This window comes from Procambarus clarkii, chromosome 80, assembly GCF_040958095.1.
Source record: "Procambarus clarkii isolate CNS0578487 chromosome 80, FALCON_Pclarkii_2.0, whole genome shotgun sequence".
Taxonomy (NCBI): Eukaryota; Metazoa; Arthropoda; class Malacostraca; order Decapoda; family Cambaridae; genus Procambarus; species Procambarus clarkii.
The window spans coordinates 16,974,284-17,043,140 of NC_091229.1; the positions used below are offsets into that span (position 1 = coordinate 16,974,284).

The 68,857-nt window shown below is 39.1% G+C and overlaps 6 protein-coding genes across 6 annotated transcripts in view; all 6 read left to right on the forward strand.

The window, feature by feature from the left end:
* Positions 1-15,796: 15,796 nt before the first annotated feature.
* LOC123746392 (neuropeptide-like protein 31) lies at positions 15,797-17,135 on the forward strand. The gene is made up of 2 exons (XM_045727905.2): positions 15,797-15,911; positions 16,708-17,135. The coding sequence occupies exons 1-2, from the start codon at positions 15,900-15,902 to the stop codon at positions 17,041-17,043; spliced, it is 348 nt and encodes a 115-aa protein (XP_045583861.2). The 5' UTR covers positions 15,797-15,899; the 3' UTR covers positions 17,044-17,135.
* Positions 17,136-26,769: 9,634 nt separating this feature from the next.
* Positions 26,770-28,169, forward strand: LOC138357772 (neuropeptide-like protein 31). Its single transcript, XM_069314821.1, has 2 exons — positions 26,770-26,923; positions 27,752-28,169. Exons 1-2 carry the CDS (start codon positions 26,912-26,914, stop codon positions 28,079-28,081), a joined length of 342 nt encoding a protein of 113 aa, XP_069170922.1. The 5' UTR covers positions 26,770-26,911; the 3' UTR covers positions 28,082-28,169.
* A 6,219-nt stretch (positions 28,170-34,388) lies between these two features.
* On the forward strand, positions 34,389-35,772 carry LOC123746394 (neuropeptide-like protein 31). Its single transcript, XM_045727906.2, has 2 exons — positions 34,389-34,481; positions 35,343-35,772. Exons 1-2 carry the CDS (start codon positions 34,470-34,472, stop codon positions 35,682-35,684), a joined length of 354 nt encoding a protein of 117 aa, XP_045583862.2. The 5' UTR covers positions 34,389-34,469; the 3' UTR covers positions 35,685-35,772.
* A 5,978-nt stretch (positions 35,773-41,750) lies between these two features.
* On the forward strand, positions 41,751-42,460 carry LOC138357776 (pupal cuticle protein Edg-91-like). The gene is made up of 2 exons (XM_069314827.1): positions 41,751-41,822; positions 42,057-42,460. Exons 1-2 carry the CDS (start codon positions 41,811-41,813, stop codon positions 42,372-42,374), a joined length of 330 nt encoding a protein of 109 aa, XP_069170928.1. The 5' UTR covers positions 41,751-41,810; the 3' UTR covers positions 42,375-42,460.
* A 9,139-nt stretch (positions 42,461-51,599) lies between these two features.
* On the forward strand, positions 51,600-56,670 carry LOC138349667 (ctenidin-1-like). The gene is made up of 3 exons (XM_069315061.1): positions 51,600-51,915; positions 55,850-55,863; positions 56,281-56,670. The coding sequence occupies exons 1-3, from the start codon at positions 51,615-51,617 to the stop codon at positions 56,581-56,583; spliced, it is 618 nt and encodes a 205-aa protein (XP_069171162.1). The 5' UTR covers positions 51,600-51,614; the 3' UTR covers positions 56,584-56,670.
* Positions 56,671-68,821: 12,151 nt separating this feature from the next.
* The window catches only part of LOC138357893 (probable H/ACA ribonucleoprotein complex subunit 1-like protein), a 306-nt gene continuing 270 nt past the window's right edge, over positions 68,822-68,857 (forward strand). Inside the window, exon 1 of the mRNA XM_069315062.1 lies at positions 68,822-68,857. This exon is cut by the window's right edge and continues 270 nt beyond it. Coding sequence (XP_069171163.1) covers positions 68,822-68,857 — 36 coding nt within the window.

Sequence of the window (68,857 nt, forward strand, 5' to 3'; positions counted from 1 at the left end):
TCCCCAGTCATCTGTCTGTCTGTGCGTTTATTGGCCGCGAGGCATATTAGTTTCCGGTTATACGCGTCATTCGTTTCGCCATTAGGCTTTGTGATTAACCCTTTACGGGTACGCCGGGAGGCGTCCGATCCCACGATCGTCGTCGCCCCTTAAATTAATTTACAACAACAACCACCAGCCCTTTGGGCTGCTCTTGACCAGCTGATGGTGTCCTTTTCTGCCCCTAGATGGCACCACTCGTATATCTTGACTCCGTAGTCTCCTAATTATCCCTAAACATGATGGACCGGGCTTCAGGCAACACGCTACAATCCTGCCTACTATCATTGACTTAATATCAAATTTTGCCAAAAGATGAAGCCTCTTAAATTTAACACTTAATTAATATGTACATTAATTTACTTTCATAATTCTATTATTAATCAGTACTGTTAAATTTTGTTATTGTCATCTTTATTTCAAGTAATGCTTCCAGTTTTTACTTCATATAACTGTTAATGGAAATTTTTCTTTAACTAGAATCGATTATCAACACTTTTCGTATTTAACCTCTTGTATTAAATTAACAGAAGTAAAATACAAGAGAAGTAAAACACAAAAGGTAAAATACAGAAGTAAAATACAAGAGAGCTAAAATAAAACAAAGGTAAACTGCAAGATATCGGAATAAGGTGTGTCACCCACCATGCTTCGTAGAGCGTCAGTGAAGCACAAGGCTGAACCCCTCACTTTGAGGCAGCTCCCCTGCCCTGTGTGAGGTTCTGACCCTCACTACCTCGACCTCCATCATCCCCTTGAACCCATATTTCCCCCTGCCCACACTTCCATCTTCCTCCTGATATCACACTCCCCCCCCCCCCACATCATTCCCCTTGACACCTTTGCCAAGCCCCCATCATCCCTCGTGGCCCCCCCCCCCTGACCCCACCAATATCTGTCCTCCCCCTTACACTCCCACTTCATCGCCCTCACCCTCACTCCATCCCAATCTATAATTCCCTAGACACCTCCACGCCCCATATTACAACAGTTAATGATTTAATACTTAAGAACAGTCCCAATAAACAATACAGCCCTCTACAAAGAGCAAACGTGGTGTAGCAATTTGCATGCCCCGATGTAGGATGTCACCTTCGATCTACTTACATTGGTATGGCCACTACAAAGCTTTCGAGAAGACTGACCTGCCATCTGCAAGCTGGTGCCCCAGAAAGCCTATGCAAAGTGAACATAACACTCACTAAGAAGATGCTAGTCGGTAATGCAAAAATCCTGGAATCTACCACTGACCAAAGAAGATTGCAAGTCCTGGAAGCTATACTAATAAGAAAAAAAAACCTACCTGTACTTTAAAAATACAGAGTTAAGACTTGGAGACTGCCGACACTCAGATCCAGATCTCCCCAAACTTCCCCGGATAACGACTACATCTCTACCGAATTCTCCCAGCCAAGGTTGGCTTAGAATGCGGAGTTCTAGACTGGAGTAAGAATACTTTGCCAAATGTTTGATTGCACCCCTCCCTATCCCTAACCTCACCCCATACAACCTCTCCCTTTTCACATGTGTATTTAACTCCAAATTTGACCTTATTTTTTAATTTCTTACCTGAAGATGTTCCAGAGTAGAATGAAACGTTGTAGAAATTAAATCCTTCCATAATCACTAAAGGTTTTTACCATATATTTCTGTAACTTGATTACTCTTCTTAAAACTGACAGGAAGAAAGTAGTTAGAAGCATAAAAGTTTACACCATATCACTATATGATCAACAACCGATTTCAAAGTTTTCATGAAAACCTCAGTGAGGTTTGCTATAGATGCCGATAATTCTTATAGTGTGGCATTGGGGCCGACCCCGTCTTGCCTATAAGACTCCCACACCCTATATTACAAACTGTTAGCGTCGCCTTATCGTCACTGGTATAAGTCATTATAGTGAGAAATTATGTTAAAGTTTGGACTTTTTTTTATATATTATTGAAAAGTGAACAGAGCTAACACAACTCCATAACATTGTTATTAAATTGTTAAAGCGCAATAATAACTTTTGGCTGTGGTATGTGTTTGTTGGGAAGCAGCCAAGAGTCGGAAAGTGTGCTTTGTAGTCAATAATATTCACTGATAGGGTTTAAGTTTATATTGAGTTGCTTATTATTTTGGGGATTAATACAACTACTTTTGTTTTTGCAATCTGTCTAATAATAAAGTTGACTATTTATTGATTTGTGGTTATTCTTGTGACTTGTGTTCAATCAATGATGGCTACTAATTACTAGAGTAGGTCATGTTTAAAGAATGAAAGAATGTGTAACCACTAACCGAACAGACACTAAATTAACATTTAAAACATTTAGATTAATTGCAAATCTATATTTCTCCTGTCAAATTTATTGATTATTTAAATTTACCCTACTGGAACATAAAAGCTAATATGTTTCACCACTGTGAAAACATATATTACATTTTCAAATTTCGTAGGTTCCCTAGACCTTCGTGGGCCCAGGGCACTCGGCAAACTGTGGCCCCTTGATAATCCAGCCCTGCCTTCATTCCAGCGATAACGGTGGGTTTTCTGGAAACACCATGGCCTTTACCCTTCATGACAGTTGAAGTAATCCAGGAAGTCCAGTTCTCTACCCCCCTCCCCCCAATAATTACTAACTTAATCCTGGAAACACCATGGCCTTTACCCTTCATGACAGTTGAAGTAATCCAGGAAGTCCAGTTCTCTACCCCCCCCCCAATAATTACTAACTTAATCCTGGAAACACCATGGCCTTTACCCTTCGTGACATTTGAGGCAATCCAGGAAGAGTCCAGTTCTTTACGACAAATGATAATCGAAGCTGTTCTGGAGGCGCCTTGACCTCCACCCAACGTGACAGGTCGAGCAATCCAGAAATAATCCAGTGTTTCCAACCCAAGTGATTATTGAGGTATTCCTCGAAGCACCTTGTCCTCAATCCCTCATATCTCTTGATATTATTCTGGAATGCCAATGAAATTTCGAGCTCATTTGCCTTCCCCGCTGATGAACTCGAAATAATACATTGCGCAAAACTTGTGCAGGCGCGCCGCTCTTCGAACATATTCTCTTTCAACTGTCCAGCCAGCTTTAAGGTAAGACTGAAATTTCCACACACACACACACACACGTCTCGCGGCTGAGCGGGTAGCGTTCGGGAGTCACAGACCACGAACCCGGGTTCGATTTATGGATGAGGCAGAAACAAATAAGCAATTAATTTCACCTGAAGCTTTTGTTCAACTAGCAGTAAATAGTTATCTGGGAGTTTGACAGCTGTTATGGACTGTATCCTGGGGATGTGTGTGTGTGTGTGTATGTATTTACTATTTGTATCTGCAGAATCGACTTTTTCAGCTCTTGGACACCTTTGTCCAATTCTATTAGAATTTAACTATACTAGAACAGACTAGAATGTGTGTGTGTGTACTCACCCAGTTGTGTGTGTGTGTGTGTAACTACCTAAGTGTAGTTACAGGATGAGAGGTACGCTCGTGGTGTCCCGTCTTCCCAGCACTCTTTGTCGTATAACGTTTTGAAATTACTGGCAGTTTTGCCCTTCACCACCTTCTCACCTGAATTGTTCCAATCGTCTACTACTGTGTGTGTGTGTGTGTGTGTGCGCGCGCGCGTGTGTGTGAAATATATATCATCAATATAATAGAGAAAAAAATAGATCGGGAGTCAGTGCATTAGACAACCGGCGGTTATAAAGATGGCGTCCAAGAGCTAATAGCTCAATTCAACTCCCACTAATAGCTTAACACACACACACGCACAAAAGCACACATTCACTTTCTTACCTCAGCTTTTTGCCTGCCAGGTACTCATTCAAACGTGATTTATTTTATTTTTATTTTAATGATGGTCACCCGTAGCCAGTCATAGTGCAGGGGCGACTTGCGTGACATTAAACAAGTCGATTCCCGAACTTCGGAATATTCCGAAGTGCGAATATTACATTGACACCCCCACGAATATTAGCTTAGGAAACTAACTCCACAGAGCCGATTCAAAGTCCTGTGTTACAGAGTTAGTTTAGTTCAGTGATTATGCACCTCATACCCATCCTGTGGGCGGCAGTGGAAAGGCTTACAGAGGCACATAATGGGCTCAAAAGCTGAACCCCAAAATTCATTTAGCTAAGCAAGTTACAGTCTTGATGAGCTAGTTACAAATTTAATACACATCGTCACATCAACAATGGGCTCGACTGTGCACGAGAATGACAACAGCCACTCAACCCTAGTTATAGAGGCACCTTGATGTCAGCTCCATCACGGCTCTTAATTATGTTCGTGACGACCATTGTCTCAAAAATAATGTTAAATTCAGATCGTCATATTTAGAAATAAATCGTTTAATCTGGATGGTACAAAAAGCCAGATGAGTCCTAATTTTTTTTTTTAGCATAGTCCTAATATTTTTTTTAGCATAGAGTCCTAATGATTTTTTTAGGGTTCTTTTTTAGGGTTTTAGGGTTACGTTTTTTTAGGTTTTTAGGGTTTTAGTTTTTTTTAGGGTTCCTTCCTATATAGTAACACAACAACTACCCAATGGAACCTATCTTCCTAGGGCGGCCATTCCAGCACAGGAGAATTGAGTGATCCACGCCCTGAGACATGTAAACTGTTTACCACATTTCACCTTTGTGAATGTACATTAATGCCACTATGTAAAAGACACATCAAACACTTTATGTAGGGCATACGTAAATCTGTGTATCTATATATTTACGTATGTAGGTTAGCTTAGCATTTTAAAAGCACCGAATCACCTTCTGTGGTTGAGTGCTCAATAAACCCTTGAGCTATATGTTTAACACATCTCTAACCCTGTCCATGGAGGACAGAAGATAATGTATATATGCTGGTTAGCATTGTAAATGTGTGGCCACGTCTGTGGTAGAAAATAATAATAATAAAAAAAATCTACTCTGGATGTAACATTTCATTCACCTTGGCCAGTATAGGAGCCTCGAACCCCTGACCTCCAGCATAGGAGGCAGTCACTCTATCAACTGCGCTACTGGCCTTGACTGAAAGGGAACTATCCCAAGGCCAATAACTGCTACCTAATATTCGAATGGTTGTCTGAGAATAGCAAGTTCCATTGGGGTAGCAGTTAGTTGCCTTGGAACCCTTCCAATAGGATCTGTATGAAACTACTCAGTAGCTCGGTCGAATGAGCTTCACACGCTTGGGGACCACGGTTCGAGCCTCCTAGAGCCCAAGTGAAAGGATTGTTTAGACTGCTTGCGGAAATATATTTAAGAGCAGCAGTGGGTAAACCTACAGTGTTACAGTGGCATCAGGTAGAGGTTACAATGGTAGCAGGTGTTACAGCATGTATGTAGATCAGTAGATGTAGCATGACTGTAGATCAGTAGATGTATCATGACTGTAGATCAGTAGATGTATCGTGACTGTAGATCAGAAGATGTAGCATGATTGTAGATCAGTGGATGTAGCATGAATGTAAATCAGTAGATGTAGCATGACTGTAGATCAGTAGATGTAGCATGACTGTAGATCAGTGGATGTATCATGACTGTAGATCAGTAGATGTATCGTGACTGTAGATCAGTAGATGTAGCATGACTGTAGATCAGTAGATGTATCATGACTGTAGATCAGTAGATGTATCGTGACTGTAGATCAGTAGATGTAGCATGACTGTAGATCAGTAGATGTAGCATGATTGTAGATCAGTGGATGTAGCATGAATGTAGATCAGTGGATGTAGCATGAATGTAGATCGGTAGATGTAGCATGACTGTAGATCAGTAGATGTATCATGACTGTAGGTCAGTGGATATAGCAAGACTGTAGACCAGTAGATGTAGCATGATTATAGATCAGTGGATGTAGCATGAATGTAGATCGGTAGATGTAGAATGATTGTTGATCAGTGGATGTAGCATGACTGTAGATCAATGGATGTAGCATGACTGTAGATCAGCAGCTGCAGTTCTTTAGCCTTGAAGGGACCCTAACCCAAGCTGAAGCGGTTTCATTATGACAGCTGCTCCTTAAATGACTGTTATCACAGTAGCCTTGGTAGGGGAGTTGCCAGAGGTGGTGTGGGACGCGCCCATATTGAGAGGTGAACTGATCTCCTGGACTTCCCCCCAACAGGCGGTATATCTTAACCAAATCAAACCAGAAAAGATCTGCAACATCGTCAAGTGCAGGGAAAAAACATATTATTAATGTTATGTTGACTCAGTCTTGTGAAAGTACATGGTGATCAATTGGGGGAAAGATATGAGTTATACTCTGGTTCATGATGAGTATAACCCCTGTTGGTGGGGAGGGGATCATAGTCTTCACTTGATCTGGGGAAATTTTTGGCCTTAGGTGTCAGCGGCTGCAACACGAGGCACACTGAGTGACGTCGCCGCTGGCGATGCTCGGGTGAGGGTGGGGCCCTGTACCTGGCCAGGGACGTCAGGGGAAGTCAAGGGGGCTACCGCGCTGAACAAAAACTCGCCAAGTCATCTCTGTAGCGTACTCATATGGCTGTGACAGGCCGTTAACACCGGTAATAGGAGGGGCCCGGACCTACTGGGCCCATGGTCATTGGGGGGATAACTTAAAAAGTGCCTTAAGTACTGCTTCACACCGGCGAGAAGCCCCCAGGCATGGGGTACCAAGGTTGCCTAGTAGTATCCCAGGCCTCAAACCCTCAACTGAGTCCCGACGCTTCACGCCCACAACGAAACTTCAGAGTTATCGTTGAATGGAGTGAATGAGGAACTTCGAGTGTCTCTGGCGGCCTTTGCTGATGTTTGCTACGACATTTGAGTGCCAATTGGGAGACTCGAATGGCACACACACACACACACACACACACACACACACACACACACACACACACACACACACACACACACACACACACACACACACACACACACACACACATATACATATATATATATATATATATATATATATATATATATATATATATATATATATATATATATATATATATATATATATGTATATATATATATATATATATATATATGCGAACAAGCCTGAATGGTCCCCAGGACATATGCAACTGAAAACTCACACCCCAGAAGTGACTCGAACCCATACTCCCAGAAGCAACGCATCTGGTATGTACAAGACGCCTTAATCCACTTGACCATCACGACCGGACATAATGAGGTGATAGCCGAGGCTATTTGAACCACCCCACCGCCGGCACTCGGATAGTTATCTTGGGCATAGCATTTTACCAAATCACCTCATTCTTTGGGGCAACACGTGAGGAACACAAATGCGAACAAGCCTGAATGGTCCCCAGGACATATGCAACTGAAAACTCACACCCCAGAAGTGACTCGAACCCATACTCCCAGAAGCAACGCATCTGGTATGTACAAGACGCCTTAATCCAATTGACCATCACGACCGGACATAATGAGGTGATAGCCGAGGCTATTTGAACCACCCCACCGCCGGCACTCGGATAGTTATCTTGGGCATAGCATTTTACCAAATCACCTCATTCTTTGGGGCAACACGTGAGGAACACAAATGCGAACAAGCCTGAATGGTCCCCAGGACATATGCAACTGAAAACTCACACCCCAGAAGTGACTCGAACCCATACTCCCAGAAGCAACGCATCTGGTATGTACAAGACGCCTTAATCCACTTGACCATCACGACCGGACATAATGAGGTGATAGCCGAGGCTATTTGAACCACCCCACCGCCGGCACTCGGATAGTTATCTTGGGCATAGCATTTTACCAAATCACCTCATTCATTTGTGTTCCTCACGTGTTGCCCCAAAGAATGAGGTGATTTGGTAAAATGCTATGCCCAAGATAACTATCCGAGTGCCGGCGGTGGGGTGGTTCAAATAGCCTCGGCTATCACCTCATTATGTCCGGTCGTGATGGTCAAGTGGATTAAGGCGTCTTGTACATACCAGATGCGTTGCTTCTGGGAGTATGGGTTCGAGTCACTTCTGGGGTGTGAGTTTTCAGTTGCATATGTCCTGGGGACCATTCAGGCTTGTTCGCATTTGTGTTCCTCACGTGTTGCCCCAAAGAATGAGGTGATTTGGTAAAATGCTATGCCCAAGATAACTATCCGAGTGCCGGCGGTGGGGTGGTTCAAATTGCCTCGGCTATCACCTCATTATGTCCGGTCGTGATGGTCAAGTGGATTAAGGCGTCTTGTACATACCAGATGCGTTGCTTCTGGGAGTATGGGTTCGAGTCACTTCTGGGGTGTGAGTTTTCAGTTGCATATGTCCTGGGGACCATTCAGGCTTGTTCGCATTTGTGTTCCTCACGTGTTGCCCCAAAGAATGAGGTGATTTGGTAAAATGCTATGCCCAAGATAACTATCCGAGTGCCGGCGGTGGGGTGGTTCAAATAGCCTCGGCTATCACCTCATTATGTCCGGTCGTGATGGTCAAGTGGATTAAGGCGTCTTGTACATACCAGATGCGTTGCTTCTGGGAGTATGGGTTCGAGTCACTTCTGGGGTGTGAGTTTTCAGTTGCATATGTCCTGGGGACCATTCAGGCTTGTTCGCATTTGTGTTCCTCACGTGTTGCCCCAAAGAATGAGGTGATTTGGTAAAATGCTATGCCCAAGATAACTATCCGAGTGCCGGCGGTGGGGTGGTTCAAATAGCCTCGGCTATCACCTCATTATGTCCGGTCGTGATGGTCAAGTGGATTAAGGCGTCTTGTACATACCAGATGCGTTGCTTCTGGGAGTATGGGTTCGAGTCACTTCTGGGGTGTGAGTTTTCAGTTGCATATGTCCTGGGGACCATTCAGGCTTGTTCGCATTTGTGTTCCTCACGTGTTGCCCCAAAGAATGAGGTGATTTGGTAAAATGCTATGCCCAAGATAACTATCCGAGTGCCGGCGGTGGGGTGGTTCAAATAGCCTCGGCTATCACCTCATTATGTCCGGTCGTGATGGTCAAGTGGATTAAGGCGTCTTGTACATACCAGATGCGTTGCTTCTGGGAGTATGGGTTCGAGTCACTTCTGGGGTGTGAGTTTTCAGTTATATATATATATATATATATATATATATATATATATATATATATATATATATATATATATATATATATATATATGTATATGTGTGTGTGTGTGTGCCATTTGAGTCTCCCAAGGGGCACTCAAATGTCATAGCAAACTTCATATATATATATATATATATATATATATATATATATATATATATATATATATATATATATATATATATATATATATATATAGTGCCAAGTACAAGTGCCAAGGGGCACTCAAATGTCATAGCAAACTTCATATATATATATATATATATATATATATATATATATATATATATATATATATATATATATATACATATATATATATATATATGTTTTATATTATATATATATATCATATAATATAATTTCTGTCATGCACTCACACATCCCCAGGATGCAGCCCGTAGAAGTTGTCTAACTCCCAAGTACCTATTTACTTCTTCGTGAACAGCGGCATCAGGTGAAATAAATACCGCTCAATCTTTTCTCCTTCAACCGGAAATCGAACCCCGACCTTGAAGGCATTGTCTCTTTACGCCCCTCGTCTGCATATCATGCCTTGTAGTTAGCTACTACGCAGACGTGAGAGTAATTTCCCGGGGAACAACAAACGAGACGTACATGGTATCGCCACACCCATTCCGCTGAGGTCTTCTCGACAAAATACTAAACTGGAAACCTCGTTTGACTCTCTTACCGGCGAAGCTGCTCCCCTAATGTGCAGGGTGCTACACACAACTATAGGAGTGTTTTATGTTTTAATGTCTGGGATTTATGGTCCTAGTGTGTTATGGTCCTAGTGTGTTATGGTCCTAATGTATTATGGTCCTAGTGTATTATGGTCCTAGTGTATTATGGTCTTAATGTTTTATGGTCGTAGAGTATTATGGTCCTAGTCTATTATGGTCCTAGTGTGTTATGATCCTAGTGTATTATCGTCGTAGAGTATTATGGTCCTAGTCTATTATGGTCCTAATGTATTATGGTCCTAGTCTATTATGGTCCTAGTGTATTATGGTCCTAGTCTATTATGGTCTCTTCTCTTCTCACTATGCATACTACAATTGTCAATAGTGTTCCATCCCATACTTACGTAAATTTAGGGTGCCCACAAGAAAATTTTAAGAATAATATAATTTCAGAACAAAAGGAACCATTCTGAACCACTATGTCCGGCACTAACTGTTTAACTTCCCTGACATCATTAACCTATCAAATGTATTCTTGTATTCAAGTGTCTAAACAAGCTGATACATTCCTCAGATTGTGTCAGCTTGTATCATACACATAAAGTTGTGTATGAAAATTGTCAGCTGCTCCTACGATCAGCCCCTGGCATCCTGGCATTGACATGAATAGTCTAAACTCTTTGTCAACCTCAGGAGTTGTCCACACTCCATTATCATCATTAATAATTCAGTTGCAAATCTGTCTAGCTTCAGATATAAGAATATTACAATTTTGTACTAAAGAGTCTTTAGGACAAAAAGAGTTAAGAACGATAAAAAGTTTAGAACGATAAAGTTAACAAACTTACAATAAATGTTCCAAGTCTGGAGATATGAACACATATGTGTAAAGGGTAGTAAAATTTGTTAATAAATATGTACACATATTTATAAATATGTACACATATTTATAAATATGTACACATATTTATAAATATGTACACATATTTATAAATATGTACACATATTTATAAATATGTAAACATATTTGGTCCAGTAATTTATATAGAACCCCCCCCCCTACTCAAAATATAAGCAATCACTCATTATCAAGAAGACTACCTACCCTTCCAGCTGCAATATTGGAGAACCATTGATGGTAGGGACTAGGGAACCATCAGTGTATACTGTTTCTGATATTAATTTTGTCTCGAATTGATTCCAAAGAATTTGTCAAGGAGGAGGTGGGAGGAGGAGAACCCATGAAATCTTGTGTAAGGTTAGGGATGTGACCTTAGAGACGGGTAGCGAAGAGTAGTGGTTTGACCACTTTGGATGAGTTAGTGATTTTGGTAATGTGTTAGGAGTTGATTAGTGGCTGGCTGACATTGAAGGCTAGAGAGAGATATTTTAATCTGTTGTATTCACCCCATCCTCTCAACTAATGGCTCTAACTTTGAACGTTATGATCAACAACGTACACAATATAGAGTACTATGAGAAGTAACGACTCATGAATATCCAAGTTTTCTATTCATCGGTAGATTAGATTAGGTTAGGTTAGGTGGGTTACTTGGGTTAGTACTTTGTGTTTTTGTACGTTGTGGCAGATCAAGAGTACTGGTTGGTTTATTTGGCTCTTATTGTGGTTTACTTGCATGCTGCGCTATACCTCTTCGAGTTCGTCATGTGGGTTTACAACTGAGTTTACGTCTTCACTGTTCACGGGATTGTTGATATAATGCTTTGTTCCTCTGTACCAGTTGCTCGGTGTGTGTGTGTGTACTCACCTAGTTGTGCTTGCGGGGATTGAGCTCTGGCTCTTTGGTCCCGACTCTACTGGTGAACAGATTCCTGAAACTACTGGGCTCTATCATATCTACATTTGAAACTGTGTATGGAGTCTGCCTCCACCACATCACTGCCTAATGCGTTCCACCTGTTAACTACTCAGACACTGAAAAAATCTTTATGTCTCTGTGGCTCATTTGGGTGCTCAGTTTCGATCTGTGTCCCCTTATTTGTGTTTCACCCGTGCTAAATAGTTTGTCTTCCCCCGTCAATTTCCCTGAGAATTTTGCAGGTGGTTATCATGTCTTCCCCTCACTCTTCTGTCTTCCAGGGACGTGAGGTTCAGCTCCTTCAGTCTTTCCTTCTAGCTCATACCTCTCAGTTCCGGGACAAGTCTGGTGGCATACCGTTGAATCTTTTCTAACTTTGTCTTGTGTTTAACTAGATATGGACTCCAGGCAGGTGTGTGCATGAGTGTGTGTGTGTGTGTACTCACCTATTTGTGTCTGCAGGATCGAGCATTGACTCTTGGATCCCGCCTTTCGAGCATCGGTTGTTTACAGCAATGACTCAGGTCCTATTTCCCTATCATACCTAGTTTTAAAATTATGAATAGCATTTGCTTCCACAACCTGTTCCTTAAGTGCATTTAATTTTTACACTACTCTCACGCTAAAAGAAAACTTCCTAACATCTCTGTGACTCATCTGAGTTTCCAGGTTCCACCCATGTCCCCTCGTTCTGTAACTATTCCGTGTGAACATTATTTCGTCTATGGCCACTCTGTCAATCCTCCTGAGTATTTTATACGCTCCTCTCATGTTCCCACTCTCTCTTTTTTGTCTAGTATCGTAAGGCACAGTTTCTTCAGGCGTCTTCATATCCCATCCCTCGTAACTCTGGGACGAGTCTCGTTGCAAACCTCTGAACCTTTTCCAGTTTTCTTATATGTTTCTTCAGATGGGGACTCCATGATGAGGCGGCAAACTCTAAGACTGGCCTCACGTAGGCAGTGTAAAGAGCCCTAAATGCCTCTTGACTTAGGTTGCTGAATGATGTTCTAACTTTTGCCAGTGTAGAGTACGCTGCTGTCGATGTCCTATTTACATGTGCCTCAGGAGTTAGATTAGGTGTTACGTCCACGCCCAGGTCTCTTTCTCGAGTAGTCACTTGTAGGCTGTTCCCCTACATTGTGTACTGTCCCTTTGGTCTCCTGTCACATAGTCCCATTTCCATAACTTTACATTTGCTCGTGTTGAACTCCAGTAGCCATTTCTCTGACCATCTCTGCAAAATGTTTAAGTCCTCTTGGAGGATCCTACAATCCTCATCTATCACAACTCTTCTCGTGAACTTTGCATCAACCGCGATCATTGACATGTAGGATTCTACTCCTGTAAACATGTCATTCAGGTATATTAGAAATAGAATTATTCCCAGCACCGATCCTTTAGGTACTCCACTCGTTACTGGTCGCCAGCCCGACTTCTCGCCCCTTACCGTAACTCTCTGGCTCCTTCCTGTTAGGTAGTTCCTTACCCATGCTAGGGCCTTTTCGCTTACTCCCGCCTGCCTCTCAAGTTTGAATACCAATCTCATGTGCGGTACTGTATCAAAGGCCTTTTTGCAGTCCAGAAATATGCAGTCTGCCCAACCTTCTCTGTCCTGCCTTATCCACGTTATTTTATCATAGAATACCAAAAGGTTTGTTAGGCACGATTTCCCTTTCCAGAACCCATGTTGATGTTTGTTCACAAACTAAACGTTCTCCAGGTGTGCAACCAGTCGTAGCCTAATTATTCTTTCCAGTATTTTACAGGGGATGCTTGTCAGTGATACAGGTCTATATTTAAGTGCCTCCTCCCTATCACTTTTCTTGAAGATCGGTACGACATTTGCCTTCTTCCAGCAACTGGGCAATTCTCCCGACATAAGTGCCTCATTAAAGATCATTACCAGAGGCACGCTGAGGGCCTGCACCGCCTCTTTTAGTATTTACGGTGATACGTTGTCTGGTCCAAACTCTTTATTTGCATCCAGTGTGGTCAACTATTTCATTACCTCCTCTGCTGTCAACTCTATATCTGATAGTCTTTCATCTAGGGGTAATCTCTTCTAACAATGGGAGCTGCTCAGGCTCGGTTGTGAACACTCCATGGAAACTGGCATTCAGTGCCTCGCGGATTTCCTTGTCACTTTCAGTATATGCCCCCTCTGTTTTCCATAGTCTTGTCACTTGGTCGTTCACCGACATTTTTCTTCTTATATTGCTGTGTAGTAATTTAGGTTGCTTTTTCGCTTTGATCGCAATATCGTTCTCATAGCTCCTTTCCGATGTTCGTCCTATGTTAATGTAATCGTTCCTAGCTCTGTTGCATATGTGTGTGTGTAATTACCTAAGTGAAGTTACATGATGAGAGCTACGCTCGTTGTGTCCCGTCTTCCCAACTCAACTCTCAACTCTCTCCATGCCATACATAGAGGTCCTCTATGTAAGCTCTCCATAGCATATATAGACGTGTCGTGAGATGAAGTGGACATTCTACACATACATCTGTGTGTGTGTGTGTGTGTGTGTGTGTGTGTGTGTGTGTGTGTGTGTGTGTGTGTGTGTGTGTGTGTGTGTGTGTGTGTGTGTGTGTGTGAGTGTGTGTGTGAGTGTGTGTGTGAGTGCGTGTGTGTCCATGACCTCGAGTGGAATTTGAATCCCTCATCCATCGTGGGACATGCCAAGGGGATACTTAAGAAAAATTTCCATGAGTTACTAAGCTGCACAACTCCGTACTTCCCCACCACTCGACCTCAATACACACACACACACACACTCAGAGTACACACACACACATACACGGTTGAGAGGCGGGACCAAAGAGCCAGAGCTCAACCCCCGCAAGCACAATTAGGTGAGTACACTCAGAGTACACACACACACACACACAGAGGCATCTGTGGATGAGGATGGGTTGCAGCGTCTCATCACGCTAGATTCATCCAAACAAGGCTAAATCCAAAGACTCTTTCATAAGTTTTAAAATACTGCGTATATAAGTTAATGAATTTGTGTACTAGAATGAGTTGAATAATTAGTCCTAACTTAAGTTACGTAGTTAGGTTCTCCTAGCAAGACTGACATTTTCAGTTCGTGGACGAAACATTTCGAGGTGCGATTCGAGCACAGGACGTGAACGAAACACTGTTCAAGAAAAAGACAAATCCGTCATCAGATGTGAGTAGTGTGTAAAGTGTTTTTCATCCATACACAGAGGCTGGATTAACAAGCATATGGCCTTTTTTGATAAAGACGGACTGTCCTACTTATAAAATTATATTAATACCAAGGTGTGACAACTGAACTAGTTTCAGAGAGAGACAGTCTAATATATGAGTGAATCAGTTACAGTGAAGCTGCTCATTGTACTTTCATAGTGAGGTATTGTTGTTAGTACACAGATGAGTTCAAATGTTAGGCTGTGGCAGAGTGAGTCAAGGCAAGTTAAAATGAGCCTTGCACCTTAAGCTGGAACTTAAAGCTGGAGAGATATGGTATCTTTATGTTAGTTAATTCCTTGTACTTATTCCATTCTAACAGCACACACACATAAACTAATCATAAATCCACAATGTTACGGTGTTATAAACTTCTTTAACATGTGCTATAAACAATGTTATAAACTTGTTTCTCTTGTCTTGTGAGTTTACAAGTTTATAAATAAATTGGTAAGGTGACAGGTGATGTACACACTTTGTCAAGCTTTTCCAGTTAGCTGTAGTTAGTATATGGGTGAGCTTGACTAGAAGGAAACAAGTCTGTTTTTCAGGAGAATGTTTCCTTAGCAAGGCTACCATTATAGTCCTCATCCAACAGTGGATGCGTAATTACTTGACGTATTTAACTTCGTAGGTAAAGATTGACAATAATTTAATTAGTTCAAATAGGCACCCAGACACAACTCAATAAGCATATCAGTCTAATTGAACCTTTTGAATATTGTGTGTTAGTTGCAGAACAACCAAACCGGTTTGATAGCCCCTAAACCTGAAGTAAAATAAAGTACTTAAAACTTACGCTCAACCAGGATGTAAACCAATTAAACCATACGCTCAACCAAGATGTAAAGCACTTAAGCCTTTAGCTCAACCAAGATGTATAGCACCTTACGCATAGCCAAAATGAAAAGGACTCAAACGTTCCGGAATATACGCAAAAGGGAGAACAAAAACTTGTCCTAGTCACGGAAAACCTGGAGTTCTCCCAGGGTGGGCGGGACGTTTTGCTGAGAGGTATATAAGGCCGCGCTGCCTCCACCTCAACACAGTCGACCAAGACACAGCAGAGCCATGAAGACCATGGTGAGTTACCCCCTGCTGCACTCTTATACACAGAAACATTGTCATAACTATTAACATTTTTAAGTTATTGGGTATATATATTTATATTGTGAACCCTCGTGTAAGGAGAAAAAAATTAAGTTATTCAATCATATTATTTAATACTTTGAAATTCGGTACACATTAAATTTATACTAATGTTCTTCCAAATAATATATTTGTATTTTTGATACATTTGAGGAAAGTTCTATAGTAATTGTCACAGAATATACATTTTTCCCACATATCTGCCAACAATTTATTTGTAATTCATACATTTAATGTTTTCTAATTGTACAGGCGATGAGTGACAAAAATATGGCTGATGATATAATGACCAAACCACACATCAGAAAATGAAGAAACGACGACGTTTCGGTCCGTCCTGGAGCCTTACGGACCGAAACGTAGTCATTTCTTTGTTACCTGACATATGGTTTGGTCATAATATTAAAATTGTGGTCCCATTTTCCTGTCTGTAACTTGGGTGTTGATTTGTTAATTTTTCCACGAGAACTTCTATATGCCTGGATGTAAATTTATATTATAACAGTTACATTTTATCATATTTCAACTAGTTGGCCTTCCGTACACTCTAGACCAATAGTATCTTTAGCACTGGGACACGCTTGTATATACAAATTTGAATACATCTCTCCATCTTTGGTCAAATGTTCAAAGTAAATATGGATGTCACATCTAGACTTTAGCTTGTATTTCTAAAATACTCACACATATAGACAAAAGATATAATTTAATATTTGAATTCCTCCACCAGATCGTTGTAGCATTCCTGGCTGCCATGTGCCTGGCGGCCACAAGCGCTGAGCCTTCCCCAGATGCCGAACCCGGCTTCAGGGGAGGTTTCGGAGGTTTCGGTGGAGGATTCGGTAGAAGCTTCGGTGGAGGATTCGGAAGAGGCTTCGGAGGATATGGAGGATACCGTGGAAAGAGGAGTGCTGAAGCTGACCCTGAGCCCGCTGCTGATCCTGAAGCTGATCCCGGTTACTTTGGTAGAGGATTTGGTGGAGGCTTCGGTGGGGGCTTCGGTCGCTTCGGTGGTGGCTTCGGAGGTTTCGGTGGTGGATATGGACGAGGAGGCTTTTATGGTTGATCACTTTGTGTCAAGTCCGCCACATTCCTGATAACTTCTTTTCTCACTCTCTCAATGTGAAAATGTAAAATATACAAGTAAACACAAAATAATTGCTTTCTTTTATCCAAGTATATTGTGCAAGCAGAAGTATATGTAACAGAGTAGATTTTAATGTATAGAATATATATATATATATACGAATGAAAACTCACACCCCAGAAGTGACTCGAACCCATACTCCCAGGAGCAACGCAACTGGTAAGTACAGGGCGCCTTAATCCACTTGACCATCACGGCCGTCAAAAGGAAGTGATAGCCAAGGCTATTTGAGCCACTTCCCCGACGGCAACTCGGATGGTAATCTTGGGCATAGCATTTCACCAAATCACCTCATTCTTCGGGGCACACGTCAGGAACACAAATGCGAACAAGCCTGAATGGTCCCCAGGACTATATGCGAATGAAAACTCACACCCCTGAAGTGACTCGAACCCATACTCCCAGGAGCAACGCAACTGGTAACTACAGGGCGCCTTAATCCACTTGACCATCACGGCCGTCAAAAGGAAGTGATAGCCAAGGCTATTTGAGCCACTTCCCCGACGGCAACTCGGATGGGAAGTGGCTCAAATAGCCTTGGCTATCACTTCCTTTTGACGGCCGTGATGGTCAAGTGGATTAAGGCACCCTGTAGTTACCAGTTGCGTTGCTCCTGGGAGTATGGGTTCGAGTCACTTCTGGGGTGTGAGTTTTCATTCGCATATAGTCCTGGGGACCATTCAGGCTTGTTTGCATTTGTGTTCCTCACGTGTGCCCCAAAGAATGAGGTGATTTGGTGAAATGCTATGCCCAAGATTACCATCCGAGTTGCCGTCGGGGAAGTGGCTCAAATAGCTTTGGCTATCACTTCCTTTTGACGGCCGTGATGGTCAAGTGGATTAAGGCGCCCTGTAGTTACCAGTTGCGTTGCTCCTGGGAGTATGGGTTCGAGTCACTTCTGGGGTGTGAATTATCATTCGCATATAGTCCTGGGGACCATTCAGGCTTGTTTGCATTTGTGTTCCTCACGTGTGCCCCAAAGAATGAGGTGATTTGGTGAAATGCTATGCCCAAGATTACCATCCGAGTTGCCGTCGGGGAAGTGGCTCAAATAGCCTTGGCTATCACTTCCTTTTGACGGCCGTGATGGTCAAGTGGATTAAGGCGCCCTGTAGTTACCAGTTGCATTGCTCCTGGGAGTATGGGTTCGAGTCACTTCTGGGGTGTGAGTTTTCATTCGCATATAGTCCTGGGGACCATTCAGGCTTGTTCGCATATATATATATATATATATATATATATATATATATATATATATATATATATATATATATATATATATATATACATATATATATATATATATATATATATATATATATATACATATATATATAAATATATATATATATATATATATATATATATATATATATATAAATATATATATATATATATATATATATATATATATATATATATATATATATATATATATATATATATATATATATATATATATATATATATATATATATATATATATATATAAATATATATATATATATATATATATATATATATATATATATATATAAATATATATATATATGTAATGATCTGGGGCTCAGATCATTGGTTCTCCCTTCTCCCCTCTTTTCCCTCCCCTTCTCCCCTCCTTTCCTTCTCCCTCTCCCCTCCTTCCTTCTCCCCTCCCCTTGGCCGTCATTCGTCTCCTCCTCTTCCCCCCCCCCCTGTCGCCCATTTGTCAGGGTCAAGAGGTTGACCTGAGGGTAGGGTGGTCGTGGATACCTTGGCTTCTCCCACTCAATTCCCCACTCAGATATTTCCCTCTCCACCCCCTCTCATCCCTCTCTGTCCCTCTCAGCAGCGGCCTTCCCCATACCAGGCAGAGTCAAATGTCCCTACTCCTATCTTAGAGGAGACAGGCTTGAACATAAATTATCAGTTTTGTAAACATTGCTCGCAGGTGCCTGGGCTCCATAGACGCGCCTTGTCCCTCTTCTCTTTAGCTGGGGAGAGCTGACTCAATCTTCAGAAATTCATGTAGCTTTCCACGACAGATCAGTGAAGGTGATTGGCCTGAGATAAGGGCCAAGTCCTTATTGGCCCTAGAGAGCCAGACCTCAGGCCTACGTGTTAAATGGTTGGCCATTGCCAAAATAATGGGTGGAGCCCTGGGGCTGTAGTAGATGGTGGGAGGAGTAATCCTTCCCAGCAATAGGTTGGAAAAACTAAATTTCATTAGTGTGTCTTGGGAGTGTATTAGGAACAGGGCCGCAAGCCCGTATCCTCGGGGCTGAGGGCAGCCATCAACATCTTGGCCGTGGTGCGGGTATTTAAGGTATAGTGCACTTGAGTTTTGTGTCCTCGGTAAATATCCATTGTGCCTCTAGGGAAATAGAATAGGTTATGTGTTCAAATTGTCTTAATTTACATGTTTCATAAAATAAATTGTATAGCTTGTCCAGTGGTATTCACTTAACTCCCCTTTGATATATTTTGCTACTTTGTCATTTTCAGGTGTTGTATTGGAAGCCCCCATGTTCTCCTACTATTAATAGAGACTAAAGTTGCCCTTGGATTCAAATAAGTAACGTAAATTACACAAACTAATTTTCCAAAATTTATTACTGAAATTCATATTACCCGGAGTCCCAGGATTACTGATTCCTTGCCTTCCTGGGGGATCGGTGATTGACACATTCAGGTATGGTTGGTCAGGAAGGTGGTGGCAGTGTAAATGTGTTTTGTTATTGTTTCTTTTAACTAATAACCCTTGTCCTTGGTGTATCTTCCTCATTTAATATTCCTCTTACATACGTGGCCGTCCAGTGAGGGGTCATGCTGGACTGTAACAGTGTTAAGCTGGGGTATTGAGTGAAGAGAGACAGAGATGTACAACAGAGAGCGTATATTACGATCACGAGAGATAACAAGATAACAGGATTACTACTGGGGAACATTGGGTTATTACAATAGTGGCCGCGGTTATTACGGCAGGGTAAGCGGGCGTTACATATATATATATATATATATATATATATATATATATATATATATATATATATATATATACATATATATATATGAGTGTGTATATATACACACATATATATATATACACACACACACGCAACTATGGAGGTCTGGTTGCTGAGTGGACAGTGCGAAGGTCTCGTAATTCTCTGGCCCGGGTTCGATTACCGGACCAGGCAGAAAAAAATGAGCAAAGTTTCTTTCACCCTGATGCCCCTGTTACCTAAGAGTAAATAGGTACCTGGGAATTAGACAGCTGTTACGGAGCTGCATCCTGTGTGTGTGGCGATGCATTCCAACAAATGGAATGCATTAGGAAGTGATGTGGTGGAGGCTGACTCCATACACGGTTTCAAATGTAGATATGACAGAGCCCAGTAGGCTCAGGAATCTGTACACCAGTTGAGAGGCGAGACCAAAGAGCTAGAGCTCAACCCCCGCAAGCACAAATAGGTGAGTACAAAGAGGAGAGCACAAATAGGTGAGTACACACACACTCAATCACCACTTTCTCCCACCTCCAGCCCCCTCCCAGCTCCTGAACCCAATAAATCCCACTTTGTCACACCATCCACTCCAACAAAGAGCCTCACAGACATCCACCACCTGCTCTGTTCCACATTCCAAATCCATTCAGAAGCTAACTTAAACGCCATACCTAGACTGGAAACAAACCATTCAAAGGACAGAAGAACTATGACGCCCCTGAAAAATCTGATACAACAGTGCTAATTGACTCAAATAAATATGAACCCAAGGGAACTACTGAGAAAACAGACAATGATGCAATAGCATTAGTAGAAACCAAACTAAATGGTTTGATTAATAATTCAGTGTTCCCGAGGGAATACCAGATTAAGAGAAGTGAAAGACTTCAGAGAGGCGGAGGTGGTGTGGCACAGTTGGTGAAGAGAACCTGGATCTTTGAAGGGATATCTTTGGAGGTGGCAAGGAACTGTAGAGATTGCATTGTTGGAATCATTTCATTGGATGGTGAGAGAGTGAAAAAAACACAGAAGATCGAGGCAAGACGAAAATTTCGAACAGAGCATGCTTGAATATTCCCCAAAGCGTGACAGCCCATAGCTTGCAGCAAAACTCCTAGTAATGGAACACTTCAATAATGTCCAAATCGACTGAGAATCCTTGGACCCAAAAGAAGGAGATGAGACAAGAAGAGCAAAGCTTGTAGAAGTAGTATATATATATTAACTTATATATGAAAACAAATCTATTTTTTATACACAATATTTTAAATGTAGTGAATAGAGGGGTGGGGGGATGGACGGCCTCCAATTTAGCGAGTCTGGTCTAAGGATAGGTAATTCTCAGTCGCGAGTAAATCGTTTTTTACTGAAAAACTGGTTTGGCGGCTGCATAGAATCACTTTTGGCATCTGTGGATGAGGATGGGTTGCAGCGTCTCATCACGCTAGATTCATAAAAACAAGGCTAAATCCAAAGACTCTTCCATAAGTTTTAAAATACTGCGTATATAAGTTAATGAATTTGTGTACTAGAATGAGTTGAATAATTAGTCCTAACTTAGGTTACGTAGTTAGGTTCTGCTGGCAAGACTGACATTTTCAGTTCGTGGACGAAACATTTCGAGGTGTGATTCGAGCAGAGGACGTGAACGAAACACTGTTCAAGAAAAAGACAAATCCGTCATCAGGTGTGAGTAGTGTGTAAAGTGTTTTTCATCCATACACAGAGGCTAGATTAACAAGCATATGGCCTCTTTTGATGAAGACGGACTGCCCTACTGATAAAATTATATTAATATCAAGGTGTGACAACTGAACTAGTTTCAGAGAGAGTCAGTCTAATATATGAGTGAATCAGTTACAGTGAGGCTGCTCATTGTACTTTCATAGTGAGGTATTGTTGTCAGTACACAGATTGAGTTCAAATGTTAGGCTGTGGCAGAGTGAGTCATGGCAAGTTAAAATGAGCCTTGCAGCTTATGCTGGAAAATTCATGATGGAGAGATATGGTGTCTCAGTGTTAGTTAATTCCTTGTACTCATTCCATTCTAACAACACACAAACATGTATACTAATCTTAAATCCACAATGTTGCTGTGTTATAAACTTCTTTTTATGTGTTATAAACAATGTTATAAACTTGTTTCTCTTGTCTTGTGAGTTTACAAGTTTATAAATAAATTGGTAAGGTGACAGGTGATGTACACACTTTGTCAAGCTTTTCCAGTTAGCTGTAGTTAGTATATGGGTGAGCTTGACTAGAAGGAATCAAGTCTGTTTTTCAGGAGCATGTTTCCTTAGCAAGGCTACCATTATAGGCCTCATCCAACAGTGGATGCGTAATTACTAGACGTATTTAACTTCGTAGGTAAAGATTGACAATAATTTAATTAGTTCAAATAGGCACCCAGACACAACTCAATAAGCATATCAGTCTAATTGAACCTTTTGAATATTGTGTGTTAGTTGCAGAACAACTAAACTGGTTTGATAGCCCCTAAACCTGAAGTAAAATAAAGTACTTAAACCTTACGCTCAACCAGGATGTAAGCCAATTAAACCATACGCTCAACCAAGATGTAAAGCACTTAAGCCTTTCGCTCAACCAAGATGTATAGCACCTTACGCCTAGCCAAAATGAAAAAGACTGAAACGTTCCGGAATATACGCAAAAGGTTTTGTTTCAGTGTCTCCCCTCCTCTGAGCAGGAGCACGATCATAAACCGTTTGTTTTAGTGTATCACTCCACTGTTCAGCAGCTGGCTCATAGTCCCTTTCTTTCAGTGTCTCCCTCCACTGAGCAGCAGCTGCATTATAGTTGTGGTTGCTTTGATGTCTCAAAATTCATGGATTGTACTGCACTAGGAAGCTTATAACTACAACAGAGTTATTCCTTAAAATTTGGCCTTAGTAATAAATATCTCTATTAGCACCACTATAGGGAATTTGTCATTGAGAATACTCCAATTAAAGAAATTTATTTTCGTTATTTCGTTAAAATTTTTGATACTGAAGCATTTTATTGCTAATACTCTATTTAAGAAAATATTTTCCTAGTTTTTGGATAAACTATGAAATGATACCAAAAATCAAACGTGATTTTTTTTTAGAAAGCATCTCTCAGTCAAGCGTATAAATTTTACCCACGTACTTCTAATACAAATAATCGTCAACAGAACCTAAATACCTTACCTAACCCACGGCTAGCAAATACATAGAATTTTGTCAATAAAAATGGTAATTTATATGTGAACAAACTTTTTTTTTAATACACAGTACGTTAAAATGGATGAAAACGTCTTGGGGACTCATACCAGTTTCAAATGTAGATATGATAGAGCCCAATAATCTCAGAAACTTGTACATTAATTGATTGATTGTTGAGAGGCGGGACCAAAGAGCCAGAGCTCAACCCCCGTACGCACAACTAGGTAAGTAATACTAGTTAAGTACACACACAGAGCGTGTATGTGAGGAATATGAATTGATTGGGCCTGATTGCTAAGTCGACAGCGCTCTGGACTGGTAATCCTAGGGTCCGGGTTCGATCCCCGGTGATGGCAGAAACAATATGAGCAGAGTTTCTTTTCCCCTGATGCCCTTGTTACCTAGTAGTAAATAGGTACCTGGGAGTCTGACAGCTATTGCGAGCTGCTTCCTGGGTATGTGTGTGTGGGAGGGGGGGGGGGATTAGTTAATAGTTAGTAACAGTTGACAGTTGAGAGGTGGGCCAAAAGAGCAGAGCTCAACTCAGCAAGCACAACTAGCTGAATACAATTACGTGAAATATAAACACACACACACAATTACCACTTTCTACTATCTCCGGCCCGCTTCCAGCTCCTAACCCCCACAAATCCCACTCTGTCACACCATCCACTTCAACCCAGTACCTCACAGACATCCATCCCCCTGCTCTCTTTTATATCCTAAATCCATCCTGAAGCTAATTTAAATCTCCATATTTAGATCGGAATCTAACAATTCAGAGTACAGGACAACAATGAAGACATGGAAAAATATAAAACAACAATGCTAATTGACTGTCAAATAAAGCGATGCACCCAAAGAAAGGACTAAGGAAACAGACCATGTTGCAACAGCATTAGTAGAGACCAAACTAAATGGTATGATTAATAATGTAATATTCCTGAGTGAATACTAGATAAAGAGAAGTGAAAGACTTCAGAGAGGAGGAAGTGATTTGGCACTGCTGGTGAATAGAACCTAGATCATTGAAGGGATATCTTTGGAGGTGGCAAAGAACTGCAGGGACTGCATTTTGGCAATTATTTCATTGCTGTGTGAGAGAGAGTGGTTATGGCTGTAATCATCATCATTCCAGGAAAACACAGAAGACCGAGGCAAGACTTCAAAATTACGAACAAAGCATGCACCAATATTCTCCAAAAGGTGACAGCCTATAGCTTAGAGTAAAACTCCTAGAAATGGGAGACATTAATCATGTACAGATTGACTGAGAATCAATGGATCGAAAAGAAGGAGGTTTTGACATGAAGAACAAAGCTTGTAGATGTAGTATATATATTAGAAGTATATATATCCTTACATATGAAAGCAAACGTATTTTTTTATACACAGTCTTTTAAGTATGATGATTTGGGGGGGGGGGGGGATGGGGTATGGATGACCGCCAATTTAACGAGCCTAGTCTGAGGATAGGTTGTTTTCAGTCGCGTGTAAATCGTTTTTCACTGAATATCCGGTTTGGCAGGTGCATGGAATCACTCTTTGGTTCTGTTGATGAGGATGGGCAACAGTCTGTCCTTACGCTAGATTTCTCCAAACAAGGAGGAATCCCAAAGACGCTTCCATCAGTGCTAAAAAACTGCTTACATAAGTCAATAAAGTTGTGTACTAGAACGTAACTAAGTTAGTCCTAACTTAGTTACGTTTTAAGGTTCTGATGGCAATTATTGATATTTTCCAGCCCGTCCTCCAAAAATGGGGTGGTAAATGTAAGAAGACAAATAGGTGCAATTATGTACTATTCATAGCAGTTAGGAATTGTACTTATTTTCACTTAGTACTAAATCGTACTGTCAAATATATTGTGAATATTTGAGTTTACCTGAAAAAACTGAATAGAAAACCACAACCTCACCTAACCGTCCTAGATTTTGAAGATAATAATTGTATTGCTTCTTAATTACAATTAGTACTTAACCTATAGCTATATTGATATTACAGTTTTATAAAACTAATGAAACAAAACTAAAATATATCAATAAATTGTAAAGTAACTCGGAATATTTTAAAATTTTGTATAAAATCTATATTGTTTAATAAACCTGAAAAGGAAATTCCTGATATTTAAAATTTGTGTATTGCAACTTGAAATTGAAAACTTCATCCTAAAATTCTGAGTGTCAACAGAAAACGAGGAGAATTATATTGGGGGAGGGGGTTGGGTAAATGTAACAGCCCCATAAGTGCAATTAGGCACTGTTTATGATAGTAACAAAGTGTACTTATTACACTTAGTTTTAAATCGTATTGTCAATTCGGAGGATGGGTTGTATTTTCAGTTCGTGGACGAAACATTTAGAGATGTGTGATTCGAGCGTAGGACGCGAATGAAGCACTGTTCAAGAAAAGGACATTATACGCCATAAGTTGTGAGTTCTATGTAAAATGTCTTTCATTCATAAACAGGGGCTGGATTAACAGGCATTTGGCATTTTTTATGTAACCAGACTGTCCTACTGATAATATCATATTGAAAAATTAATGTGACAACTGAACGAGTTTCAAAAGAAGCCAGTCTGATACATGAGTGAATAAGTTACTGTGAGGCTGCACATTGTACTTCCATAGTGAGTTATTGTTTTTAGTACACAGATGAATTCAAATGATTTGCTGTAGCAGAGTGAGTCATGCCAAGTTAAAATGAGTCTTGCAATGTAGCTTAAGCTGGAAGATCCATGCTGGAGAGATATGATGTCTCCTTGTTATTTGATTCCTCGTACTCACTCCATTCTAACAGCACACTCACATATATACAAATCTTACATTCACAATGTTACTGTGTCATAAACTTGTTTAACGTGTGTTATAAACTTGTTTCTCTTCTCTTGTGAGCTTACAAGTTTATATCTAAATTGTCTAGGTGACAGGTGATTTAGCCAACACTTGGGTGGCTTAATCTTCATCAATCAACCAATCAATCGTTGATATGCACACTTTGTCAAGTTTGTTTTGGCAAGAAAGAATCGAATCTGTTTTTTAGGAGCATATGTTGTCATGGCAACGCTACCATTATAAGCCTCATCCAACAGTGGATGCGTAATTACTAGACGTGTTTAAATTGGTAGGTAAAGAGGGACAAAAAAATTAATTAAAGCAAACAGGCACTTAGACAACTCTACAAGCTTATCCCCATATAACTAAACAGTCTAATAAAACGTTTTCTATAATGTGTGTTAGTTGCAGAACAACCATACAGGTTTGATAGGCCTTAAACCTAGCATCAAGTTAAGATGTAAAGCACTTAAACTTTACACTTAACCAGGATGTAAAGCACTTAAACCTTTCTCTCAAATAAGATGTAAAGCACTTAAACCTTACGCTCAACCAAGATGTAAAGCACTTAAACCTTACACTTAGCCAAGATGTAAAGGACTGAATACGTTCTGGTGCATACGCAAAAGGGAGAACAAAAACTTGTCCTTGTCACGGGAAACCTGGAGTTCTCCCAGGGTGGGCGGGACGTTATGTTGAGAGGTATATAAAGCCGCGCTGCCTCCACCTCAACACAGTCGACCAAGACACAGCAGAGCCATGAAGACCATGGTGAGTTATCCCTTGCTGTACTCCTATGCACAGAAACATTATGTTTTAACTTCCTACATTTTTAAGTTATTGGGTATATATTATTTCTATTGGAACCCACGTCTAAGGAGAAAACATTAAGTTATTCAAACATTATTTATTACTTTGAGATTTAGTACGCATTGCATTCATTGAGTTCATACTAATGTTCTATCAAATAATATATAGGTATTTTTATTCAATTTGAGGAAAGTTTTAATAGTAATCGTCACAGAGTATACATTTTCCTACATATCTGACAACACATTATTTGCAATTCATTCATTTATACCTTTAATGTTTTCAAATTGTGCAGTCGATGAGTGACAAAAATATGGCTGATGATATAATGACCAAACCACACATCAGAAATTGAAGAAACGACTAGGTTTTGGTCTGTCCTGGAGCCTTATGGACCGAAACATAGTCGTTTCTTTTTTACCTGATGTATGGTTTGGTCATAATTTGAAAATTGTGTTCTCATTACCCTGTCTGTAACTTGGGTGTTGATTTGTTAATTTTTCCACGAGAACTTCTATATGCCTGGATGTAAATTTATATTATAACAGTTACATTTTATCATATTTCAACTAGTTGGCCTTCCGTACACTCTAGACCAATAGTATCTTTAGCACTGGGACACGCTTGTATATACAAATTAGAATACATCTCTCCATCTTTGGTCAAATGTTCAAAGTAAATATGGATGTCACATCTAGACTTTAGCTTGTATTTCTAAAATACTCTCACATATAAACATAATAAACATAAACATATAAATATAATTTAATATTTGAATTCCTCCGCCAGATCGTTGTAGCATTCCTGGCTGCCATGTGCCTGGCGGCCACAAGCGCTGAGCCTTCCCCAGATGCCGAACCCGGCTTCAGGGGAGGTTTCGGAGGTTTCGGTAGAGGCTTCGGTGGAGGATTCGGAAGAGGCTTCGGAGGATATGGATATGGAGGATACCGTGGAAAGAGAAGTGCTGAAGCTGACCCTGAGCCCGCTGCTGACCCTGAAGCCGATCCCGGTTACTTTGGTAGAGGATTTGGTGGAGGCTTCGGTGGTGGCTTCGGTCGCTTCGGCGGTGGCTTCGGAGGTTTCGGTGGTGGATATGGACGAGGAGGCTTTTATGGTTGATCACCTTGTGTCAAGTCCGCCACATTCCTGATAACTTCTTCACTCTCTCAGTGTGAAAATGTAAAATATACAAGTAAATACAAAATAATGGCTTTCTCTAATCCAAGTATATTGTGCAAGCAGAAGTATATGTAACAGAGCATATTTTAAGTAAAGAATATATATATATATATATATATATATATATATATATATATATATATATATATATATATATATATATATATATATATATATATATATATATATATATATATATATATATTTCATTGAATATGACCGCATATTCTGTATTTATTATTTTCTGGTTTAGGGCTTCTATCCCTCTAACTATTTTCTTAGCATCAGGGCTTAATTGGAATAGGAGTTCTCCAAAACTCATTTTCGTAATTTTAAGGTGAAGAAAAGAAATGATTTACTATAGAGTGTATTACACTTATTTGTATAATTTGCACGACGTTTCGAACCTCCATGGTTCATTCTCAAGTGAACAGATCTTACAATACTAGTTGATTTTATACCCGCATTAGGTCAGGTGATAATACAATGAAGGTGAAAAACATGGGGGGATACATAAGGGATAAACATAGGGGCTGCAGAAGGCGTATTGGCCCATACGAGGCATCTCCTATCTAAACACAAAGATTAATCCAGTGTAATTGGCCTGTTATGTTGGACATTGTCTTCTGTGTTGGCATCGATATGTTCTTGTCTTGTCCTTACTCTCATGGTGGGTAGAGTAAATAGTTCCGTGATTTGGGTGTTCATGGTAGGTCGCTCTATTCTTATGTGAATTGCCTCAAGAATTTGTAATCTTCTTGAATCTTGGGTTTTGTCTATTATGCAAGTATTCTTGTTCAACATTTCTCTTGTTAGAGTAATGTCATGGGCTTGTCTCATGTGATTCCTAGGGGCACCAGATTGAAGATGGCATGTCAAACGCCTCGTCAGCTTGGTCGACGTCATACCTATGTACTTACATTGAAGGTTACATCCTTCGTGGGGGCAAGTGTACATGTATACAACGCTTGACTGCTGTAGAGGGTTCTCCGTCGGCTTCGGGCTGTTTTTGATAAGGAGTTCGGAAGTCTTCCGAACCAAGAAGACTTCCGACTAACACCATAGAAAAATGCATGTCGTACCTAGTTGCCAGAACGCACTTCTCAGCCTACTTTGCAAGGCCCGATTTGCCTAATAAGCCTAGTTTTTATGAATTAATGTTTTTTCGACTTACCTAACCTACCTAACCTAACCTAACCTAACATTTTCTGCTACCTAACCTAACCTAACATATAAAGATAGGTTAGGTTAGGTTAGGTAGGGTTGGTTAGGTTTGGTCATATATCTACGTTAATTTTAACTCCAATAAAAAAAAATTGACCTCATACATAATGAAATGGGTAGCTTTATCATTTCATAAGAAAAAAATTAGAGAAAATATATTAATTCAGTAAAACTTGGCTTATTAAGCAAATCGGGCCATGCATAGTAGGCTGAGAAGTGCGTTCTGGCTACTAGGTACGACATATATTTATATATATATGTCGTACCTAGTAGCCAGAACTCACTTCTCAGCCTACTATGCAAGGCCCGATTTGCCGAATAAGCCAAGTTTTCATGAATTAATTGTTTTTCGACTACCTAACCTACCTAACCTAACCTAACCTAACTTTTTCGGCTACCTAACCTAACCTAACCTATAAAGATAGGTTAGGTTAGGTTAGGTAGGGTTGGTTAGGTTCGGTCATATATCTACGTTAATTTTAACTCCAATAAAAAAAATTGACCTCATACATAATGAAATCGGCAGCTTTATCATTTCATAAGAAAAAAATTAGAGAAAATATATTAATTCAGGAAACTTGGCTTATTAGGCAAATCGGGCCTTGCATAGTAGGCTGAGAAGTGAGTTCTGGCTACTAGGTACGACATATATATATATATATATATATATATATATATATATATATATATATATATATATATATATATATATATATATATATATATGTCGTACCTAATAGCCAGAACGCACTTCTCAGCCTACTATTCAAGGCCCGATTTGCCTAATAAGCCAAGTTTTCATGAATTAATGTTTTTTCGTCTACCTAACCTACCTAACCTAACCTAACCTAGCTTTTTTTGGCTACCTAACCTAACCTAACCTATAAATATAGGTTAGGTTAGGTTAGGTAGGGTTGGTTAGGTTCGGTCATATATCTACGTTAATTTTAACTCCAATAAAATAAAATTGACCTCATACATAGAGAAAAGGGTTGCTTTATCATTTCATAAGAAAAAAATTATAGTAAATATATTAATTCAGGAAAACTTGGCTTATTAGGCAAATCAGGCCTTGAATAGTAGGCTGAGAAGTGAGTTCTGGCTACTAGGTACGACATATATATATATATATATATATATATATATATATATATATATATATATGTCGTACCTAGTAGCCAGAACGCACTTCTCAGCCTACTATGCAAGGCCCGATTTGCCTAATAAGCCAAGTTTTCATGAATTAATTGTTTTTCGACTACCTAACCTACCTAACCTAACCTAACCTAACTTTTTCGGCTACCTAACCAAACCTAACCTATAAAGATAGGTTAGGTTAGGTTAGGTAGGGTTGGTTAGGTTCGGTCATATATCTACGTTAATTTTAACTCCAATAAAATAAAATTGACCTCATACATAATGAAATGGGTAGCTTTATCATTTCATAAGAAAAAAATTGGAAAAAATATATTAATTTAGGAAAACTTGGCTTATTAGGCAAATCGGGCCTTGAATAGTAGGCCAAAAAGTGAGTTCTGGCTACTAGGTACGACATATATATATATATATATATATATATATATATATATATATTTATATATATATATATATATATATATATATATATATATATATATATATATATATATATTTATGTGTGTGTGTGTGTGCGTGTGCACGAACTTGTTTGAAGTTTAACTTTAGGCACACCCACTCACCAGGGACTCGAACCCTTGCCAGCACAGATGCTTCAACAACACCTTGCATGGCAGGTACGCACTTTACCCACTACCCCACACTTAGAGCATTAAAAGGGATGGAAATTTGGGGGTATTTAAGACCCAACCTCCGTCCCCCAAAACCACTAGTGTAGGTGAGAGGTCACTGACGTTTTCCATCGAGAACCTGTTAATATGGGAGAACACGGTGTCCATGTTTAATGCCCTAACTTGCCTGAACACGCAAGTTTGAAGTTAAACTAACTTTAGACACACACACCCACCAGGGACTCGAACCCTCGCCAGCAGAGATGCTTCAACAACACCTGGCATGGCAAGTACGCACTGCCAGGCATCATCATGGAAAGAGGCGTCATCCAACAGTATTCAATTTGTTTCTTTATTATGCACCCCTTACCCATCCCGTGGGCGGTGGTGTAAAGGATTACAGAGGCACATATTCGGTTCAGGAACTGAACCCTCTAGTTTGTTTAGCTAAGCAAATAACATTTTTTGACGCTAATTGCACAATTATTAATGTTATATATTCATGTACACATACTCATACATATATGTACATATATATGCATATACATATATGTACATATATATGCATATGCATATAACATACTCATACATATTTAATCACCTACACACATACATACATCAATAATCTTTTGTATTACAAGTGATTCAACAAAAGGCTCACAACAGTCACTATACAAGGCACTCTACATCTATAGTAAAGGCGGTGGTGTAAAGGTTTACAGAGGTACATAATCGGTTCAGGAACTGAACTCTCTAGTTCGTTTAGCTAAGCAAATAACATTTTTTTGACGCTAGTTACACAATTATTAATGTTATATATACATGTACACATACTCATACATATATGTACATATATATACATATTTACATACACATACATATTTAATCACCTACACAAATACACACATCAATAATCTTTTGTATCACAAGTGATTCAACATGAGGCTCACAACAGTCACTATACAAGGTTCTTTACATCTATAGTGAGTCACACAATTACTAGTCTTGCTGCACACCCACCCAACTGGGCGGCAGCTTTACGGTCATGTGCTCCACACCCACCCAACTGGGCGGCAGTTTTACGGTCATGTGCATGCATTGCCTACAGTAAGTAAATTTTGGATACTTCGCTAAGATTTCGGGCAGCACATCATTATGAATGTAGTACTTTTACATTTCTTGGACACCATTGATGGTGTTATCTCTAAATTCCGCGATTTTTTTCACATTTCAGTATATAATGACGCAAAGTATGCGAATAGTTCTGCTGACAGAATTTACATATAGTCAAATCTACATCAAAAGATGTTACAAACTGCCAGAGGTACTTGTAGCCGAGCCTAAGCCTAGCAGTGGTAACATCTAGAAGTCTGCTAACATTATTGGATGACCCATAGACGTGCGGTACTTCCTGCATAATAGAATGATGATAGATGGAGTAACTGATGTGAATTTCACTTTGCCTCAAGTCTCCGAAATTTAGGTGATGTTCACGGAATATTACTGCCCTCAGGCTGCTCAAAGGCAATCCAAGTTTGTAATCAATTCCCTATTTACGAGCAAAAGTCTTGGCCAACTCATCAGTTCTATCATGCATTCGGAGACCAATATGGAAAGGAATCCACAGGAGACAGACTCTGACTCCATCATTGATTTTTTCATTATATATGTGTCTAGCTTCAGAGATAAGCACGTCACAGTTATGCCTTGGGGAGCTGAGGGCAGTCAAGGATGACAAGGAGTCACTTACAATTAGCATGTCAACTTTGGATTCATATACGCGCTCGAGTGCAAGGATAATGGTAACCAATTCTGTTTGAAGTGTGGAGGCCCAGTTACTTGACGCGCTCCACACTCATGGGAGAAGGAACCATCTCTCCCTGTCACAACAACTGCACTTCCAGCTGCACCATAGGACTGATGCAAGGATCCATCAGTGTAAATAATCTGGGAAAGGGAGCGCTCTCTGACTAAAGCATCAATTTGGCTTAAGGCATTGTACTTTGCTTCTAGTCAGAGCAAGGCTTGTTCTATAATCAGCTTCTTGGGTGGGAAAAGGGGGACAGTAATTTGGAAAGGAGTGATCTCCCATGGGGCAGGAAAGTGTCGTTGTTGTCTCTCTTGGTAGAGGTGATGAATATTATACATTCTGAGCACAGTGGCGGTTTTGGTAATCCATTTGGAGGGAAGCAGCCCGTGACAGCTGACTAACACCTGGGTGTTAGTCAGCTGTCACGGGCTGCTTCCTGGGGGTAGAGGCCTGGTCGAGGACCGGGCCGTAGGGACACTAAAGCCCCGAAATCATCTCAAGAATCTCAAGAAGATGCTGACCTTCTAGAAAAAAGGCTTGGAGGGCTTCAGTTGGTTAGGGGTGGGCATCCAACAGTAGATGCGTAATTACTTGTAATTTTTACTTATTTATTTATATACAAGAGTTTTTACATTCTTATGCAGCCACTAACACGCATAGCGTTTCGGGCAGGTCCTTAATCCTATGTTCCCCGGAATACTACTCCGCCAAATCGTTTAACGAAAAGGTACCCATTTTACTGTTGGGTAAATAGAGGCTACAGTTAAGGATTGACACCCAGTAAATCCTCCCCGGCCAGGATACGAACCCAGAGCGCTCGCGAAACGCCAGGCGAGAGTCTTACCATTCCACCACGGGGACTGTCGGGTAATGTTTAACTTAATACGTTACACGAGTTGATAATGATCCAGCACGAATGAAACCGTCCGTCAATTTTTTTTTCAGATTTGTGGGTTTTCTCTTTGGGATGGCGAATTTAATTAATGTACTTAAATACCCAAACTCAAATTCAACTTCTCTTGTAGCTTCAAATATAAATAATCGCTTGTAATAAAACCTTTTCAATTTATAAGGTTTGATCATTTGTGTTATTAGAAGATTAATACACAATATTACAAATAAGAAATATATATAATAAAAAGTATTATCAGCTGTATTTATTCATCGAGAGCTGTATTCCAATTCTGATTATAAATACACTAAACGCTTACTGTAATCAAGAACTTGGGTCAAAACTGAAGGTGCTGAAGCTTCCCGTCCCAGGAAACGGGAATTTTCCTTTTGGCAGGTCAGTACGCCCTTGTAGTGGCCTTTATAACCCTTCAGAAGATGATAGGGCTGCAGTTCAATGTTAAGCTTATATATAATGAACTTTAACGTACTGGTATAAACACTAGTGGAACAAAAACTGGTCCCCCGGCCTTGAAATCCCTGGATCTCTGTCACAGAAGGCGGGACAATCTCACGAGGGCTATATAAGCTCGCGCTGCGTCCACCTCAACACAGTCGACTCACTCACAACAGAGCCATGAAGATCCTGGTAAGTTTTACTTTCCTGCTCTCTTATGCAACAAATTTGCTCTTTATAGCTCTCAGTATGAGAGTTTGACTGATTATATATATAATTCTTTTTCTTTAATGCTTCTCGAAAGGAGTCAGCATTAAATTCTTCCCACATCTTATTTTAAATTCATGCATATTGTTACTTTAATTATATTTTATATTTCGAAATTACCTTCTATAATTTCCTACCCTGAAAGGGAAGTAATGTTTTCAAACATTACTGACTGCAGAAAGAAGCGTGTGTTCATATTAATCAAATTATTTATTCCAATCTCTAAAAAAGTTGTTTTTGCTATAGTTTTCTTTGGTAGAAGGAATAATATTTATTTTTGCTTTTATATATCAAATGATAAAGTTCAGATCTGTATGAGTCTTAGTGCACAAAATGTTTAATAATTTAACAATATTTTTGTTTATTAATTTGCTACACATTGCTTGCACTGATGTAATAGCAATGTTCATTTACATGAAAAATTAACTTAATATTTTTAGAAAGTTCTTATATTTAATCGTGAAACAATAAGCATTTCCATATACACGCACTTAATTTATTCCCTAATCATAATAATCATATTCCCATTTACAGAGTACATAAAATATTTTCATATTGCATTCTCATTTTCTGTCTGTAAATTGGGTGTTCACTGAGTAACTTTACAGATAAGCTTCTCAATTTCTGAACGTAAAATTTAAATTATAACTTATACATATTTAATATATTTCAAACAATTGACCTTCCATTCACTCTAAGATATAATATAGTATAACTAAGATATAACTAGATATTCACTCACGTATAACTTCAATAGAAAAATATATATTTGTGTTTATTCACCAGATCGTTGTAGCATTCCTGGCGGCCATGTGCTTGGCGGCCACAAGCGCTGAGCCTTCCCCAGATGCCGAACCCGGTCACTTCAGGAGAGGTTTCGGTGGAGGATTCGGTGGAGGCTTTGGTGGAGGATTCGGTGGAGGATTCGGAAGAGGCTTCGGAGGATATGGAGGACACCGTGGAAAGAGGAGTGCTGAAGCTGACCCTGAGCCCGCTGCTGACCCTGAAGCCGATCCCGGTTACTTTGGTAGAGGATTTGGTGGAGGCTTCGGTGGTGGCTTCGGTCGCTTCGGTGGTGGCTTCGGAGGTTTCGGTGGTGGATATGGACGGGGAGGCCTTTATGGTTGATCACCTTCTGTCAAGTCCGCCACATTCCTGGTGACTACTTGTCTCACTCTCTCAATGTGAAAATGCAAAATATACAAGTAAACACACAGTAATGGCTTTTCCTTATCTAAGTTTATTGTGCAGGTAGAAGATGTGTATATAACAGAGCATATTTTAAATAAAAATTATATAAAAAAATTAAACTACAATATCGACCCTGTGCCCAGGCTCTTATATTCGCACACAACTTTACTACCCCCACCCTCTCCCAACTCTTCCACTCTCCAACCACACATACCCTCCCAGGTGTCTCCTCACACACGCACTCCTTGACTTCTCCTGAACAAACATTCCCCATCATCCACCATATAAATTTTTCTCTATATGTACCTTCAGTGATCCTATGCAGGTCTGACAGCCGAGTGGACAGCGCTTCGGGATCCCCGGTGAAGGCGGGAAACAAATGGGAAGAGTTTCTTTTACCCTGATGCGCCTGTTCGCCTTGCAGTAAATAGGTACCTGTGAGTTACACAGATGCTACGGGGTGCTTCCTGGGGATGTGCAGCAAAAAAAAAAGAGGCCTGGTCGAGGACCGGGCCGCGGGGACGCTAAGCCCCGAAATTATCTCAAGATAACCTCAAGAAGAAGAGATTTTGCCAGTCTCCACCCGAATACACCCACCCGATCTTCCCCAAGAACTCTCCGTCGCCAGAAATCCCAGAATTCACCTTCCCACTCTTGCCATATCAATGAAATAATTTTCATTGCACCTGTTCTTCATCGTTATGAAAATCTACACACTCTCCCCATCTAAGCTCACATACACATCTATCCCCCCCCCCTCAAGCAGCCTCGTCATCTCAACGCATCATATATCCTCCCCGTCTCCCTCCCCCCTTCCATTATACACCTTACCAGCATCCAACCATATACACCCCCTCCCTATCTCTCTGCCCCTACACACACACACACCCTCCCTGTTACCTACCTCCCCTTACTCACCATCCATATCTCACTTCATCACTGTAACCATTTTCACATCACACTATTTTCCTCACTATAAATATCTTCACAACACATCCATCTCCAGTTACAGACAACCTCTTCACTTACACATACTCTCCCCAAATCCTCCATCACTTCAGTCATATCCACTATCTTGAGGTTATATTGAGATGATTTTGGGGCTTAGCGTCCTCGCGGCCCGGTCCTCGACCAGGCCCCAGTTACACACCCCCAGGAAGCAGCCCGTAGCAGCTGTCTAACTCCCAGGTACCTATTTCTGCTAGGTAACAGTGGCATCAGGGTGAAAGAAACTTTTTGCCCATTTGTCTCCGCCTCCACCGGGGATCGAACCCGGAACCTCAGGACTACGAATCCGAAGCGCTGTCCACCCAGCTGTAAAGCGCCCTACACTACACTACACATTAAATCCATCACAAAAAAAAAGGGCTCACCATAGTCCGTGCTACTTGGAACTTTTGTTCCGAGTAGCTGAATCTAAAACAACAACACTCCATCACAAATCTGCAATCTGGACATTCGTTTTGCATATATCTGAATTCACTAATATTTAAACGAATATTAAACTCTACGGAGTTCTTGTTGAGCATTTCACATCTACCGACTTGAATGGTGTGCAGAGGCCGATTCCCCTTCAAGGGAGACGTCGGGACAGGCCTCATCCACTCTATGAGACTCTCCAAAAATCAGTAATCACCACGTAAAGTTGTGTGAGGTTAGCCTCGAACGCTTGACTTAATATAATATGGACAAACAAACTGACAAATATTCTCCTTGACAAATAGATGGGGGTATCCAGCGCTGCCCAGGTAGACGGAGAAAATAGATCGTTAGTCATAGCAACTTGTCTTTGAAAACACTTTCATTGCAAGCCTCATCCAACAGGGGTAACTAAATATACGAAAATGCATGACAAAATTAGAAATGTGCTAAACACATCATCACATCTGCACACGCACATCTATTCTAATCAATCAACACAAAGAAACTCTTTCTATATATGCTTCCATTATGAGTGCCTGTTTTTCAGAGCAAAAACATATATATGCTGTTATGAAAGCAAAAACAATAACAATAAATAATGAGTAATCCAATTATACCTCAGGGGGTTTCAGCATGGCCAAATGAAAAAGTCATCCCCGGACTTGAAATGCCTATTGATATTGTTAATAGAAACGTTATCCCTACAGACAAAAATCAGAGGATACAACTGACGATTTACTATAAAACCAGAAAAACGGCCAGCCTACTCATGAGAAACTCTCCAGACACAAAACAGAACGCTTTAAAAGAGACTAACGTCGTCTATGCCTTCAAATGCCCTCTTGGGGACTGTAAGCTCCAAAAAAACCAGTATATAGGCAAGACAACAACATCTCTTTCTAGGCGTTTAACGATGCAAAAGCAACAGGGCTCCATTAAGGAACATATAATCTCTTCCCACAACCAAACCATCGCCAGAGAAATCCTAGTAAACAACACAGAAATCATCGATAGATACAGCGATAGCAGGCGGCTTGACGTTTGCGAGGCACTACATATCAAGAAGTCAACACCAGCAATCAACAGCCAATTATTGCACAACTATATTCTACCCACCTCAAGACTCCGCTCCAATATAGAAGCATCAAGAAATATGGACCAATAGGCTTTCTACAAACACTTCTATTCAATATCCATTGTTTCGTGTTCTGTCTTGTGTTGATGAAATTAATACCCTATTAATACCACTTCTTGTTCTGTCTTGTGTTGATGAAATTAATACCCTATTAATGCCACATCTTGTTCTGTCTTGTGTTAATGCCACATCACCCCTTCCACCTCACTCAAATGTAGATATAAAATCGGAGATGCGTAAGTTCTATTCAGTTGTGTATTTGTGAACTAAAGTCTTTGAAAATGTAATAAGTTTTACGAAACGCGCTCGTGTCGCGTCAGACTAGAAATAAAAATGAATTTTGGAGAATTGATTTTTGATTTACCTCCAACAGTGAAAATAAATGTACGAAAGATTGAGAAAATTCGTGTTAGAATTATTAATCTTACTTTTTCGGTCATATTTAATATATATATATATATATATATATATATATATATATATATATATATATATATATATATATATATATATATATATATATATATATATATATGTGTGTGTGTGTGTGTGTGTTTGTGTGTGTGTGTGTGTGTGTGTGTGTGTGTGTGTGTGTGTGTGTGTGTGTGTGTGTGTGAACTCGGTCAGCCTGAACTGTAGCTCTGTGTACAGAAGGCTGCAAGGAGAGCCCATCAAGAAAATTGAATTTTATCATCTGGATTGTAAGCAATAAATAATTTAGTTTTAGTACAGAGAGTCTCTAAGAGGTGAACTAATGCATATATATGCAATACTTGTCAATTTGAGCCTCTTAGAATTTAACGACATTACTACAAGGAAAATTTTAAATGAAAGGAGTAAATCACTAACTTCGCAGTTTTTTAATGACAAGTAAAGATAACCTCAGTTCAGAAGAGAAAGGTTCAAGAGTCATTCCCGTTCTTTTTACAGAGAATTAGGAAAATTTTCAAAATCAAGTAGATTAGTGAGGTAGAAACATTTCGTTCTGTTGGGTAGACATATGTGATTATGTAGAGTATAAACTTGTAGAATTGTAATGTGGCGTCATACAATTGTGAAGCGTAGAAACAAGAAGTTGAATAAGTAAAACCCATCTATAAATTGTGGTTAAGTAGAAGTATGTAGTTATGAAGTGCAGAATTATGTAGTTTTTATAAGACAGTTGTAGATGTGAAGTGCATACATATTTAGTTGTTTAGGGTAGAAATATTTTCTTTTTAGTGTAAACAAAATTTTTGTGAAGGGTAGAAATGTGTAGTTTTTAGGGTAGAAACATGTAACTGACGGGAAGGACATGTAGTTTTACAGGGTTGAAATATAAAATTGTGTTGCGATGAAAAATGTAGTTCTTGAGGGTAAAACCATGTAGTTGTGTTGGGAAGAAGTATATATATTTGCCGGCGTATAGGGATGCAGTAGTGCAAGGTTGCAATATGTAGTATTGTAACGGGGACCAGCCTTTAACCTCACTTACTGGTTAAATGCTGGTCGTTATTAAGTTATTCTACAGACCAGAGTTTTACTGTGTAACCCCTCAGTACTAGCTCTCGAGATCTAAACGATTGATCATTTAGATATCACTGCTCGAAGATATTGTACCTTTCTGCAAGCTCTGACTTTTGTCGCCTCCACCTGCTATATTCTACCCACTGAGTAAATCCCCCAATTGACGGTGAAGCAGGATTCCGTCAATTAGTTATAAACCCTGAAAATGGATCCCCAGTTATCAGAAAGGGAGGGATAAGATTTAGGTAAAGTGTGGAATTAAATCAAAATACAAGGGAATATATGCGATATTAAATAAATGCTTGCAGGCTTGCAGAGGGTTCTTAGTCTCAAGCATGGGGCTTAAGCCCATCAACAGAAAGTATTAAATAACCGTTGGGGGAAATTTCCCTAAATACCATCAATTCTAAACAAAATTTATTCAACAAAGATTTGCAATAAAAATAATGAAAAATTAATTAATACGTCCTATCTGAACACTTCCTAAACTGAATATCTTCCTAACTGAATATATTCCTGACTGAGGCAATGGCTACACAAATAATGTGGATTCTACGCTGTAATAACTTAGACACAGATAGTTTAAAATACCACAGAAAAGTCTCGATGTTCTGCCTTGCCTCTGGCGAGAGAGAGATGTTGACCTCCCAGGGTGTCGCAACCCACACTGACTGATCTCCCCACTGACCTCGTGTGAGGCTGACCCTAGCTCAGTTGCCAAATTAATCTTTGAAGATGATTACTAACTAAAACTCCTGTATACGTCACTGAAGGTGACTTATTATTCCAAAACAATTAAGAATTATCTATACTCGAGCCAGGCTAATTGCACTATTCAATAGCACTTGCATTTCACTAATTTACATGAATTGACAAACACGTCTGGGAGGTACTTATTTGTCAAGTACGAGATATTTCTTATATATATTCATATTCTTACTGACGTCAAATGCTTCTTTGATAACATACAAGACTTATTCTTTATTCTCCATTGACGATAATTTTAACATAATTACTTAACCACGATTGATTATTCCTAAATTATTCTCCAAGTTTGATGACTCGATACAGGATGTCTGTAGCGCTGCTGTCTACAATGAACTCTATCCCTTGGGAAGGGGATGACTCAAACCTGCCAGTCAGGACACTACAAACTCACTTTTGTTTTTACAAAGGCGTATCCTCCCTACTAATGAAATAACAACGTTTAATGTTAGCTCTATGGTCTTTCTATATTAACAGTCCTACTGTTACAGTATTGCAGAGGTAGAAATATGTAGATTTAAAGAGAAGAAAGATGTAGTTGTATAGGATAGAACCATATAGTTTTGCATGGAAGATATATGTAGTTTGCAGCGTAGAAACTTCGTTTTAAGATGAATAATTATTTTTATTGGGCCACGGAACCTTTCTATCTATGTACTTCAGGCTTGCATGGTGGTCACGCATGGTCGCTCTACAGACCTTCCCCCAGGCTCAACCCCCACAACAGTTACCTAACTCAATGATAATTATTTACTGCTAAGTGAACAAAGGTATTAGTTGAAAGAAACGATCACAATCATTCAAATGCAGAGCGGATGTTCACATCAACTTCGCGGACAGGATTGTCATTACAAGCATAATCCAACAGGGTATAAAGTAATGACCCATGGTAATTCAATTTGTAAAGCAACATTAAATATTACAAATATATACAAACACATAATCACATCTACACATGCACATCAATTCTAATCATTAAACACAATTAAGAACTTTCTAAATGTCTTCATTTGTCGTGTCTGCATTTCAGAAACAGAATATACAAATGGTGTTAATAAAACAAAAAAAAAAGATTCGTGACAGATCTATATTATACCTGAGGGTATTTCCGCATGACCAAATCAAAAAGTCATCCCCAGCCTTGAAAACCCTGGAATACGGAGCTCGTGTCAGGAGTGGTATAAAAGGCCGCACCGTCTCTAGTTTCTCACAGTCAACGCTGACACACTTGAGCAATGAAGACCCTGGTGAGTTGCACCTTCTGGCTCTCTTATGCTAAGAAATATACTATTCATATATCTATATATATTTGTTTTTTACTTAAATTTTTACAAAAAAATGTCATGAGTATTTACTAGTCAGGTGCAATGTTCTTCATATTATTTTCTCAAAATATTTATATGTTTAATATCCTAAACTTACTTCAATATAAAAATAAATTTTTACAAAATGTAAATTTAATGTATTTGTTCATCCACCAGATCGTTGTAGCATTCCTGGCTGCCATGTGCTTGGTGGCCACTAACGCTGAGCCTTCCCCAGATGCCGAACCCGGTCACTTCAGGAGAGGTTTCGGTGGAGGCTTTGGAGGAGGCATCGGTGGGGGCTTCCATAGAGGTGGCTTTCTGGGAGGATATGGAGGATATCGTGGAAGGCGGAGTGCCGAAGCTGACCCTGAGCCCATTGCTGATCCTGAGGCCGATCCCGGTTACTTAGGTGGTAGGGGCTTCGGTGGTGGCTTCGGAGGCGGATTCGGAGGAGGATTCGGAGGCTTTAGACGAGGTGGATATTACGGCTGATCATCAACTGTCAAGGCTGACAATATTTGATAACTTCTGTTCAGAGAATATGAATTTAGAAACACAAAATATATAAAGCAAAATTATGTGATGAATTTTCCTACCATTATCCTAGTTAATATTTCTTCAATAAATAATCCAAATTGAATGGCATTTATTAAAAAAAAAATGTGGTCTAGATTTGGCGGGAACCCCTTGGTCTTATTGAGGAAAATGTATTTTACACGGGGGGAGTCTAGCATATAGTACTCACCTTGTTGAGCTTGTGGGGGTTGAGTTTTTGCTCTTTGGTCGCGTTTCTAGACTTTCAGTCAACTCGTGTACAGATTCGTGACCCTATTGGGCTCTATCATATCTACATTTGCAACTGTGTATGGAGTCTGCCTCCACCACATCACTGCCTAATGCATTTCATCTGTTAACTACTCTGACACTGAAAAAGTTATTTCTAGCGTCCCTGTAGCTTATTTGGGTACTCAGTTCACACTTGAGTCCCCTTGTTCGCGTACCAATGGAGTTAAACGGTTTATCTTTATCTACCTTGTCAAATACTCTGATAATTTTATTGGTAGTGATCATATCTCCTCTAACTCTTGTGTCTTCCCGTGTCGTGAGGTTCAGTTCCAGTAATCTTTCCTCGTAGCTCACTCCTCTCAGCTCAAATTGAAGGAATACCACTGAACCTGTTGTAACTTCGTTTTGTGTTTGACTAGATGGGGACTCCACGCTCGAGCCGCATATTCCAGTATTGGTCTGACATATGAGGTATATAGGGTTTTGAATGATTCCTTGCACAAGTTTCCGAAGGCAATTCCTTTGTTTGCCCGCCATATATACGCAGCTGATGTTATCCATTTGATGTGGGCTTCGGGGAACCGGTCTGGTGTGATATCAACCCCCAGATCTTTCTCTCATCTTAACTTCTGCAGGATTTCCTCTCCCAGCTGATACCTTGTCTTTGGCCTCCTGCTTTTATGCCTATCTTCATTACTTTACACTTGGTCGAATGCCAGATGTGGAACTATTCCCTCAGTCTGTCCAGGTCATCCAGCAGCCTCTTGCTGTCCTTCTCTGTCCTAATCCTTTTCCTTATTTTTGTATCATCAGTAAACATTGAGAGGAATGAGTTTATATCTTTTAGATAATTCACGCATATCAGAAACTAGATAGGTTCGAGTACAGAATATTGTGGAACTCCGCCAGAGACATCACGCTAGTCTGAGGTCTCACCCCTAACAGTAACTCTTTACTTCCTGTTGTTGTAGCAGTGACACTTGTACATTGTTGAATAATAGAAGTATGAACGTTAAGCAAGTGCAAGTCGTGGAGGAACAAGTGAACGTGGGTAAATTGGATGTCATCTTTATTTAGCAATTATATTTTTTACGATTTGAAAAGAAAACTTCTATATCAAATATATATATATACATATGAGGTATATACCTCATATATACATATATATATATATGTATATATATATATATACATATATATATATATATATATATATATATATATATATATATATATATATATATATATATATATATATATGTATACATATATACATATATATATGTATATATATATATATATATATATATATATATATATATATATATATATATATATATATTTAGATATATATGGTAGACAGTTGGTCTGGGACTACACTTGCGTTTCAACTTTAGCCAATACCTATGTTGACTTCAGTGCTACACAAGCAGGAGGCGCTGCCAATCACCGGGAAGCGGCCAAGTCCCGTAAATACAGAGACCTTGAGCACCACTACAATTTTGTCCCCATTGCCTCAGAGACACTTGGTGCCTGGGGTAAAAGTGCTGCTAGCTTTTTGAAGGTGTTGGGGTCTAAGCTAATCGAAACAACTAGAGACCCTAGAGCTGCCAGTTTTCTTTTTCAGCGCCCTAGTGTGGCAATCTAGAGAGGAAATGCTCACTGCATCCATGGTTCCTGCCCGCCATCTGAGGAGCTGGAGGAGCTGTTCAACTTGTGACAAGCAGCCTACATATATACATATATATATATATATATATATATATATATATATATATATATATATATATATATATATATATATATATATATATATATATATATATATATATCTAAATATATATCTAAATATATATATATATACATATATATATATATATATATATATATATATATATATATATATATATATATATATATATATATATATATATGTATATATATATATATATATATATATATATATATATATATATATATATATATATATATATATATATATATATATATATATATATATATATATATATATATATATATATATATATATATATATATATGAGCCTGCAACGTTGACCTCGGTCGGCCTGAACTGTAGCTCTGTGTGCAGACGGCTGCAAGCACAACCCATAAAGAAAATTGAATTTTATCACCTTGATTGTATGCAATAAATAATTTAATTTTAGTAAAGAACGTCTCTAAGAGGTGAACTAATGCATAGACATGCTATAATTGTCAATTTGAGGCCCTTAGAATTTAACAACATTACTACAAGGAAAAGTTTAAATGAAAGAAGTAAATCTTTCTTTGACAGTTTTATAATGACAAGTAAAGATAACCCTCAGTTCAGAGGAGAAAGGTTCAAGAATCATTCCCGTTCTTTATACAGAGAATTAGGAAAACTTTCAAAATCAAGTAGATTAGTGAGTTAGAAACATTTGATTCTGTTGGGATACATTTGTGACTATGTAGAGTAGAAAATTGTAGAGCTGTAATGTGGCAACATACATATGTGAGGCGTAGAAACTAAAAGTTGAATAAGTAAAACCATCTATAATTGCGGTTAATTAGAAGTAAGTAGTTGTGAAGTCAAGAATTATGTAGTTTTTTGCTGGACAGTTGAAGATGTGAAGAGTATAAATATTTAGTTGTTTAGGGTAGAAATATTTTCTTAATTAGGGTAAAAAAAAAAGATTACTGTGAAGAGTAGAAATGTGTAGCTTTCAGGGTAGAAACATGTAACTGCTGGGAGGGACATGTACTTTTACAGGATTGAAATGTAAAAATGTGTTGAGATGAAAAATGTAGTTCTTGTGGATAGAACTATGTAGTTGTGTTGGGAAAAACCATATATATATTTGCTGGCGTATAGGCATGCAGTAGTGCAAGGTTGCAATATGTATTATTGCAGAGGTAGAAATATGTTGATTTGAAGAGAAGAAAGATGTAGTTGTTTAGGATGGAACCATATAGTTTTGCATCGAAGATATATGTAGTTTGCCGGTTAAAAACATCGCTTTAAGACGAATAATAATTTTTATCAGGCCACGAAGCTTTTTAATATTTTTACTTCAGGCTTGCATGGTGGTCCCGTATGGTCGCTCTACAGACCATCCCAGGTTCAAACCCCACAATAGTTACCTAACTCAATTATAATTATTTCCTGCCTGGTGAACAAAGTTATTAGTTGAAAAAGACGTTAACAATCATTCTGATGTAGAGCGGTTGTTCACATCAATTTCCCGGATAACATTGTCAATAAAAGTCTCATCAAACAGGGTATAAGGTAATGACCCATGGTAATTCAATATGTATATCAACATTAAATATTATATATATACATAAACAGATAATCACATCTATACATGCACATCAGTTCTAATCATTCAATACAGTGAAGTACTTTCTAAATGTCTCCATTTGTCGAGTCAGAGCTTCAGAAACAGAACATACATGTGCTGTTAATAAAACAAAATAGAAGATTCGTGACAGATCTATATTATACCTCAGGAGATTTCCACATGACTGAAGTAAAATGTCATCCCCAGCCTTGAAAACCCTGTAATACGGAGCGCGTCACATGGTGAGTATATCAGGCGGCACCGTCTCCAGTTTCTCACAGTCAACACTGACACTCCTGAGCCATGAAGTCCCTGGTGAGTTACATCATCTGGCTCTCTTATGCTAAGAAATATACTATTCATATTTATTTTTAACTTTACATTTTACTAAAATATTCAAGAGTAATTACCTGTCAAGTGCAATATATTGTATATTATTTTATCAAAATATTTACATGTTTAATATGCTAAATTTAATTCAAAATAATAATAAATATTTACAAAAAGCAAATTGAATCAATACTGTCTTTTAAATGAAAATCTTTGGTTCATTCGTTATACAATAAACATCTTTGCATCAAATTCTTTTGCATTTCATATACTGAACATACATTAGAAAAGACTTCAACATCTTTCGGGACACAATGTTGGGATAAAAAGATTGTGACTTAAGACTTTTATCTCTGATTCTCTCACATTATTGAACGACGTAATAAATATATATATGTTCATCCTCCAGATCGTTGTAGCATTCCTAGCTGCCATGTGCTTGGTGGCCACAAGCGCTGAGCCTTCCCCAGATGCCGAACCCGGCTACTTCAGGAGAGGTTTCGGTGGAAGTTTTGGAGGAGGAATCGGTGGGGGCTTCCAAAGAGGTGGCTTCGTGGGAGGATATCGTGGGAGGAGAAGTGCCGAAGCTGACCCTGAGGCCGATCCCGGTTACTTAGGTGGTACAGGCTTCGGTGGTGGCTTCGGAGGTGGATTCGGAAGCGGATTCGGAGGAGGATTCGGAGGCTTTAGACGGGGTGGATATTACGGCTGATCATCAACTGTAATGCCTGACAATATTTGATGACTTCTGTTCAGAAGATCTGAATTTAGAAACATAAAATATATAAAACAAAATTGTGGTGAATTTTTCTACCATTATCCTGTTTATTATTTCTTGCATAAATAATCCATATTGCATGCATTTGTTAACAAAATGGTGGTCCAAAATGTGGAGGGTACCCTTGGTCTTATAGAGGTATTTTACCTGGTGGGGAATGTCAGGCATGTAGTACTCACTTTGTTGTGCTAACGGGGGTTGAGCTTTTGCTCCTTGGTCCGGCCTCTCAACAGTAAATCAACTCGTATAGAGATTCTTGAGACAACTGAGCTCTATCATATATACATGTGAAACTGTGTATTGAGTCTGCCTCCACCATATCAATGCCTAATGCATTCCATTTGTTAACTACTCTAACACTGAAAAAGTTATTTTTAGCATCTGTGTGGCTCATTTGTGTACTTAGTTTCCACTTGCTCCCCTTGTTTGCATGCCAACGGTGTTAAACAGTTTATCTTTAACTACCTTGTCAAAGTCTCTGAGAATGTTGTAGGTAGTGATCATGTCTCCTCTAACTCTTCTGTCTTCCAGTGTCCTGAGGTTCAGTTCCATTATTCTTTTCTTGTAAGTCATTCCTTTCAGCTCAGGGACTATCCTGGTGGAATACCACTGAACCTTTTCTAACTTCGCTTTGTGTTTGACTAGGTGTAGACTCCACACTGGAGCCACATAGTCCAGTATTGGTCTGACATATGAGGTATATAAGGTTCTGAATGATTCCTTGCACATGTTTCCGAAGGCAATTCCCTTGTTTGCTAGCCTTACATACGCCGTTGATGTTATCATTTTGATGTGAGTTTCAGGGGACAGGTCTGGAGTGATATCAACCCCCAGATCTTTTTTTTCGTCTTGACTCCTGAAAGATTTCCTCTCCCAGCTGATATACTGTGTTGCTTCCTTACTTATATATATCTTCCTTGAAGATAGGCTCTAACGCCTATCTTCATCACTTTACACTTGGTCGAGTTAAACTCTAGTACCCATTTCTCGGATAATTTCTTTAGTCTGTCCAGGACATAGTGTAGCCTCTTGCTTTCATCCTGTCTTAATCCGTTTCATTATTTTAGCATCATCAGTAAACATTGAGAGGAATGAGTCTATACCCACTAGAAGATCATTCACGTATATCAGAAACAAGATAGGTCCGAGTACGGAATACTGAGCGACTCCGCTGGTGGCATCACGCTAGTCTGAGGTTTCACCCCTCACAGTAACTCTCAGCATCCATTTGTTGTAGAAGTGGCACTTGTACATTGTGGAGTAACAGACGTTTGATCATTAAGCAGGTGCAAGTCGTGGAGAAACAGGTACTCGTGATGTTTAAACCGATGCACGTGATGTTTAAACAGGTGCATGGTGTGGTGAAAAAGATGTCATTCAAGAATGAAGGGAAAAATGTCCTTATTTATCAATTTTGAAGATGAAAACAGTTTGTTTTTTTAACGGTTGAAAGATATCTTTCTGTGTAATTCAAGCTTCTGACAAAATATAATTATCTTTGGTTGGTCAATCAACAGATTTCACTATGTGTACTAAATCTCATTTTTTCTGCAAAAATATCAATATTTGTATCCATTAATTTTTTAATAAATAATCTCCAATAAAATGTTTGCTGTCCATTTTCCCTGGCGGTCGGAGAAGACCACGCTATGAATAATAAATGTATTTATTTTGAAATTATCTGGTATTTTATAGTGGAGAAAATTTATTCTTTCCAAACAATCTGGCTGACATCTTTTTTTTATTTTTCCTTTTTTTATACAATAATATGAATATAAAGACTTCTGTGTCAAATGTTGCTGAACCTTATCCTACGAAAGTTATTATATATATAATACTCCTCTGCCTCTGAAAAATTATAATCAGATACTTCATTAACTCCGTTTACTGTCAGTAATGTTTGAATATTTGTATTTTTTATTCATTACAGTACATATAGTATGACCCTGCAACGTTGACTTCGGTCGGCCAGAACTGGAGCTCTGAGTAGAGAAGGCTGCAAAGAGAACCCAGCAATAAAATTGGATTTGATCCTCTCCTGGACTGCATGCAATAAATAGTCTTGTTTTAGTAAAGCAAGACTGTAAGAGGTGAGCAAATGTATTGATATGCTATAATTGTCAATTTAAGGCGCCCAGAATTTGACGACATCACTGCAATGAAACTTTTAAATGAAATAAGTAAAGCACTAACGTGACAGTTCATTAATGAAAAGTAAAGATAACCTCAGTTCAGAGGAGAATGAATGGTTCAAGAACCATTTCCGTTTTTTTCACAGAGAATTAGGAAAACTTTCAAAATCAAGTAGATTAGTGAGGTAGAAACATTTGGTTCTGCTGGGTAGACATATGTGACTATGTAGAGTAGAAAAATGTAGTTGTGTAAAGTGGCAACAAACAATTGTGTAGCATAGAAACAAGAAGTTGTATAAGTAAAACCATCTATAAATTTCTGTATATTGTGGTAAAGTAGAAGTACAAAGTTGTGTAGCGCCGAACTATGTAGTTGTGTTTGCTAGACAGTTATAGATGTGAAGAGTATAAATATATAGTTGTTTAGGGTTATCTTGAGATGATTTCGAGGCTTAGTGTCCCAGCGGTCTGGTCATTGACCAGGTCTCCTCCCTCAGGAAGCAGCCCGTAGCAGCTGTCTAACTCCCAGGTACCTGTTACTGTTAGGTAACAGGGGCATCAGGGTGAAACATTTTGCCAATTTCTCTCCGCCTCCACCGGGGATCGAACCTGGAACCTCAGGAATACGAATCCGAAGAGCTGTCCACCCAGCTGTCAGGCGTCTTGGGTTGAAATATTTTCTTTTTTAGGATAAAAAATATTATTAATAAAGTAGAAATGTGTAGTTTTCAGGGTAGAAATATGTAACTGCAGGGAAAAGCATGTAGTGTTGCAGGATTGAAATATACAAAGGTGTCGGAAAGAAGAATGTAGTTATGGTGGGTAGATATATATAGTTGTGTTGGGTAGAAACATTACTTTTGCCGGCGTATAGGCATGCAGTTGTGCAAAGTTGCAATATGCAGTATTGCAGAGGGAGAAATATGTAGATTTGAAGCGAAGAAAGATGTAGTTGTTTAGGATAGAATCATATAGTTTTTACATAGTAGAAATATGTAGTTTGCAGGGTAGAAACATAGTTTTAAGACGAACAATTTTCGTATCAGACCACGAAGCCGTTTTATATATGTACTTCATGCTTGCGTGGTGATCCAGCATTGTCACTCTACAAACCTTCCCCAGGCTCGAACTCCACAACAGTTACCTAATTCAAGGACAATTATTTACTCCCAGGTGAACAGAGGCATTAGTTGAAAGAAACGTGCACAATCATTCAGATGCAGAGCGAATGTTTACATCAACTTTGCGGACAGCATTGTCATTACAAGCCTTATTCCACGGGGCATTCGGTAATAACCCTTGGTAATTCAAATTGTAAAGGAACATTATATATTACAAATCCACACACACACAAACACAGGAGTCTGGTAGCTGAGCGGACAGCGCGTAGGACTCGTAATTCTGTGGCCCGGGTTCGGTTCCCGAACCAGGCAGAAATAAATGGGCAAAGTTTCTTTCACCCTGGTGCCCCCCCCCCTCCCCCCCATTACCTAGCAGTAAATAGGTACCTGGGAATTAGATAGCTGTTACGGACCTGCTTCCTGGGTGTGTGTGTGTGGAAAAAAAAATTGTTAGTAGTTAGTTACAGTTGATTGACAGTTGAGAGGCGGGTCGAAAGAACAGAGCTTAATCCCTCGCAAGGACAACTAGGTGAATACATAACCACATCCCCACATGTACATCAATTCTAATCATTCAACACAACGAAGCACTTTCTAAGTGTCTCCATGATCTGTATCTGTTTTTGAGAAACAGAACATACATATGCTGTAAATAAAACAAAAATGAAATATTCGTGACTGTGTGATCTATATTATACCTCAAGAGATTTCCACATGACCAGATCAAAAAGTCAACCCCAACCTTGAAAACCCTGGAATCTGGAGCTCGTCTCATGAGGAGTATAAAAGGCAGCACAGTCTCCAGTTCCCACAGTCAACGCTGACACTCCAGAGCCATGAAGACCCTGGTGAGTAAGACCTTCTGGCTCTCTTATGCTAAGAAATACTATTCATCTCTATTTTTACTTCACTTAAGACGTGAAGCAAAATTGTCAAGAGTATTTACTAGTCAAGTGCAAAGTCCTACATATTATTTTCGTAAAATATTTACATGTTTAATATGCCAAATTTATTTCAATATAATAATATATATATAAAAAATGGAAATTTAATTAATCTGTATTTTAAATTAAAACAAATTGGTTCATTCGTTATACAATAAATATATATTTGCTACAAATTTATTAGCATTTCATACACTGAATATGCCTTAGAACATACTTCAACAACTTTCGGGACTCAAAGTTGGAATAAAGCGATTATGACTAAGACTCTTATCTCTGATTCTCTCTCATTAATGAACGATGAAATTATTATATATGTTCATCCACCAGATCGTTGTAGCATTCCTGGCTGCCATGTGCTTGGTGGCCACAAGCGCTGAGCCTTCCCCAGATGCCGAACCCGGTCACTTCAGGAGAGGTTTCGGTGGAGGCTTCCATAGAGGTGGCTTCGGGGGAGGATATGGAGGATATCGTGGAAGGAGGAGTGCCGAAGCTGACCCTGAGGCCGATCCTGGCTACTTAGGTGGTAGAGGCTTCGGTGGCGGCTTCGGAGGTGGCTTCGGAAGCGGATTCGGAGGATTTAGACGAGGTGGATATTATGGCTGATGATCAGCTGTCAAGCCTAACATTATTTGAAGATTTCCTTTCAGAAAATCTGAATTTAGGAACACGAAATAAATAAATTAAAAATTATGTGATGAATTTTCCTACTATTATCCTAGTTAATATTTCCTTGCATATATAATCCATAGTGTTAATATTAGCGTTAATCCATTTGTTAAGAAAATGCTGGTCCAAAAGGTGCCGGATTCCCTTGGTCTTATAGAGGAGAATATATTTTACCGGAGAGGGGATGTCAAGAATGTAGTATTCACTTTGTTGTCCTAGCGGAAGTTGAGCTTTTGCTCTTTGGTTCCGCCTCTCAACTGTCTATCATCTCGTGATAGAGAATATCACGGCCCTTGTGGATTTAACTCGTATACAGATTTCTGTGCCTATTGGTCCCTATCTTATCTTCATTTGAAACTGTGTATGTAGTCTGCCTCTACCACATCTCTGCCTAATGCATTCAATCTGTTAACTACTCTGAAGCTGAAAAAGTTATTTCAACCGTCCCTGGGGCTCATTTGTGTACTTAGTTTCCACCTGTCCCCTTGTTCGCGTACCTACGATGATAAACAGTACATCTTTATCAAACTTGTCAAATCCTCGGAGAATTTTGTAGTTACTTATCACATCTGCCCCTGTAGATGAGGAGTCACAATAACGTGGCTGAAAAATGTTGATCAAACCACACAATAGAAAGTGAAGAGACGACGACGTTTCGGTCCGCCCTGGACCTTTATCAAGTCGGTAGTGATAATGGTCCAGGACGGACCGAAATGTCGACTTCTCTTTACTTTCTAGTGTGTGGTTTGGTCAACATATCTGCCCCTAACTCTTTTGTCTTCCAGTGTCGTTAAGTTCAGTTCCAGTAATCTTTCCTGGTAGCCCATTCCTCTCAGCTCATGGACTAGCTTGGTGGAATATCATTGAATCATTTCTATCTTCGTTTTTTGTTTTACTTGATGGGGACTCCACGCTGGAGCCGTAATTTCCAGTAATGGTCTGAAATATGAGGTAAACAAGGTTCTGAATGACTCCTTACACAAGTTTCTGAAGGCAGTTCCTTTGTTTGCCAGTCTCACATACGCCGCTGATGTTATCCTTTTATTGTGGGGCTTCAGGGGACAGCTCTGGTGTGATATCAACCACCAGATCTTTTTCTCGTCTTCACTACTGAAGGATTTCCTCTCCCAGCTGTTACCTTGTGTTTGGCCTCCTGCTCCCTACGCCTATCATCATCACTTTATATGTGGTCGAGTTAAACTCTAGTAGCCATTTGTTGAATCATTCCTTCAGTCTGTCCAAGTCATCTTGTAGCCTCTTGCTGTCCTCCCCCTGTCTTAATCATTTTCATAATTTTAGCATCATCAGTAAACATTGAGAGGAATGAGTCTATACCTCTTAAGAGATCATTCACGTATATCAGAAACAAGATAGGTCCTCAGTTTGTACAGAATACTCTGGGACTCCGCTGGTGACATCACGCTAGTCTGAGGTCTCACCCCTCACAATGAATCTCTGTTTTCTGTTGTTGTAAAAGTGGGACTTGTACATTGTGGAGTAACAGATGTATGAGCATTGAGCCGGTGCAGTTCGTGGAGGAAGAGCTGCACTTGATGTTTAAAGCTGTGCATGACGGGGTGGAAAAGGATGCACTCAAGAAAGAGGAAAATTTTCTTGTTAATCAATTATAAAGATAAAAACAATTTGTTCTCTTTGCGGTTAAAAGATATCAATCTACGTGATTCGAGCTTCTGAAAAAATATAATTAATCTTTGGTTGGTCAATCAACAGATTTCATTATGTGTACTTAATCTAATTTTTCTGCCAAAATGTCAATATATTTCTATTCATTTATTTTTCTAATAAATATTCTCCATTAAAAAGTTTACTATCCATTTTCCCTAACATTTTCGGCCATTTTTCCGGCCACAGTGTGGCCAGAGACCACACTGAATAATAAATGTATTTTTGTTTAAATTACCTGGAATTTTATAGAGGTGATAAATAATTCCTTAACAATCGGATAAGTTGGCTGTAATCTTTAATAAGCTGTTATATTTTTCATGCAATAAAATGAAACTATAGACTTCTGTATCAATTGCTGCAGAACCCTATCATACGATAGTAATTATATATATATATACAAATACTCCTCTGCCTCTTTGAAATTGTTTAATTAGATACTTCATTAACTCCGTTTACTCTCAACTATATGTGAATATTTGTAATTTTTGTTCATTAACAGTTCACGTAGTTTGAGTCTGCAACATTGACCTCAGTCGGCCAGAACCGTAGCTCTGTATACAGAAAGCTGCAAAGAACACCTATCAAGAAAATTGAATTTCATCATCTCCTGGATTGTATTTAATAAATCATTTAGTTTTAGCAAAAAAAGACTCTAAGAGGTGAACTAATGTATAAATATGCTATACTTATCAACTTGAAGAGCTCAGAATTTGACGACATTTCTTCAATGAAAATTTTAAATGAAATGAACAAAGCACTAACGTGACAATTCATTGATGAAAAGTAGGGATAACCTCAGTACAGAGGAGAATAGTTCAAGAACCATTCCCGTTCTTTTTACAGAGAATTAAGAAAACTTTCAAAATCAAGTAGATTAGTGAGGTAGATATATTTGGTTCTGTTGGGTAGACATATCTGACTATGAAGAGTAGAAACATGTAGTTGTGTAAAGTTGTAACGTGCAATTCGGTTGCGTAGAAACGAGAAGTTTTATAAGTAACACCATTTATTTATTGTGGTTAAGTAGAAGTACGTAGTTGTGTAGTGCAGAAATATGTTGATGTGTTTGTTAGACATTTGTAGTTGTGCAGAGCAGAAGTATTCAGCTTTTTGGGTAGAAATGTTTAAATTTTTATAGTATAAAAACATTGTTGTGATGAGTACAAATGTGTAGTTTTCAGGGTAGAAATATGTAACCACCGGGAAAGGCATGTAGTTTTGTTAGGTTGAAATATAAAAATATATTGGGTTGAAAATGGTAGATATGGTGTGTTGAAACATGTAGTTTTGTTAGGTAGAAGCATATAGTTTTTGCGGGTTATAAGCAGGTAGTTCAGTAGGGTAGAAATATGCATTTTTCAAGGGTAGAAATATGAATTTGTGTTGGATAGAACCAAATACGTTTCTGGAGTAGCATATACAGTTGCGCAAGGTAGCAATATGTAGAATTGCAGAGGTAAAAATATGTCGCTTTGAAGATTAGAAAGATGTTGTGTAGATTAAACCATCCAGTTTTGCATGGTATAAATATACAGTTTGCAGGGGTAGAAATATAGTTTTAAGAACAATATTTTTTTCGTCGGGTCACAAGGTCTTATTAAATATGTACTTCACGTTTGCATGGTAGGCCCGCATGGTCGCTCTAGAAACCATCTACAAGCTTCAACTTCTCAACAGTTACCTAACTCAATTATTTACTGCCAGGTGTACAGAGGCATTGGGTAAAAAGAAACGTGCACAATCATTCAGATCCAGAGCGGTTGCTCACATCAATTTTGCGGACAGCATTGTCATTACAAGCCTCATTCAACAGGGTATAAGATATTGACCTATGGTAATTCAAATTGTAAAGTAACATTAAATATTACATATATACACAAACACTTGATCACATCTACACATGCTCATCAATTCTAATCATTCAACCTAATTAAGCACTTTATAAATGTTTCCATTATCCGTATCTGTATTTCAGAGACAGAACATACATATGCTGTTAATAAAACAAAAACAAAGGATTCGTGACTGAGTGATCTGTATTATACCAGGACATTTCCGCATGACCAAAGCAAAAAGTCATCCCCAGCCTTGAAAACCCTGGAATACGGAGCGCGTCTCATGGTGGGTATATAAGGCGGCACCGTCTCCAGTTTCTCACAGACAACGCTGACACTCCTGAGCCATGAAGACCCTGGTGAGTTACACCTTCTGGCTCTCATCAACTGAGAAATATTCTATTCATAACTTTTTACTTCTATTAAGAAGTGAGACAATATTTTGTAAGAATATTTATAAGTCTGGCACAATGTCCTGCATATTATTTTCTTACAAATTTACATATTAAATATGCTAGATTTATTTCAATACAATAGTATATAAAAAACTAATTTAATTATTACTGCATTTTAAATGAACATTTTTTGTTCATTCGTTTACAATACCTATGTTTATTACAAATTTATGTGGATTTCATTCTCTGAATATCCATTAACTAATACTTTGACTTCTTTTGGGACTCAATATTAGGAGAAAGCGATTATGACCAAGTCTTATATCTCTGATGCTATCACATTAGACAACGGTATAATTAATATATATGTTCATCCACCAGATCGTTGTAGCATTCCTGGCTGCCATGTGCTTGGTGGCCACAAGCGCTGAGCCTTCCCCAGATGCCGAACCCGGTCACTTCAGGAGAGGTTTCAGTGGAGGTTTCGGAGGAGGCATCGGTGGGGGCTTCCATAGAGGTGGCTTCGGGGGAGGATATCGTGGAAGGAGGAGTGCCGAAGCTGACGCTGAGGCTGATCCCGGCTACTTAGGTGGTAGTGGCTTCGGTGGTGGCTTCGGAGGTGGCTTCGGAAGCGGATTTGGAGGAGGATTCGGAGGATTTAGACGAGGTGGATATTACGGCTGATCATCTGCTATCAAGCCTGACATTATTTGATGATTTTTGTTCAGAAAATCTGAATTTAGAAACACAAAATAAATAAATAAAAAATTATGTGATGAATTTTCCTACTATTATCCTAGTTAATATTTCTTGCATAAATAATCCATAGTGCATGCATTTGTTAACAAAATGGTGGTCCAGAAGGTGCCGGATGCCCTTCGTCTTATAGAGAAGGTCATATTTTACCGGGGAGGGGAGTATCAAGAATGTAGTACTCACCTTGTTGTGCAAGCAGAGGTTGAGCTTTTGCTCTTTGGTTCTGCTTCCCATCTGTCTGTCAAATCGTGTTCAGTTTCCTGTGCCTATTGGACTCTATCTTATTTACATGTGAAACTGTGCGTGGAGTCAGCCTCCACCACATCACTGCCTAATGCATTCCATCTGTTAACTACTCTGACACTGAAAAAGATATTTCTAACGTCCCTGTGGCTAATTTGTGTACTCAGTTTCCACCTGTCCTTTTGTTCGCGTACCTACAGTGATAAACAATTTATCTTTATCTATCTTGTCAAATCCTCTCAGAATTTTGTAGGTAGTGATCATGTCTCCCCCTAACTCCTCTCTCTTCCAGTGTCGTTATGTTCAGTTCCAGTAATCTTTCCTGTTAGTTCATTCTTCTCAGGTAAGGGACTAGCCTGATGTAATACCACTGAACCTTTTTTAACTTTGTTTTGTGTTTGACTAGATGTGGACTCCGCGATGGAGCCGCATATTCTAGTATTTGTATGAAATATGAGGTATTCAAAGTTCTGAATGACTCTTACACAATTTTCTGAAGACAGTTCCTTTGTTTTCAGCTTTACATACGCCGCTGATGTTATTCTTTTTATGTGGGCTTCAGGGGATAGGTCTGGTGTAATATCAACCCCCAGATCTTTCTAACATCTTGACTCCTGAAGAATTTCCTCTTCCAGCTGATTCCTTGTGTTTGGCCTCTTGCTTCCTGTGCCTATCTTCATCACTTTACACTTGGTCGAGTTAAACTCTAGTAGCCATTTGTTTGATTATTCTTTCAGTTTGTCCAAGTCATCCTGTGGCCTCTTGCTGCCCTCTTTTGTCTTAATCCTTTTCACAATTTTTAGCATCATAAGTAAACACTGAGATTAATGAGTTGTTGCTTTTTAGATCATTCACGTATATAAGGAACAAGATAGGTCCGAGTACAGAATACTGTACTCACCTAATTGTGCTTGCGGGGGTTGAGCTTTGGCTCTTTGGTCCCGCCTCTCAACTGTCAATCAACTGGTGTACAGATTCCTGAGCCTACTGGGCTCTATCATATCTACATTTGAAACTGTGTATGGAGTCAGCCTCCACCACATCACTTCCTAGTGCATTCCATTTATTAACTACTCTGACACAGAAAAAATTCTTTCTAACGTCTCTGTGGCTCATCTGGGTACTAAGTTTCCACCTGTGTCCCCTTGTTCGTGTCCCACCCGTGCTGAAGAGTTTGTCTTTGTCCACCCTGTCAATTCCCCTGAGAATTTTGTAGGTGGTTATCATGTCTCCCCTTACTCTTCTGTTTTCCAGGGATGTGAGGTTCAGCTCCTTTAGCCTTTCCTCGTAGCTCAATCCTCTCAGTTCCGGGACGAGCCTGGTGGCATACCGCTGAATCTTCTCTAACTTTGTCTTGTGTTTAACTAGGTATGGACTCCAGGCTGGAGCTGCATACTCCAGGATTGGTCTTACATAAGTGGTATACAGGGTTCTGAAAGATTCCTTACACAAGTTTCTGAAGGCAGTTCTTATGTTGGCCAGTCTAGCATATGCCGCTGATGATATTCTTTTGATGTGGGCCTCTGGGGACAGGTTCGGTGTGATATCAACCCCCAGATCCTTCTCTCTATTTGATTCTTGCAGGATTTCCCCTCCCAGATGATACCTTGTGTTCAGCCTCCTGCTCCCTTCGCCTAATTTCATCACCTTACACTTTCCAGAGTTGAACTTCAGCAGCCATTTTCTAGACCATCCCTCCAGTTTATCCAGGTCATCCTGTAGTCTCTGTCTATCTTCATCCGTCTTGATTCTTCTCATAATTTTTGCATCATCAGCAAACATCGAGAGGAATGAGTCTATACCCTCTGGAAGATCGTTCACATATATTAGAAACAGGATGGGTCCAAGTACTGAGCCCTGTGGGACTCCGCTGGTGACATCTCGCCACTCTGATGTCTTCCCCCTCACCGTTACTCGCTGTTTCCTGTTGCTTAAGTACTCCCTTATCCACTGGAGCACCTTCCCTTTTACTCCTGCCTGTTGCTCCAACTGTTTTAACAGCCTTTTGTGGGGTACTGTGTCAAAGGCTTTTTGGCAATCCGGGAAAATGCAGTCGGCCCACCCTTCTCTTTCCTGCCTAATTTTCGTTGCCTGGTCATAAAATTCTCTTAAACCTGTGAGGCACGATTTACCATCTCTGAACCCATGTTGGTGGTGCGTTACAAAGTTATTTCCCTCCAGATGCTCTACGAGCCTTTTCCTCACGATCTTCTCCAGCACCTTGCATGGTATACAAGTTAAGGAAACTGGCCTGTAATTCAGTGCCTCTTGCCTGTCACCCTTTTTGTATATTGGGACCACGTTAGCTGTCTTCCAACTTTCTGGTAAGTCTCCTATTTCCAGTGACCTGTTATACACCATAGCGAGTGGCACACTTAGTGCTTCTGCACCTTCCTTTAGTATCCATGGTGAGATTCTATCAGGCCCAACAGCCTTTGTCACATCTAGCTCCAGCAGACACCTTTTGACCTCATCACTGGTGAGGTCAAATTCCTCCAAGGTTGCTTGGTTTGCCGCCTCCTCATTTAGTGCAGGGGCTTCTCCTTGTTCTATTGTGAAGACCTCTTGGAATCTCTTGTAGAGTTCTTCACACACCTCCTTGTCATTCTCTGTGTATCTGTTCTCCCCTTTCCGCAGCTTCATCACTTGTTCTTCCCCTACTGTTTTCCTCCTGATATGGCTGTGGAGCAGCTTTGGTTGGGTCTTGGCTTTACTCGCGATGTCCTTTTCAAACTGTCTCTCTGCTTCCCTCCTCACTCTGATGTACTCATTTCTGGCCCTCTGGTATCTCTCCCTGCTCTCTGGTGTTCTGTTATTTCTGTAGTTTCTCCATGTTCTTTTACTCAGTTGTTTCGCTACCTTACATTCCTGGTTGAACCATGGGTTTTTCTGTTGTTTTTCGTTTTTCTCCTTTTGGACGGGGATAAACCTGTCTGCAGCTTCCTGGCACTTTTGGGTGACAATATCCATCATGACCTGCACATTCTTGTCTCTAAGTTCTGTTTCCCATGGTATTCCCCTGAGGAAGTTCCTCATCTCGTCATATTTTCCTCTTCGGTAATTCAGTCTTTTCCCCTCCACTCCCATCCTTGGATAGGTTATCCCTACCTCCACCAAGTACTCAAAGGTCAGTACACTGTGGTCACTCATTCCTATGGGGGCTTCAACTTAACAATCAAAGATTAACAATTAACAAAGATTAACAATCTTTGGACTGTGAGACTCCGCTGATGATGTCAAGCTTATCTGAGATCTCTTCCTCACAGTGAATCTCTGCTCTCTGTTGTTGTAGAAGTGGCACTTGTTCATTGTTAAGTAACAGATGTATGAACGTTAAGTCGGTGAGAGTCGTGGAGGAACAGGTGCACGTGATGTTTAAACAGGTGCATGGTGTGGTGGAAAAGGTTACACACGTAACCTTCTCTCATCTTAACTTCTGCAGGATTTCCTCTCCCAGCTGATACCTTGTCTTTGGCCTCCTGCTTTTATGCCTATCTTCATTACTTTACACTTGGTCGAATGCCAGATGTGGAACTATTCCCTCAGTCTGTCCAGGTCATCCAGCAGCCTCTTGCTGTCCTTCTCTGTCCTAATCCGTTTCCTTATTTTTGTATCATCAGTAAACATTGAGAGGAATGAGTTTATATCTTTTAGATAATTCACGCATATCAGAAACTAGATAGGTTCGAGTACAGAATATTGTGGAACTCCGCCAGAGACATCACGCTAGTCTGAGGTCTCACCCCTAACAGTAACTCTTTACTTCCTGTTGTTGTAGCAGTGACACTTGTACATTGTTGAATAATAGAAGTATGAACGTTAAGCAAGTGCAAGTCGTGGAGGAACAAGTGAACGTGGGTAAATTGGATGTCATCTTTATTTAGCAATTATATTTTTTACGATTTGAAAAGAAAACTTCTATATTAAATATATATATATATACATATGAGGTATATACCTCATATATACATATATATATATATGTATATATATATACATATATATATATATATATGTATACATATATACATATATATATGTATATATATATATATATATATATATATATATATATATATATATATATATATATATATATATATATATATATATATATATATATATATGGTAGACAGTTGGTCTGGGACTACACTTGCGTTTCAACTTTAGCCAATACCTATGTTGACTTCAGTGCTACACAAGCAGGAGGCGCTGCCAATCACCGGGAAGCGGCCAAGTCCCGTAAATACAGAGACCTTGAGCACCACTACAATTTTGTCCCCATTGCCTCAGAGACGCTTGGTGCCTGGGGTAAAAGTGCTGCTAGCTTTTTGAAGGTGTTGGGGTCTAAGCTAATCGAAACAACTAGAGACCCTAGAGCTGCCAGTTTTCTTTTTCAGCGCCTTAGTGTGGCAATCTAGAGAGGAAATGCTCACTGCATCCATCGTTCCTGCCCGCCATCTGAGGAGCTGGAGGAGCTGTTCAACTTGTGACAAGCAGCCTATATATATACATATATATATATATACATATATATATATATATATATATATATATATATATATATATATATATATATATATATATATATATATATATATATATATATATATGTCGTACCTAATAGCCAGAACGCACTTCTCAGCCTACTATTCAAGGCCCGATTTGCCTAATAAGCCAAGTTTTCATGAATTAATGTTTTTTCGTCTACCTAACCTACCTAACCTAACCTAACCTAGCTTTTTTTGGCTACCTAACCTAACCTTACCTATAAATATAGGTTAGGTTAGGTTAGGTAGGGTTGGTTAGGTTCGGTCATATATCTACGTTAATTTTAACTCCAATAAAAAAAAATTGACCTCATACATAGAGAAAAGGGTTGCTTTATCATTTCATAAGAAAAAAAATATAGTAAATATATTAATTCAGGAAAACTAGGCTTATTAGGCAAATCGGGCCTTGAATAGTAGGCTGAGAAGTGAGTTCTGGCTACTAGGTACGACATATATATATATATATATATATATATATATGAGCCTGCAACGTTGACCTCGGTCGGCCTGAACTGTAGCTCTGTGTGCAGACGGCTGCAAGCACAACCCATGAAGAAAATTGAATTTTATCACCTTGATTGTATGCAATAAATAATTTAATTTTAGTAAAGAACGTCTCTAAGAGGTGGACTAATGCATAGACATGCTATAATTGTCAATTTGAGGCCCTTAGAATTTAACGACATTACTACAAGGAAAAGTTTAAATGAAAGAAGTAAATCTTTCTTTGACAGTTTTATAATGACAAGTAAAGATAACCCTCAGTTCAGAGGAGAAAGGTTCAAGAATCATTCCCGTTCTTTATACAGAGAATTAGGAAAACTTTCAAAATCAAGTAGATTAGTGAGTTAGAAACATTTGATTCTGTTGGGATACATTTGTGACTATGTAGAGTAGAAAATTGTAGAGCTGTAATGTGGCAACATACATATGTGAGGCGTAGAAACTAAAAGTTGAATAAGTAAAACCATCTATAATTGCGGTTAATTAGAAGTAAGTAGTTGTGAAGTCAAGAATTATGTAGTTTTTTGCTGGACAGTTGAAGATGTGAAGAGTATAAATATTTAGTTGTTTAGGGTAGAAATATTTTCTTAATTAGGGTAAAAAAAAAAGATTACTGTGAAGAGTAGAAATGTGTAGCTTTCAGGGTAGAAACATGTAACTGCTGGGAGGGACATGTACTTTTACAGGATTGAAATGTAAAAATGTGTTGAGATGAAAAATGTAGTTCTTGTGGATAGAACTATGTAGTTGTGTTGGGAAAAACCATATATATATTTGCTGGCGTATAGGCATGCAGTAGTGCAAGGTTGCAATATGTATTATTGCAGAGGTAGAAATATGTTGATTTGAAGAGAAGAAAGATGTAGTTGTTTAGGATGGAACCATATAGTTTTGCATCGAAGATATATGTAGTTTGCCGGTTAAAAACATCGCTTTAAGACGAATAATAATTTTTATCAGGCCACGAAGCTTTTTAATATTTTTACTTCAGGCTTGCATGGTGGTCCCGTATGGTCGCTCTACAGACCATCCCAGGTTCAAACCCCACAATAGTTACCTAACTCAATTATAATTATTTCCTGCCTGGTGAACAAAGTTATTAGTTGAAAAAGACGTTAACAATCAATCTGATGTAGAGCGGTTGTTCACATCAATTTCCCGGATAACATTGTCAATAAAAGTCTCATCAAACAGGGTATAAGGTAATGACCCATGGTAATTCAATATGTATATCAACATTAAATATTATATATATACATAAACAGATAATCACATCTACACATGCACATCAGTTCTAATCATTCAACACAATGAAGCACTTTCTAAATGTCTCCATTTGTCGAGTCAGAGCTTCAGAAACAGAACATACATGTGCTGTTAATAAAACAAAATAGAAGATTCGTGACAGATCTATATTATACCTCAGGAGATTTCCACATGACTGAAGTAAAATGTCATCCCCAGCCTTGAAAACCCTGTAATACGGAGCGCGTCACATGGTGAGTATATCAGGCGGCACCGTCTCCAGTTTCTCACAGTCAACACTGACACTCCTGAGCCATGAAGTCCCTGGTGAGTTACATCATCTGGCTCTCTTATGCTAAGAAATATACTATTCATATTTATTTTTAACTTTACATTTTACTAAAATATTCAAGAGTAATTACCTGTCAAGTGCAATATATTGTATATTATTTTATCAAAATATTTACATGTTTAATATGCTAAATTTAATTCAAAATAATAATAAATATTTACAAAAAGCAAATTGAATCAATACTGTCTTTTAAATGAAAATCTTTGGTTCATTCGTTATACAATAAACATCTTTGCATCAAATTCTTTTGCATTTCATATACTGAACATGCATTAGAAAAGACTTCAACATCTTTCGGGACACAATGTTGGGATAAAAAGATTGTGACTTAAGACTTTTATCTCTGATTCTCTCACATTATTGAACGACGTAATAAATATATATATGTTCATCCACCAGATCGTTGTAGCATTCCTAGCTGCCATGTGCTTGGTGGCCACAAGCGCTGAGCCTTCCCCAGATGCCGAACCCGGCCACTTCAGGAGAGGTTTCGGTGGAGGCTTTGGAGGAGGAATCGGTGGGGGCTTCCAAAGAGGTGGCTTCGTGGGAGGATATGGAGGATATCGTGGGAGGAGAAGTGCCGAAGCTGACCCTGAGGCCGATCCCGGTTACTTAGGTGGTACAGGCTTCGGTGGTGGCTTCGGAGGTGGATTCGGAAGCGGATTCGGAGGAGGATTCGGAGGCCTTAGACGGGGTGGATATTACGGCTGATCATCAACTGTAATGCCTGACAATATTTGATGACTTCTGTTCAGAAGATCTGAATTTAGAAACATAAAATATATAAAACAAAATTGTGATGAATTTTTCTACCATTATCCTATTTATCATTTCTTGCATAAATAATTCATATTGCATGCATTTGTTAACAAAATGGTGTTCCAAAATGTGGAGGGTACCCTTGGTCTTATAGAGGTATTTTACCTGGTGGGGAATGTCAGGCATGTAGTACTCACTTTGTTGTGCTAACGGGGGTTGAGCTTTTGCTCCTTGGTCCGGCCTCTCAACAGTCAATCAACTCGTATTGAGATTCCTGAGACAACTGAGCTCTATCATATCTACATGTGAAACTGTGTATTGAGTCTGCCTCCACCATATCAATGCCTAATGCATTCCATTTGTTAACTACTCTAACATTGAAAAATTTATTTTTAGCATCTGTGTGGCTCATTTGTGTACTTAGTTTCCACTTGCTCCCCTTGTTTGCATGCCAACGATGTTAAACAGTTTATCTTTATCTATCTTGTCAAAGTCTCTGAGAATGTTGTAGGTAGTGATCATGTCTCCTCTAACTCTTCTGTCTTCCAGTGTCCTGAGGTTCAGTTCCATTAATCTTTTCTTGTAAGTCATTCCTTTCAGCTCAGGGACTATCCTGGTGGAATACCACTGAACCTTTTCTAACTTCGCTTTGTGTTTGACTAGGTGTAGACTCCACACTGGAGCCGCATAGTCCAGTATTGGTCTGACATATGAGGTATATAAGGTTCTGAATGATTCCTTGCACATGTTTCCGAAGGCAATTCCCTTGTTTGCTAGCCTTACATACGCCGTTGATGTTATCATTTTGATGTGAGTTTCAGGGGACAGGTCTGGAGTGATATCAACCCCCAGATCTTTTTTTTCGTCTTGACTCCTGAAAGATTTCCTCTCCCAGCTGATATACTGTGTTTCTTCCTTACTTATATATATCTTCCTTGAAGATAGGCTCTAACGCCTATCTTCATCACTTTACACTTGGTCGAGTTAAACTCTAGTACCCATTTCTCGGATAATTTCTTTAGTCTGTCCAGGACATCGTGTAGCCTCTTGCTTTCATCCTGTCTTAATCCGTTTCATTATTTTAGCATCATCAGTAAACATTGAGAGGAATGAGTCTATACCCACTAGGAGATCATTCACGTATATCAGAAACAAGATAGGTCCGAGTACGGAATACTGAGCGACTCCGATGGTGGCATCACGCTAGTCTGAGGTTTCACCCCTCACAGTAACTCTCAGCATCCATTTGTTGTAGAAATGGCACTTGTACATTGTGGAATAACAGACGTTTGATCATTAAGCAGGTGCAAGTGGTGGAGAAACAGGTACTCGTGATGTTTAAACCGATGCACGTGATGTTTAAACAGGTGCATGGTGTGGTGAAAAAGATGTCATTCAAGAATGAAGGGAAAAATGTCCTTATTTATCAATTTTGAAGATGAAAACAGTTTGTTTTCTTTACGGTTGAAAGATATCTTTCTGCGTAATTCAAGCTTCTGACAAAATATAATTATCTTTGGTTGGTCAATCAACAGATTTCACTATGTGTACTAAATCTCATTTTTTCTGCAAAAATATCAATATTTGTATCCATTAATTTTTTAATAAATAATCTCCAATAAAATGTTTGCTGTCCATTTTCCCTGGCGGTCGGAGAAGACCACGCTATGAATAATAAATGTATTTTTTTTTAAATTATCTGGTATTTTATAGTGGAGAAAATTTATTCTTTCCAAACAATCTGGCTGACATCTTTTTTTTATTTTTCCTTTTTTATACAATAATATGAATATAAAGACTTCTGTGTCAAATGTTGCTGAACCTTATCCTACGAAAGTGATTATATATATAATACTCCTCTGCCTCTGAAAAATTATAATCAGATACTTCATTAACTCCGTTTACTGTCAGTAATGTTTGAATATTTGTATTTTTTATTCATTACAGTACATATAGTATGACCCTGCAACGTTGACTTCGGTCGGCCAGAACTGGAGCTCTGAGTAGAGAAGGCTGCAAAGAGAACCCAGCAATAAAATTGGATTTGATCCTCTCCTGGACTGCATGCAATAAATAGTCTTGTTTTAGTAAAGCAAGACTTTAAGAGGTGAGCAAATGTATTAATATGCTATAATTGTCAATTTAAGGCGCCCAGAATTTGACGACATCACTGCAATGAAACTTTTAAATGAAATAAGTAAAGCACTAACGTGACAGTTCATTAATGAAAAGTAAAGATAACCTCAGTTCAGAGGAGAATGAATGGTTCAAGAACCATTTCCGTTTTTTTCACAGAGAATTAGGAAAACTTTCAAAATCAAGTAGATAAGTGAGGTAGAAACATTTGGTTCTGCTGGGTAGACATATGTGACTATGTAGAGTAGAAAAATGTAGTTGTGTAAAGTGGCAACAAACAATTGTGTAGCATAGAAACAAGAAGTTGTATAAGTAAAACCATCTATAAATTTCTGTATATTGTGGTAAAGTAGAAGTACATAGTTGTGTAGCGCCGAACTATGTAGTTGTGTTTGCTAGACAGTTATAGATGTGAAGAGTATAAATATATAGTTGTTTAGGGTTATCTTGAGATGATTTCGAGGCTTAGTGTCCCAGCGGCCTGGTCATTGACCAGGTCTCCTCCCTCAGGAAGCAGCCCGTAGCAGCTGTCTAACTCCCAGGTACCTGTTACTGTTAGGTAACAGGGGCATCAGGGTGAAACATTTTGCCAATTTCTCTCCGCCTCCACCGGGGATCGAACCTGGAACCTCAGGAATACGAATCCAAAGCGCTGTCCACCCAGCTGTCAGGCGTCTTGGGTTGAAATATTTTCTTTTTTAGGATAACAAATATTATTATTAAAGTAGAAATGTGTAGTTTTCATTGTAGAAATATGTAACTGCAGGGAAAAGCATGTAGTGTTGCAGGATTGAAATATACAAAGGTGTCGGAAAGAAGAATGTAGTTATGGTGGGTAGATATATATAGTTGTGTTGGGTAGAAACATTACTTTTGCCGGCGTATAGGCATGCAGTTGTGCAAAGTTGCAATATGTAGTATTGCAGAGGGAGAAATATGTAGATTTGAAGCGAAGAAAGATGTAGTTGTTTAGGATAGAATCATATAGTTTTTACATAGTAGAAATATGTAGTTTGCAGGGTAGAAACATAGTTTTAAGACGAACAATTTTCGTATCAGACCACGAAGCCGTTTTATATATGTACTTCATGCTTGCATGGTGATCCAGCACTGTCACTCTACAAACCTTCCCCAGGCTCGAACTCCACAACAGTTACTTAATTCAAGGACAATTATTTACTCCCAGGTGAACAGAGGCATTAGTTGAAAGAAACGTGCACAATCATTCAGATGCAGAGCGAATGTTTACATCAACTTTGCGGACAGCATTGTCATTACAAGCCTTATTCCACGGGGCATTAGGTAATAACCCTTGGTAATTCAAATTGTAAAGGAACATTATATATTACAAATCCACACACACACAAACACAGGAGTCTGGTAGCTGAGCGGACAGCGCGTACGACTCGTAATTCTGTGGCCCGGGTTCGGTTCCCGAACCAGGCAGAAACAAATGGGCAAAGTTTCTTTCACCCTGGTGCCCCCCCTCCCCCCATTACCTAGCAGTAAATAGGTACCTGGGAATTAGATAGCTGTTACGGACCTGCTTCCTGGGTGTGTGTGTGTGGAAAAAAAAATTGTTAGTAGTTAGTTACAGTTGATTGACAGTTGAGAGGCGGGTCGAAAGAACAGAGCTCAATCCCTCGCAAGGACAACTAGGTGAATACATAACCACATCCCCACATGTACATCAATTCTAATCATTCAACACAACGAAGCACTTTCTAAGTGTCTCCATGATCTGTATCTGTTTTTGAGAAACAGAACATACATATGCTGTAAATAAAACAAAAATGAAATATTCGTGACTGTGTGATCTTTATTATACCTCAAGAGATTTCCACATGACCAGATCAAAAAGTCATCCCCAACCTTGAAAACCCTGGAATCTGGAGCTCGTCTCATGAGGAGTATAAAAGGCAGCACAGTCTCCAGTTCCCACAGTCAACGCTGACACTCCAGAGCCATGAAGACCCTGGTGAGTAAGACCTTCTGGCTCTCTTATGCTAAGAAATACTATTCATCTCTATTTTTACTTCACTTAAGACGTGAAGCAAAATTGTCAAGAGTATTTACTAGTCAAGTGCAAAGTCCTACATATTATTTTCGTAAAATATTTACATGTTTAATATGCCAAATTTATTTCAATATAATAATATATATATAAAAAATGGAAATTTAATTAATCTGTATTTTAAATTAAAACAAATTGGTTCATTCGTTATACAATAAATATATATTTGCTACAAATTTATTAGCATTTCATACACTGAATATGCCTTAGAACATACTTCAACAACTTTCGGGACTCAAAGTTGGAATAAAGCGATTATGACTAAGACTCTTATCTCTGATTCTCTCTCATTAATGAACGATGAAATTATTATATATGTTCATCCACCAGATCGTT

What these genes read in the sequence shown, in the direction of transcription:
- LOC138349667 (XM_069315061.1), top strand. Translation starts at nt 51,615, where the DNA reads ATGAAATTATTATATATGTTCATCCACCAGATCGTTGTAGCATTCCTG.